Here is a 72,089-nt window from a genome sequence, read left to right on the forward strand (position 1 = left end):
CGAAACTTTTAAAGTTTTGAGTTCTTGTTTTTATAGTATAAATTTATGCATAATGATTGAACAGACTGGTTGCATGGGGTTTTCGTGGTTTCCCTCATGTGTCACGTAAATACGGACCAGTTTTTTCAAGTCATTTTTGTATTTTATGTGAGAAGACCTCCACGAAGGCATAAAATAAAGTTGAATGTAAATGAACACAAATAAATAAAACTGAAAACAAACATGTTACAGGGAGGGAGACACAAATGCACAAATTCAATAAATATTTAAATAGGAATTTAACTGAATATACACACATCTATATAAACACATGCTACACACATTATAATTTTGAAATTAAAAGAACATAAATAAAGTAGAAATATACATATAAAGAACATGCAACAGGGAGGGAAACACGTATGTAAAATGTAAGGCTACTTTCACAGCACATACTCGGGATTTCATAGCTGCACTTGCACTCATTCAATAAATATTTAAATAGAAATTAAATTGAATACACACACATCTATATGAACACATTAATTGTTAGAAGGAGTTACATTAATTGTTAGTATTATTGGAGTTAAATTAATTGTTACATTAATTGTTAGTATTATTGGAGTTACATTAATTGTTAGAAGGACATTGTTAGAAGGAGGGAAACCCATATGTGATATGTAAGGCTACTATCACAGATTTTCGGGATTTAACACATGCAATAAATCAATAAATATTTCAATAGAAATTTAATCAAACACAAAAAACACATCTATATACATGCTCTCTCTCTCTCTCTCTCTCACTCACTCACTCACTCTCTCTCTCTCTATATATATATCTATCTGTCTATCTATCTATCTATCTATCTAACTCTATCTACCTATCTATACCTGCGTCCTTTCACATTTGGTTTCCAAAATTAAATTGAGCGAAAACGTGTTAAAAGTTTGCCAGAAAGTAACGAAGTCGCCTTAGGAGTGCTACCAGAATTAAAAAACAGTCACGTGGAAGCGCCATTGAGATGAAAAAGGAATTTGAAATATGTATGTATTTAAAATAAAGTAAGTAAAAGTATACATACATAAAAATATTACTGTAATGAAATGTTAGTTATGAAAAAGAAAATGATACTCAAAAGAAGTGTTAGGTGTTAAACAAAAATTATAGCAAAAAACTGTGATGAAACCTAAACAGGTATGTAACGAAAATTTAAATTAAAAAAAAATATGAACCGAAATGAATTATCCTAAAAAATATCCGATGGAATTCATTCATGTATGTTACGAAAATTTTAATTAAATAAAAAGAAATCTTACAGGGAAACTGGCGGCGCAGCGGTCGGATCGCTGAATATTGGTTTCATGAATTTGTAACATGCATAACAGACGTCCGTCCCTCATGCAGGTAGCCGCAGTATTACCTAAACAAAAAAAAATGAATTGCTTATTTAAGAACATCTTAATAAAGAAAGAAAGAAACAGAAACGGGATTAAGAAATTGTGAGGTCTTATTAATGGCTAGACACCCAATAAAATAAAATGAAATCTGTAATTAATCAAAATACGGACATGGGAATAAATAACAGGAATCTCAGCGATGAGTAAAACGCGTACAAGAACATGTAAAAACAGAAGGCGAAAAATTCTCTTTTGCAGAAGAAAATGTGTGTGTGTGGGGGGGGGGGGGAAGTAGCCTCACAAAATAAGAGAAGTAAATAAAGATAAGATACGTGGAAGTACAGGAACAGATGCATAGAAATTAATATTTATTCAGTGCAAAATCTAGTAAATAAATGAACCTAAACTGTTGAGGTGAGTTTTAATCAACAGTTCGTGATCATTCATGGAAAACTTTCTTAAACTGACGTTTGGTCTTCTTCACAGAGTATGGAATGTACAGGGAGGAAATGAAAGAGTGATAGAATGCAGTGTCCTTCTCTTTTTGAGTTAACTACTTCGATCTACATGTCATGTGGAAGTGAAAAGAAAATCGAATTGTTCACAGAATATCGAATGTACAGGGAGGAAATGAGTTTGACGCGCAGAACTGAACGACAATTCATTCAAATCACACAAGGAAACAAGTACGCAGGGTCGACAGTGGATGAGGAAATCATTAGAATTGACAATGGCATGGAAATGAATTCATAACAGGTTCGAAAAGAGTCAAAAAAAGGGCGTGAATTCGGTACCAAACGCCAGTAACGAAGCGCATTTCAATGCAGCTTTTATGTGCGTCACGCAGAAGTAAAGAATGAACACAGTGTCCCTTATCTGTTCAGGGTTTCTTTCAGATGCAAACAGAGTGGAAAAAGAAGTAAATGAATGCAGTTTCTTTCTGAGAAAAAAGGAATGAAAATAAAGTCTGTTCAAGGAAATAAACTTTTAAATAATTAGTGGAAAATGCTTACACCACCTTTGAAAGTGGAATGAAAAGTTGAAATACTTTATCGGATATTGTTCTAATTCAACGGTGAGAAAGCTATGAGAGTTACATCAAACTGTTAGCAAAGCTGAACTGTTAAAAGGAATTGTTAGAAAAGCAAATTCAACAAATGTAAATAGAGTTGAATAAATGTGAATGTTCTTTCGGAAACTGTAACGGGAGCACTCAGAAAGAGTTGTGCTTGCTATAATTTTTGAAATGGAATCGAAATTTTTATGAGAATAAAGAGTTGTAGAAGCAGTGTATCACAAAACGTTTTAGAATTGCTATAACTTGTTTTTGGAATATAGTGATCGCATCGACCGCAGTGCGGCGAAGCCGCAGTGAGGTGATGGCGATCAGACGGTTTAGGCAAAGTCCCCGGTTTGTGTGTTTGGCCCCCCTCATGGTGCGCGCCGAAGGCGCGCACATAGTCTCCCCGCAGGGGCCAAACACGCTAACCGTGTAAAAAATTGCACGCTTTCTTGTTTAACGCGAAACTTTTAAAGTTTTGAGTTCTTGTTTTTATAGTATAAATTTATGCATAATGATTGAACAGACTGGTTGCATGGGGTTTTCGTGGTTTCCCTCATGTGTCACGTAAATACGGACCAGTTTTTTCAAGTCATTTTTGTATTTTATGTGAGAAGACCTCCACGAAGGCATAAAATAAAGTTGAATGTAAATGAACACAAATAAATAAAACTGAAAACAAACATGTTACAGGGAGGGAGACACAAATGCACAAATTCAATAAATATTTAAATAGGAATTTAACTGAATATACACACATCTATATAAACACATGCTACACACATTATAATTTTGAAATTAAAAGAACATAAATAAAGTAGAAATATACATATAAAGAACATGCAACAGGGAGGGAAACACGTATGTAAAATGTAAGGCTACTTTCACAGCACATACTCGGGATTTCATAGCTGCACTTGCACTCATTCAATAAATATTTAAATAGAAATTAAATTGAATACACACACATCTATATGAACACATTAATTGTTAGAAGGAGTTACATTAATTGTTAGTATTATTGGAGTTAAATTAATTGTTACATTAATTGTTAGTATTATTGGAGTTACATTAATTGTTAGAAGGACATTGTTAGAAGGAGGGAAACCCATATGTGATATGTAAGGCTACTATCACAGATTTTCGGGATTTAACACATGCAATAAATCAATAAATATTTCAATAGAAATTTAATCAAACACAAAAAACACATCTATATACATGCTCTCTCTCTCTCTCTCTCTCACTCACTCACTCACTCTCTCTCTCTCTATATATATATCTATCTGTCTATCTATCTATCTATCTATCTAACTCTATCTACCTATCTATACCTGCGTCCTTTCACATTTGGTTTCCAAAATTAAATTGAGCGAAAACGTGTTAAAAGTTTGCCAGAAAGTAACGAAGTCGCCTTAGGAGTGCTACCAGAATTAAAAAACAGTCACGTGGAAGCGCCATTGAGATGAAAAAGGAATTTGAAATATGTATGTATTTAAAATAAAGTAAGTAAAAGTATACATACATAAAAATATTACTGTAATGAAATGTTAGTTATGAAAAAGAAAATGATACTCAAAAGAAGTGTTAGGTGTTAAACAAAAATTATAGCAAAAAACTGTGATGAAACCTAAACAGGTATGTAACGAAAATTTAAATTAAAAAAAAATATGAACCGAAATGAATTATCCTAAAAAATATCCGATGGAATTCATTCATGTATGTTACGAAAATTTTAATTAAATAAAAAGAAATCTTACAGGGAAACTGGCGGCGCAGCGGTCGGATCGCTGAATATTGGTTTCATGAATTTGTAACATGCATAACAGACGTCCGTCCCTCATGCAGGTAGCCGCAGTATTACCTAAACAAAAAAAAAAAAAAATGAATTGCTTATTTAAGAACATCTTAATAAAGAAAGAAAGAAACAGAAACGGGATTAAGAAATTGTGAGGTCTTATTAATGGCTAGACACCCAATAAAATAAAATGAAATCTTTAATTAATCAAAATACGGACATGGGAATAAATAACAGGAATCTCAGCGATGAGTAAAACGCGTACAAGAACATGTAAAAACAGAAGGCGAAAAATTCTCTTTTGCAGAAGAAAATGTGTGTGGGGGGGGGGAGGGGGGGAAGTAGCCTCACAAAATAAGAGAAGTAAATAAAGATAAGATACGTGGAAGTACAGGAACAGAGGCATTGAAATTAATATTTATTCAGTGCAAAATCTTGTAAATAAATGAACCTAAACTGTTGAGGTCAGTTTTAATCAACAGTTCGTGATCATTCATGGAAAACTTTCTTAAACTGACGTTTGGTCTTCTTCACAGAGTATGGAATGTACAGGGAGGAAATGAAAGAGTGGTAGAATGCAGTGTCCCTCTCTTTTTGAGTTAACTACTTCGAGCTACATGTCATGTGGAAGTGAAAAGAAAATCGAATTGTTCACAGAATATCGAATGTACAGGGAGGAAATGAGTTTGACGCGCAGAACTGAACGACAATTCATTCAAAACACACAAGGAAACAAGTACGCAGGGTCGACAGAGGATGAGGAAATCATTAGAATTGACAATGGCATGGAAATGAATTCATAACAGGTTCGAAAAGAGTCAAAAAAAGGGCGTGAATTCGGTACCAAACGCCAGTAACGTAGCGCATTTCAATGCAGCTTTTATCTGCGTCACGCAGAAGTAAAGAATGAACACAGTGTCCCTTATCTGTTCAGGGTTTCTTTCAGATGCAAACAGAGTGGAAAAAGAAGTAAATGAATGCAGTTTCTTTCTGAGAAAAAAGGAATGAAAATAAAGTCTGTTCAAGGAAATAAACTTTTAAATAATTAGTGGAAAATGCTTACACCACCTTTGAAAGTGGAATGAAAAGTTGAAATACTTTATCGGATATTGTTCTAATTCAACGGTGAGAAAGCTATGAGAGTTACATCAAACTGTTAGCAAAGCTGAACTGTTGAAAGGAATTGTTAGAAAAGCAAATTCAACAAATGTAAATAGAGTTGAATAAATGTGAATGTTCTTTCGGAAACTGTAACGGGAGCACTCAGAAAGAGTTGTGCTTGCTATAATTTTTGAAATGGAATCGAAATTTTTATGAGAATAAAGAGTTGTAGAAGCAGTGTATCACAAAACGTTTTAGAATTGCCATAACTTGTTTTTGGAATATAGTGATCGCATCGACCGCAGTGCGGCGAAGCCGCAGTGAGGTGATTGCGATCAGTCGGTTTAGGCAAAGTCCCCGGTTTGTGTGTTTGGCCCCCCTCCTGGTGCGCGCCGAAGGCGCGCACATAGTCTCCCCGCAGGGGCCAAACACGCTAACCGTGTAAAAAATTGCATGCTTTCTTGTTTAACGCGAAACTTTTAAAGTTTTGAGTTCTTGTTTTTATAGTATAAATTTATGCATAATGATTGAACAGACTGGTTGCATGGGGTTTTCGTGGTTTCCCTCATGTGTCACGTAAATAAGGACCAGTTTTTTCAAGTCATTTTTGTATTTTATGTGAGAAGACCTCCACGAAGGCATAAAATAAAGTTGAATGTAAATGAACACAAATAAATAAAACTGAAAACAAACATGGTACAGGGAGGGAGACACAAATGCACAAATTCAATAAATATTTAAATAGGAATTTAACTGAATATACACACATCTATATAAACACATGCTACACACATTATAATTTTGAAATTAAAAGAACATAAATAAAGTAGAAATATACATATAAAGAACATGCAACAGGGAGGGAAACACGTATGTAAAATGTAAGGCTACTTTCACAGCACATACTCGGGATTTCATAGCTGCACTTGCACTCATTCAATAAATATTTAAATAGAAATTAAATTGAATACACACACATCTATATGAACACATTAATTGTTAGAAGGAGTTACATTAATTGTTAGTATTATTGGAGTTAAATTAATTGTTACATTAATTGTTAGTATTATTGGAGTTACATTAATTGTTAGAAGGACATTGTTAGAAGGAGGGAAACGCATATGTGATATGTAAGGCTACTATCACAGATTTTCGGGATTTCACACATGCAATAAATCAATAAATATTTCAATAGAAATTTAATCAAACACAAAAAACACATCTATATACATGCTCTCTCTCTCTCTCTCTCACTCACTCACTCACTCTCTCTCTCTATATCTATCTGTCTATCTATCTATCTATCTATCTAACTCTATCTACCTATGTATACCTGCGTCCTTTCACGTTTGGTTTCCAAAATTAAATTGAGCGAAAACGTGTTAAAAGGTTGCCAGAAAGTAACGAAGTCGCCTTAGGAGTGCTACCAGAATTAAAAAACAGTCACGTGGAAGCGCCATTGAAATGAAAAAGGAATTTGAAAAATGTATGTATTTAAAATAAAGTAAGTAAAAGTATACATACATAAAAATATTACTGTAATGAACTGTTAGTTATGAAAAAGAAAATGATACTCAAAAGAAGTGTTAGGTGTTAAACAAAAATTATAGCAAAAAACTGTGATGAAACCTTAACAGGTATGTAACGAAAATTTAAATTAAAAAAAATATGAACCGAAATGAATTATCCTAAAAAATATCCGATGGAATTCATTCATGTATGTTACGAAAATTTTAATTAAATAAAAAGAAATCTTACAGGGAAACTGGCGGGGCAGCGGTCGGATCGCTGAATATTGGTTTCATGAAATTGTAACATACATAACAGACGTCCGTCCCTCATGCAGGTAGCCGCAGTATTACCTAAACAAAAAAAAATGAATTGCTTATTTAAGAACATCTTAATAAAGAAAGAAAGAAACAGAAACGGGATTAAGAAATTGTGAGGTCTTATTAATGGCTAGACACCCAATAAAATAAAATGAAATCTATAATTAATCAAAATACGGACATGGGAATAAATAACAGGAATCTCAGCGATGAGTAAAACGCGTACAAGAACATGTAAAAACAGAAGGCGAAAAATTCTCTTTTGCAGAAGAAAATGTGTGTGTGTGGGGGGGGGGAAGTAGCCTCACAAAATAAGAGAAGTAAATAAAGATAAGATACGTGGAAGTACAGGAACAGAGGCATAGAAATTAATATTTATTCAGTGCAAAATCTAGTAAATAAATGAACCTAAACTGTTGAGGTCAGTTTTAATCAACAGTTCGTGATCATTCATGGAAAACTTTCTTAAACTGACGTTTGGTCTTCTTCACAGAGTATGGAATGTACAGGGAGGAAATGAAAGAGTGGTAGAATGCAGTGTCCCTCTCTTTTTGAGTTAACTACTTCGATCTACATGTCATGTGGAAGTGAAAAGAAAATCGAATTGTTCACAGAATATCGAATGTACAGGGAGGAAATGAGTTTGACGCGCAGAACTGAACGACAATTCATTCAAAACACACAAGGAAACAAGTACGCAGGGTCGACAGAGGATGAGGAAATCATTAGAATTGACAATGGCATGGAAATGAATTCATAACAGGTTCGAAAAGAGTCAAAAAAAGGGCGTGAATTCGGTACCAAACGCCAGTAACGTAGCGCATTTCAATGCAGCTTTTATCTGCGTCACGCAGAAGTAAAGAATGAACACAGTGTCCCTTATCTGTTCAGGGTTTCTTTCAGATGCAAACAGAGTGGAAAAAGAAGTAAATGAATGCAGTTTCTTTCTGAGAAAAAAGGAATGAAAATAAAGTCTGTTCAAGGAAATAAACTTTTAAATAATTAGTGGAAAATGCTTACACCACCTTTGAAAGTGGAATGAAAAGTTGAAATACTTTATCGGATATTGTTCTAATTCAACGGTGAGAAAGCTATGAGAGTTACATCAAACCGTTAGCAAAGCTGAACTGTTGAAAGGAATTGTTAGAAAAGCAAATTCAACAAATGTAAATAGAGTTGAATAAATGTGAATGTTCTTTCGGAAACTGTAACGGGAGCACTCAGAAAGAGTTGTGCTTGCTATAATTTTTGAAATGGAATCGAAATTTTTATGAGAATAAAGAGTTGTAGAAGCAGTGTATCACAAAACGTTTTAGAATTGCCATAACTTGTTTTTGGAATATAGTGATCGCATCGACCGCAGTGCGGCGAAGCCGCAGTGAGGTGATTGCGATCAGTCGGTTTAGGCAAAGTCCCCGGTTTGTGTGTTTGGCCCCCCTCCTGGTGCGCGCCGAGGGCGCGCACATAGTCTCCCCGCAGGGGCCAAACACGCTAACCGTGTAAAAAATTGCATGCTTTCTTGTTTAACGCGAAACTTTTAAAGTTTTGAGTTCTTGTTTTTATAGTATAAATTTATGCATAATGATTGAACAGACTGGTTGCATGGGGTTTTCGTGGTTTCCCTCATGTGTCACGTAAATAAGGACCAGTTTTTTCAAGTCATTTTTGTATTTTATGTGAGAAGACCTCCACGAAGGCATAAAATAAAGTTGAATGTAAATGAACACAAATAAATAAAACTGAAAACAAACATGGTACAGGGAGGGAGACACAAATGCACAAATTCAATAAATATTTAAATAGGAATTTAACTGAATATACACACATCTATATAAACACATGCTACACACATTATAATTTTGAAATTAAAAGAACATAAATAAAGTAGAAATATACATATAAAGAACATGCAACAGGGAGGGAAACACGTATGTAAAATGTAAGGCTACTTTCACAGCACATACTCGGGATTTCATAGCTGCACTTGCACTCATTCAATAAATATTTAAATAGAAATTAAATTGAATACACACACATCTATATGAACACATTAATTGTTAGAAGGAGTTACATTAATTGTTAGTATTATTGGAGTTAAATTAATTGTTACATTAATTGTTAGTATTATTGGAGTTACATTAATTGTTAGAAGGACATTGTTAGAAGGAGGGAAACGCATATGTGATATGTAAGGCTACTATCACAGATTTTCGGGATTTCACACATGCAATAAATCAATAAATATTTCAATAGAAATTTAATCAAACACAAAAAACACATCTATATACATGCTCTCTCTCTCTCTCTCTCACTCACTCACTCACTCTCTCTCTCTATATCTATCTGTCTATCTATCTATCTATCTATCTAACTCTATCTACCTATGTATACCTGCGTCCTTTCACGTTTGGTTTCCAAAATTAAATTGAGCGAAAACGTGTTAAAAGGTTGCCAGAAAGTAACGAAGTCGCCTTAGGAGTGCTACCAGAATTAAAAAACAGTCACGTGGAAGCGCCATTGAAATGAAAAAGGAATTTGAAAAATGTATGTATTTAAAATAAAGTAAGTAAAAGTATACATACATAAAAATATTACTGTAATGAACTGTTAGTTATGAAAAAGAAAATGATACTCAAAAGAAGTGTTAGGTGTTAAACAAAAATTATAGCAAAAAACTGTGATGAAACCTTAACAGGTATGTAACGAAAATTTAAATTAAAAAAAATATGAACCGAAATGAATTATCCTAAAAAATATCCGATGGAATTCATTCATGTATGTTACGAAAATTTTAATTAAATAAAAAGAAATCTTACAGGGAAACTGGCGGGGCAGCGGTCGGATCGCTGAATATTGGTTTCATGAAATTGTAACATACATAACAGACGTCCGTCCCTCATGCAGGTAGCCGCAGTATTACCTAAACAAAAAAAAATGAATTGCTTATTTAAGAACATCTTAATAAAGAAAGAAAGAAACAGAAACGGGATTAAGAAATTGTGAGGTCTTATTAATGGCTAGACACCCAATAAAATAAAATGAAATCTATAATTAATCAAAATACGGACATGGGAATAAATAACAGGAATCTCAGCGATGAGTAAAACGCGTACAAGAACATGTAAAAACAGAAGGCGAAAAATTCTCTTTTGCAGAAGAAAATGTGTGTGTGTGGGGGGGGGGAAGTAGCCTCACAAAATAAGAGAAGTAAATAAAGATAAGATACGTGGAAGTACAGGAACAGAGGCATAGAAATTAATATTTATTCAGTGCAAAATCTAGTAAATAAATGAACCTAAACTGTTGAGGTCAGTTTTAATCAACAGTTCGTGATCATTCATGGAAAACTTTCTTAAACTGACGTTTGGTCTTCTTCACAGAGTATGGAATGTACAGGGAGGAAATGAAAGAGTGGTAGAATGCAGTGTCCCTCTCTTTTTGAGTTAACTACTTCGATCTACATGTCATGTGGAAGTGAAAAGAAAATCGAATTGTTCACAGAATATCGAATGTACAGGGAGGAAATGAGTTTGACGCGCAGAACTGAACGACAATTCATTCAAAACACACAAGGAAACAAGTACGCAGGGTCGACAGAGGATGAGGAAATCATTAGAATTGACAATGGCATGGAAATGAATTCATAACAGGTTCGAAAAGAGTCAAAAAAAGGGCGTGAATTCGGTACCAAACGCCAGTAACGAAGCGCATTTCAATGCAGCTTTTATGTGCGTCACGCAGAAGTAAAGATTGAACACAGTGTCCCTTATCTGTTCAGGGTTTCTTTCAGATGCAAACAGAGTAGAAAAAGAAGTAAATGAATGCAGTTTCTTTCTGAGAAAAAAGGAATGAAAATAAAGTCTGTTCAAGGAAATAAACTTTTAAATAATTAGTGGAAAATTCTTACACCACCTTTGAAAGTGGAATGAAAAGTTGAAATACTTTATCGGATATTGTTCTAATTCAACGGTGAGAAAGCTATGAGAGTTACATCAAACTGTTAGCAAAGCTGAACTGTTGAAAGGAATTTTTAGAAAAGCAAATTCAACAAATGTAAATAGAGTTGAATAAATGTGAATGTTCTTTCGGAAACTGTAACGGGAGCACTCAGAAAGAGTTGTGCTTGCTATAATTTTTGAAATGGAATCGAAATTTTTATGAGAATAAAGAGTTGTAGAAGCAGTGTATCACAAAACTTTTTAGAATTGCCATAACTTGTTTTTGGAATATAGTGATCGCATCGACCGCAGTGCGGCGAAGCCGCAGTGAGGTGATGGCGATCAGTCGGTTTAGGCAAAGTCCCCGGTTTGTGTGTTTGGCCCCCCTCCTGGTGCGCGCCGAAGGCGCGCACATAGTCTCCCCGCAGGGGCCAAACACGCTAACCGTGTAAAAAATTGCATGCTTTCTTGTTTAACGCGAAACTTTTAAAGTTTTGAGTTCTTGTTTTTATAGTATAAATTTATGCATAATGATTGAACAGACTGGTTGCATGGGGTTTTCGTGGTTTCCCTCATGTGTCACGTAAATACGGACCAGTTTTTTCAAGTCATTTTTGTATTTTATTTGAGAAGACCTCCACGAAGGCATAAAATAAAGTTGACTGTAAATGAACACAAATAAATAAAACTGAAAACAAACATGTTACAGGGAGGGAGACACAAATGCACAAATTCAATAAATATTTAAATAGGAATTTAACTGAATATACACACATCTATATAAACACATGCTACACACATTATAATTTTGAAATTAAAAGAACATAAATAAAGGAGAAATATACATATAAAGAACATGCAACAGGGAGGGAAACACGTATGTAAAATGTAAGGCTACTTTCACAGCACATACTCGGGATTTCATAGCTGCACTTGCACTCATTCAATAAATAATTAAATAGAAATTAAATTGAATACACACACATCTATATGAACACATTAATTTTTAGAAGGAGTTACATTAATTGTTAGTATTATTGGAGTTACATTAATTGTTACATTAATTGTTAGTATTATTGGAGTTACATTAATTGTTAGAAGGACATTGTTAGAAGGAGGGAAACGCATATGTGATATGTAAGGCTACTATCACAGATTTTCGGGATTTCACACATGCAATAAATCAATAAATATTTCAATAGAAATTTAATCAAACACAAAAAACACATCTATATACATGCTCTCTCTCTCTCTCTCACTCACTCACTCAGTCTCTCTCTCTCTCTATATATATCTATCTGTCTATATATCTATCTATCTATCTAACTCTATCTACCTATGTATACCTGCGTCCTTTCACGTTTGGTTTCCAAAATTAAATTGAGCGAAAACGTGTTAAAAGGTTGCCAGAAAGTAACGAAGTCGCCTTAGGAGTGCTACCAGAATTAAAAAACAGTCACGTGGAAGCGCCATTGAAATGAAAAAGGAATTTGAAAAATGTATGTATTTAAAATAAAGTAAGTAAAAGTATACATACATAAAAATATTACTGTAATGAACTGTTAGTTATGAAAAAAGAAAATGATACTCAAAAGAAGTGTTAGGTGTTAAACAAAAATTATAGCAAAAAACTGTGATGAAACCTTAACAGGTATGTAACGAAATTTTAAATTAAAAAAAAATATGAACCGAAATGAAATATCCTAAAAAATATCCGATGGAATTCATTCATGTATGTTACGAAAATTTTAATTAAATAAAAAGAAATCTTACAGGGAAACTGGCGGCGCAGCGGTCGGATCGCTGAATATTGGTTTCATGAATTTGTAACATACATAACAGACGTCCGTCCCTCATGCAGGTAGCCGCAGTATTACCTAAACAAAAAAAAATGAATTGCTTATTTAAGAACATCTTAATAAAGAAAGAAAGAAACAGAAACGGGATTAAGAAATTGTGAGGTCTTATTAATGGCTAGACACCCAATAAAATAAAATGAAATCTTTAATTAATCAAAATACGGACATGGGAATAAATAACAGGAATCTCAGCGATGAGTAAAACGCGTACAAGAACATGTAAAAACAGAAGGCGAAAAATTCTCTTTTGCAGAAGAAAATGTGTGTGTGGGGGGGGAGGGGGGGAAGTAGCCTCACAAAATAAGAGAAGTAAATAAAGATAAGATACGTGGAAGTACAGGAACAGAGGCATAGAAATTAATATTTATTCAGTGCAAAATCTAGTAAATAAATGAACCTAAACTGTTGAGGTCAGTTTTAATCAACAGTTCGTGATCATTCATGGAAAACTTTCTTAAACTGACGTTTGGTCTTCTTCACAGAGTATGGAATGTACAGGGAGGAAATGAAAGAGTGGTAGAATGCAGTGTCCCTCTCTTTTTGAGTTAACTACTTCGATCTACATGTCATGTGGAAGTGAAAAGAAAATCGAATTGTTCACAGAATATCGAATGTACAGGGAGGAAATGAGTTTGACGCGCAGAACTGAACGACAATTCATTCAAAACACACAAGGAAACAAGTACGCAGGGTCGACAGAGGATGAGGAAATCATTAGAATTGACAATGGCATGGAAATGAATTCATAACAGGTTCGAAAAGAGTCAAAAAAAGGGCGTGAATTCGGTACCAAACGCCAGTAACGAAGCGCATTTCAATGCAGCTTTTATGTGCGTCACGCAGAAGTAAAGAATGAACACAGTGTCCCTTATCTGTTCAGGGTTTCTTTCAGATGCAAACAGAGTGGAAAAAGAAGTAAATGAATGCAGTTTCTTTCTGAGAAAAAAGGAATGAAAATAAAGTCTGTTCAAGGAAATAAACTTTTAAATAATTAGTGGAAAATGCTTACACCACCTTTGAAAGTGGAATGAAAAGTTGAAATACTTTATCGGATATTGTTCTAATTCAACGGTGAGAAAGCTATGAGAGTTACATCAAACTGTTAGCAAAGCTGAACTGTTGAAAGGAATTGTTAGAAAAGCAAATTCAACAAATGTAAATAGAGTTGAATAAATGTGAATGTTCTTTCAGAAACTGTAACGGGAGCACTCAGAAAGAGTTGTGCTTGCTATAATTTTTGAAATGGAATCGAAATTTTTATGAGAATAAAGAGTTGTAGAAGCAGTGTATCACAAAACGTTTTAGAATTGCCATAACTTGTTTTTGGAATATAGTGATCGCATCGACCGCAGTGCGGCGAAGCCGCAGTGAGGTAATGGCGATCAGTCGGTTTAGGCAAAGTCCCCGGTTTGTGTGTTTGGCCGCCCTCCTGGTGCGCGCCGAAGGCGCGCACATAGTCTCCCCGCAGGGGCCAAACACGCTAACCGTGTAAAAAATTGCATGCTTTCTTGTTTAACGCGAAACTTTTAAAGTTTTGAGTTCTTGTTTTTATAGTATAAATTTATGCATAATGATTGAACAGACTGGTTGCATGGGGTTTTCGTGGTTTCCCTCATGTGTCACGTAAATAAGGACCAGTTTTTTCAAGTCATTTTTGTATTTTATGTGACAAGACCTCCACGAAGGCATAAAATAAAGTTGAATGTAAATGAACACAAATAAATAAAACTGAAAACAAACATGGTACAGGGAGGGAGACACAAATGCACAAATTCAATAAATAGGAATTTAACTGAATATACACACATCTATATAAACACATGCTACACACATTATAATTTTGAAATTAAAAGAACATAAATAAAGGAGAAATATACATATAAAGAACATGCAACAGGGAGGGAAACACGTATGTAAAATGTAAGGCTACTTTCACAGCACATACTCGGGATTTCATAGCTGCACTTGCACTCATTCAATAAATAATTAAATAGAAATTAAATTGAATACACACACATCTATATGAACACATTAATTTTTAGAAGGAGTTACATTAATTGTTAGTATTATTGGAGTTACATTAATTGTTACATTAATTGTTAGTATTATTGGAGTTACATTAATTGTTAGAAGGACATTGTTAGAAGGAGGGAAACGCATATGTGATATGTAAGGCTACTATCACAGATTTTCGGGATTTCACACATGCAATAAATCAATAAATATTTCAATAGAAATTTAATCAAACACAAAAAACACATCTATATACATGCTCTCTCTCTCTCTCTCACTCACTCACTCAGTCTCTCTCTCTATATATATATATCTATCTGTCTATATATCTATCTATCTATCTAACTCTATCTACCTATGTATACCTGCGTCCTTTCACGTTTGGTTTCCAAAATTAAATTGAGCGAAAACGTGTTAAAAGGTTGCCAGAAAGTAACGAAGTCGCCTTAGGAGTGCTACCAGAATTAAAAAACAGTCACGTGGAAGCGCCATTGAAATGAAAAAGGAATTTGAAAAATGTATGTATTTAAAATAAAGTAAGTAAAAGTATACATACATAAAAATATTACTGTAATGAACTGTTAGTTATGAAAAAAGAAAATGATACTCAAAAGAAGTGTTAGGTGTTAAACAAAAATTATAGCAAAAAACTGTGATGAAACCTTAACAGGTATGTAACGAAATTTTAAATTAAAAAAAAATATGAACCGAAATGAATTATCCTAAAAAATATCCGATGGAATTCATTCATGTATGTTACGAAAATTTTAATGAAATAAAAAGAAATCTTACAGGGAAACTGGCGGCGCAGCGGTCGGATCGCTGAATATTGGTTTCATGAATTTGTAACATGCATAACAGACGTCCGTCCCTCATGCAGGTAGCCGCAGTATTACCTAAACGAAAAAAGGAAATGAATTGCTTATTTAAGAACATCTTAATAAAGAAAGAAAGAAACAGAAACGGGATTAAGAAATTGTGAGGTCTTATTAATGGCTAGACACCCAATAAAATAAAATGAAATCTTTAATTAATCAAAATACGGACATGGGAATAAATAACAGGAATCTCAGCGATGAGTAAAACGCGTACAAGAACATGTAAAAACAGAAGGCGAAAATTTCTCTTTTGCAGAAGAAAATGTGTGTGTGTGTGTGGGGGGGGAAGTAGCCTCACAAAATAAGAGAAGTAAATAAAGATAAGATAAGTGGAAGTACAGGAACAGAGGCATAGAAATTAATATTTATTCAGTGCAAAATCTAGTAAATAAATGAACCTAAACTATTGAGGTCAGTTTTAATCAACAGTTCGTGATCATACATGGAAAACTTTCTTAAACTGACGTTTGGTCTTCTTCACAGAGTATTGAATGTACAGGGAGGAAATGAAAGAGTGGTAGAATGCAGTTTCCCTCTCTTTTTTAGTTAACTACTTCGATCTACATGTCATGTGGAAGTGAAAAGAAAATCGAATTGTTCACAGAATATCGAATGTACAGGGAGGAAATGAGTTTGACGCGCAGAACTGAACGACAATTCATTGAAAACACACAAGGAAACAAGTACGCAGGGTCGACAGAGGATGAGGAAATCATTAGAATTGACAATGGCATGGAAATGAATTCATAACAGGTTCGAAAAGAGTCAAAAAAAGGGCGTGAATTCGGTACCAAACGCCAGTAACGAAGCGCATTTCAATGCAGCTTTTATGTGCGTCACGCAGAAGTAAAGAATGAACACAGTGTCCCTTATCTGTTCAGGGTTTCTTTCAGATGCAAACAGAGTGGAAAAAGAAGTAAATGAATGCAGTTTCTTTCTGAGAAAAAAGGAATGAAAATAAAGTCTGTTCAAGGAAATAAACTTTTAAATAATTAGTGGAAAATGCTTACACCACCTTTGAAAGTGGAATGAAAAGTTGAAATACTTTATCGGATATTGTTCTAATTCAACAGTGAGAAAGCTATGAGAGTTACATCAAACTGTTAGCAAAGCTGAACTGTTGAAAGGAATTGTTAGAAAAGCAAATTCAACAAATGTAAATAGAGTTGAATAAATGTGAATGTTCTTTCGGAAACTGTAACGGGAGCACACAGAAAGAGTTGTGCTTGCTATAATTTTTGAAATGGAATCGAAATTTTTATGAGAATAAAGAGTTGTAGAAGCAGTGTATCACAAAACGTTTTAGAATTGCCATAACTTGTTTTTGGAATATAGTGATCGCATCGAACGCAGTGCGGCGAAGCCGCAGTGAGGTGATGGCGATCAGTCGGTTTAGGCAAAGTCCCCGGCTTGTGTGTTTGGCCCCCCTCCTGGTGCGCGCCGAAGGCGCGCACACAGTCTCCCCGCAGGGGCCAAACACGCTAACCGTGTAAAAAATTGCATGCTTTCTTGTTTAACGCGAAACTTTTAAAGTTTTGAGTTCTTGTTTTTATAGTAGAAATTTATGCATAATGATTGAACAGACTGGTTGCATGGGGTTTTCGTGGTTTCCCTCATGTGTCACTTAAATACGGACCAGTTTTTTCAAGTCATTTTTGTATTTTATGTGAGAAGACCTCCACGAAGGCATAAAATAAAGTTGAATGTAAATGAACACAAATAAATAAAACTGAAAACAAACATGTTACAGGGAGGGAGACACAAATGCACAAATTCAATAAATATTTAAATAGGAATTTAACTGAATATACACACATCTATATAAACACATGCTACACACATTATAATTTTAAAATTAAAAGAACATAAATAAAGTAGAAATATACATATAAAGAACATGCAACAGGGAGGGAAACACGTATGTAAAATGTAAGGCTACTTTCACAGCACATACTCGGGATTTCATACCTGCACTTGCACTCATTCAATAAATATTTAAATAGAAATTAAATTGAATACACACACATCTATATGAACACATTAATTTTTAGAAGGAGTTACATTAATTGTTAGTATTATTGGAGTTAAATTAATTGTTACATTAATTGTTAGTATTATTGGAGTTACATTAATTGTTACATTAATTGTTAGTATTATTGGAGTTACATTAATTGTTAGAAGGACATTGTTAGAAGGAGGGAAACGCATATGTGATATGTAAGGCTACTATCACAGATTTTCGGGATTTCACACATGCAATAAATCAATAAATATTTCAATAGAAATTTAATCAAACACAAAAAACACATCTATATACATGCTCTCTCTCTCTCTCACTCACTCACTCAGTCTCTCTCTCTCTCTATATATATATCTATCTGTCTATCTATCTATCTATCTATCTAACTCTATCTACCTATCTATACCTGCGTCCTTTCACGTTTGGTTTCCAAAATTAAATTGAGCGAAAACGTGTTAAAAGGTTGCCAGAAAGTAACGAAATCGCCTTAGGAGTGCTACCAGAATTAAAAAACAGTCACGTGGAAGCGCCATTGAAATGAAAAAGGAATTTGAAATATGTATGTATTTAAAATAAAGTAAGTAAAAGTATACATACATAAAAATATTACTGTAATGAACTGTTAGTTATGAAAAAGAAAATGATACTCAAAAGAAGTGTTAGGTGTTAAACAAAAATTATAGCAAAAAACTGTGATGAAACCTAAACAGGTATGTAACGAAAATTTAAATTAAAAAAAAATATGAACCGAAATGAATTATCCTAAAAAATATCCGATGGAATTCATTCATGTATGTTACGAAAATTTTAATTAAATAAAAAGAAATCTTACAGGGAAACTGGCGGCGCAGCGGTCGGATCGCTGAATATTGGTTTCATGAATTTGTAACATACATAACAGACGTCCGTCCCTCATGCAGGTAGCCGCAGTATTACCTAAACAAAAAAAAATGAATTGCTTATTTAAGAACATCTTAATAAAGAAAGAAAGAAACAGAAACGGGATTAAGAAATTGTGAGGTCTTATTAATGGCAAGACACCCAATAAAATAAAATGAAATCTATAATTAATCAAAATACGGACATGGGAATAAATAACAGGAATCTCAGCGATGAGTAAAACGCGTACAAGAACATGTAAAAACAGAAGGCGAAAAATTCTCTTTTGCAGAAGAAAATGTGTGTGTGTGTGTGGGGGGGAAGTAGCCTCACAAAATAAGAGAAGTAAATAAAGATAAGATACGTGGAAGTACAGGAACAGAGGCATAGAAATTAATATTTATTCAGTGCAAAATCTAGTAAATAAATGAACCTAAACTGTTGAGGTCAGTTTTAATCAACAGTTCGTGATCATTCATGGAAAACTTTCTTAAACTGACGTTTGGTCTTCTTCACAGAGTATGCAATGTACAGGGAGGAAATGAAAGAGTGGTAGAATGCAGTGTCCCTCTCTTTTTGAGTTAACTACTTCGATCTGCATGTCATGTGGAAGTGAAAAGAAAATCGAATTGTTCACAGAATATCGAATGTACAGGGAGGAAATGAGTTTGACGCGCAGAACTGAACGACAATTCATTCAAAACACACAAGGAAACAAGTACGCAGGGTCGACAGAGGATGAGGAAATCATTAGAATTGACAATGGCATGGAAATGAATTCATAACAGGTTCGAAAAGAGTCAAAAAAAGGGCGTTAATTCGGTACCAAACGCCAGTAACGAAGCGCATTTCAATGCAGCTTTTATGTGCGTCACGCAGAAGTAAAGAATGAACACAGTGTCCCTTATCTGTTCAGGGTTTCTTTCAGATGCAAACAGAGTAGAAAAAGAAGTAAATGAATGCAGTTTCTTTCTGAGAAAAAAGGAATGAAAATAAAGTCTGTTCAAGGAAATAAACTTTTAAATAATTAGTGGAAAATTCTTACACCACCTTTGAAAGTGGAATGAAAAGTTGAAATACTTTATCGGATATTGTTCTAATTCAACGGTGAGAAAGCTATGAGAGTTACATCAAACTGTTAGCAAAGCTGAACTGTTGAAAGGAATTTTTAGAAAAGCAAATTCAACAAATGTAAATAGAGTTGAATAAATGTGAATGTTCTTTCGGAAACTGTAACGGGAGCACTCAGAAAGAGTTGTGCTTGCTATAATTTTTGAAATGGAATCGAAATTTTTATGAGAATAAAGAGTTGTAGAAGCAGTGTATCACAAAACTTTTTAGAATTGCCATAACTTGTTTTTGGAATATAGTGATCGCATCGACCGCAGTGCGGCGAAGCCGCAGTGAGGTGATGGCGATCAGTCGGTTTAGGCAAAGTCCCCGGTTTGTGTGTTTGGCCCCCCTCCTGGTGCGCGCCTAAGGCGCGCACATAGTCTCCCCGCAGGGGCCAAACACGCTAACCGTGTAAAAAATTGCATGCTTTCTTGTTTAACGCGAAACTTTTAAAGTTTTGAGTTCTTGTTTTTATAGTATAAATTTATGCATAATGATTGAACAGACTGGTTGCATGGGGTTTTCGTGGTTTCCCTCATGTGTCACGTAAATACGGACCAGTTTTTTCAAGTCATTTTTGTATTTTATGTGAGAAGACCTCCACGAAGGCATAAAATAAAGTTGAATGTAAATGAACACAAATAAATAAAACTGAAAACAAACATGGTACAGGGAGGGAGACACAAATGCACAAATTCAATAAATATTTAAATAGGAATTTAACTGAATATACACACATCTATATAAACACATGCTACACACATTATAATTTTGAAATTAAAAGAACATAAATAAAGGAGAAATATACATATAAAGAACATGCAACAGGGAGGGAAACACGTATGTAAAATGTAAGGCTACTTTCACAGCACATACTCGGGATTTCATAGCTGCACTTGCACTCATTCAATAAATAATTAAATAGAAATTAAATTGAATACACACACATCTATATGAACACATTAATTTTTAGAAGGAGTTACATTAATTGTTAGTATTATTGGAGTTACATTAATTGTTACATTAATTGTTAGTATTATTGGAGTTACATTAATTGTTAGAAGGACATTGTTAGAAGGAGGGAAACGCATATGTGATATGTAAGGCTACTATCACAGATTTTCGGGATTTCACACATGCAATAAATCAATAAATATTTCAATAGAAATTTAATCAAACACAAAAAACACATCTATATACATGCTCTCTCTCTCTCTCTCACTCACTCACTCAGTCTCTCTCTCTATATATATATATCTATCTGTCTATATATCTATCTATCTATCTAACTCTACCTACCTATGTATACCTGCGTCCTTTCACGTTTGGTTTCCAAAATTAAATTGAGCGAAAACGTGTTAAAAGGTTGCCAGAAAGTAACGAAGTCGCCTTAGGAGTGCTACCAGAATTAAAAAACAGTCACGTGGAAGCGCCATTGAAATGAAAAAGGAATTTGAAAAATGTATGTATTTTAAATAAAGTAAGTAAAAGTATACATACATAAAAATATTACTGTAATGAACTGTTAGTTATGAAAAAAGAAAATGATACTCAAAAGAAGTGTTAGGTGTTAAACAAAAATTATAGCAAAAAACTGTGATGAAACCTTAACAGGTATGTAACGAAATTTTAAATTAAAAAAAAATATGAACCGAAATGAATTATCCTAAAAAATATCCGATGGAATTCATTCATGTATGTTACAAAAATTTTAATTAAATAAAAAGAAATCTTACAGGGAAACTGGCGGCGCAGCGGTCGGATCGCTGAATATTGGTTTCATGAATTTGTAACATACATAACAGACGTCCGTCCCTCATGCAGGTAGCCGCAGTATTACCTAAACAAAAAAAAATGAATTGCTTATTTAAGAACATCTTAATAAAGAAAGAAAGAAACAGAAACGGGATTAAGAAATTGTGAGGTCTTATTAATGGCTAGACACCCAATAAAATAAAATGAAATCTTTAATTAATCAAAATACGGACATGGGAATAAATAACAGGAATCTCAGCGATGAGTAAAACGCGTACAAGAACATGTAAAAACAGAAGGCGAAAAATTCTCTTTTGCAGAAGAAAATGTGTGTGTGGGGGGGGAGGGGCGGAAGTAGCCTCACAAAATAAGAGAAGTAAATAAAGATAAGATACGTGGAAGTACAGGAACAGAGGCATAGAAATTAATATTTATTCAGTGCAAAATCTAGTAAATAAATGAACCTAAACTGTTGAGGTCAGTTTTAATCAACAGTTCGTGATCATTCATGGAAAACTTTCTTAAACTGACGTTTGGTCTTCTTCACAGAGTATGGAATGTACAGGAAGGAAATGAAAGAGTGGTAGAATGCAGTGTCCCTCTCTTTTTGAGTTAACTACTTCGATCTACATGTCATGTGGAAGTGAAACTAAAAGCGAATTGTTCACAGAATATCGAATGTACAGGGAGGAAATGAGTTTGACGCGCAGAACTGAACGACAATTCATTCAAAACACACAAGGAAACAAGTACGCAGGGTCGACAGAGGATGAGGAAATCATTAGAATTGACAATGGCATGGAAATGAATTCATAACAGGTTCGAAAAGAGTCAAAACAAGGGCGTGAATTCGGTACCAAACGCCAGTAACGAAGCGCATTTCAATGCAGCTTTTATGTGCGTCACGCAGAAGTAAAGAATGAACACAGTGTCCCTTATCTGTTCAGGGTTTCTTTCAGATGCAAACAGAGTGGAAAAAGAAGTAAATGAATGCAGTTTCTTTCTGAGAAAAAAGGAATGAAAATAAAGTCTGTTCAAGGAAATAAACTTTTAAATAATTAGTGGAAAATGCTTACACCACCTTTGAAAGTGGAATGAAAAGTTGAAATACTTTATCGGATATTGTTCTAATTCAACAGTGAGAAAGCTATGAGAGTTACATCAAACTGTTAGCAAAGCTGAACTGTTGAAAGGAATTGTTAGAAAAGCAAATTCAACAAATGTAAATAGAGTTGAATAAATGTGAATGTTCTTTCGGAAACTGTAACGGGAGCACTCAGAAAGAGTTGTGCTTGCTATAATTTTTGAAATGGAATCGAAATTTTTATGAGAATAAAGAGTTGTAGAAGCAGTGTATCACAAAACGTTTTAGAATTGCCATAACTTGTTTTTGGAATATAGTGATCGCATCGACCGCAGTGCGGCGAAGCCGCAGTGAGGTGATGGCGATCAGTCGGTTTACGCAAAGTCCCCGGCTTGTGTGTTTGGCCCCCCTCCTGGTGCGCGCCGAAGGCGCGCACACAGTCTCCCCGCAGGGGCCAAACACGCTAACCGTGTAAAAAATTGCATGCTTTCTTGTTTAACGCGAAACTTTTAAAGTTTTGAGTTCTTGTTTTTATAGTATAAATTTATGCATAATGATTGAACAGACTGGTTGCATGGGGTTTTCGTGGTTTCCCTCATGTGTCACGTAAATACGGACCAGTTTTTTCAAGTCATTTTTGTATTTTATGTGAGAAGACCTCCACGAAGGCATAAAATAAAGTTGAATGTAAATGAACACAAATAAATAAAACTGAAAACAAACATGTTACAGGGAGGGAGACACAAATGCACAAATTCAATAAATATTTAAATAGGAATTTAACTGAATATACACACATCTATATAAACACATGCTACACACATTATAATTTTAAAATTAAAAGAACATAAATAAAGTAGAAATATACATATAAAGAACATGCAACAGGGAGGGAAACACGTATGTAAAATGTAAGGTTACTTTCACAGCACATACTCGGGATTTCATACCTGCACTTGCACTCATTCAATAAATATTTAAATAGAAATTAAATTGAATACACACACATCTATATGAACACATTAATTTTTAGAAGGAGTTACATTAATTGTTAGTATTATTGGAGTTAAATTAATTGTTACATTAATTGTTAGTATTATTGGAGTTACATTAATTGTTAGAAGGACATTGTTAGAAGGAGGGAAACGCATATGTGATATGTAAGGCTACTATCACAGATTTTCGGGATTTCACACATGCAATAAATCAATAAATATTTCAATAGAAATTTAATCAAACACAAAAAACACATCTATATACATGCTCTCTCACTCTCTCTCTCACTCACTCACTCAGTCTCTCTCTCTATATATATATATCTATCTGTCTATATATCTATCTATCTATCTAACTCTATCTACCTATGTATACCTGCGTCCTTTCACGTTTGGTTTCCAAAATTAAATTGAGCGAAAACGTGTTAAAAGGTTGTCAGAAAGTAACGAAGTCGCCTTAGGAGTGCTACCAGAATTAAAAAACAGTCACGTGGAAGCGCCATTGAAATGAAAAAGGAATTTGAAATATGTATGTATTTAAAATAAAGTAAGTAAAAGTATACATACATAAAAATATTACTGTAATGAACTGTTAGTTATGAAAAAGAAAATGATACTCAAAAGAAGTGTTAAGTGTTAAACAAAAATTATAGCAAAAAACTGTGATGAAACCTAAACAGGTATGTAACGAAAATTTAAATTAAAAAAAAATATGAACCGAAATGAATTATCCTAAAAAATATCCGATGGAATTCATTCATGTATGTTACGAAAATTTTAATTAAATAAAAAGAAATCTTACAGGGAAACTGGCGGCGCAGCGGTCGGATCGCTGAATATTGGTTTCATGAATTTGTAACATACATAACAGACGTCCGTCCCTCATGCAGGTAGCCGCAGTATTACCTAAACAAAAAAAAATGAATTGCTTATTTAAGAACATCTTAATAAAGAAAGAAAGAAACAGAAACGGGATTAAGAAATTGTGAGGTCTTATTAATGGCTAGACACCCAATAAAATAAAATGAAATCTATAATTAATCAAAATACGGACATGGGAATAAATAACAGGAATCTCAGCGATGAGTAAAACGCGTACAAGAACATGTAAAAACAGAAGGCGAAAAATTCTCTTTTGCAGAAGAAAATGTGTGTGTGTGTGTGGGGGGGAAGTAGCCTCACAAAATAAGAGAAGTAAATAAAGATAAGATACGTGGAAGTACAGGAACAGAGGCATAGAAATTAATATTTATTCAGTGCAAAATCTAGTAAATAAATGAACCTAAACTGTTGAGGTCAGTTTTAATCAACAGTTCGTGATCATTCATGGAAAACTTTCTTAAACTGACGTTTGGTCTTCTTCACAGAGTATGGAATGTACAGGGAGGAAATGAAAGAGTGGTAGAATGCAGTGTCCCTCTCTTTTTGAGTTAACTACTTCGATCTGCATGTCATGTGGAAGTGAAAAGAAAATCGAATTGTTCACAGAATATCGAATGTACAGGGAGGAAATGAGTTTGACGCGCAGAACTGAACGACAATTCATTCAAAACACACAAGGAAACAAGTACGCAGGGTCGACAGAGGATGAGGAAATCATTAGAATTGACAATGGCATGGAAATGAATTCATAACAGGTTCGAAAAGAGTCAAAAAAAGGGCGTTAATTCGGTACCAAACGCCAGTAACGAAGCGCATTTCAATGCAGCTTTTATGTGCGTCACGCAGAAGTAAAGAATGAACACAGTGTCCCTTATCTGTTCAGGGTTTCTTTCAGATGCAAACAGAGTAGAAAAAGAAGTAAATGAATGCAGTTTCTTTCTGAGAAAAAAGGAATGAAAATAAAGTCTGTTCAAGGAAATAAACTTTTAAATAATTAGTGGAAAATTCTTACACCACCTTTGAAAGTGGAATGAAAAGTTGAAATACTTTATCGGATATTGTTCTAATTCAACGGTGAGAAAGCTATGAGAGTTACATCAAACTGTTAGCAAAGCTGAACTGTTGAAAGGAATTGTTAGAAAAGCAAATTCAACAAATGTAAATAGAGTTGAATAAATGTGAATGTTCTTTCGGAAACTGTAACGGGAGCACTCAGAAAGAGTTGTGCTTGCTATAATTTTTGAAATGGAATCGAAATTTTTATGAGAATAAAGAGTTGTAGAAGCAGTGTATCACAAAACTTTTTAGAATTGCCATAACTTGTTTTTGGAATATAGTGATCGCATCGACCGCAGTGCGGCGAAGCCGCAGTGAGGTGATGGCGATCAGTCGGTTTAGGCAAAGTCCCCGGTTTGTGTGTTTGGCCCCCCTCCTGGTGCGCGCCTAAGGCGCGCACATAGTCTCCCCGCAGGGGCCAAACACGCTAACCGTGTAAAAAATTGCATGCTTTCTTGTTTAACGCGAAACTTTTAAAGTTTTGAGTTCTTGTTTTTATAGTATAAATTTATGCATAATGATTGAACAGACTGGTTGCATGGGGTTTTCGTGGTTTCCCTCATGTGTCACGTAAATACGGACCAGTTTTTTCAAGTCATTTTTGTATTTTATGTGAGAAGACCTCCACGAAGGCATAAAATAAAGTTGAATGTAAATGAACACAAATAAATAAAACTGAAAACAAACATGGTACAGGGAGGGAGACACAAATGCACAAATTCAATAAATATTTAAATAGGAATTTAACTGAATATACACACATCTATATAAACACATGCTACACACATTATAATTTTGAAATTAAAAGAACATAAATAAAGGAGAAATATACATATAAAGAACATGCAACAGGGAGGGAAACACGTATGTAAAATGTAAGGCTACTTTCACAGCACATACTCGGGATTTCATAGCTGCACTTGCACTCATTCAATAAATAATTGAATAGAAATTAAATTGAATACACACACATCTATATGAACACATTAATTTTTAGAAGGAGTTACATTAATTGTTAGTATTATTGGAGTTACATTAATTGTTACATTAATTGTTAGTATTATTGGAGTTACATTAATTGTTAGAAGGACATTGTTAGAAGGAGGGAAACGCATATGTGATATGTAAGGCTACTATCACAGATTTTCGGGATTTCACACATGCAATAAATCAATAAATATTTCAATAGAAATTTAATCAAACACAAAAAACACATCTATATACATGCTCTCTCTCTCTCTCTCACTCACTCACTCAGTCTCTCTCTCTCTATATATATATCTATCTGTCTATATATCTATCTATCTATCTAACTCTACCTACCTATGTATACCTGCGTCCTTTCACGTTTGGTTTCCAAAATTAAATTGAGCGAAAACGTGTTAAAAGGTTGCCAGAAAGTAACGAAGTCGCCTTAGGAGTGCTACCAGAATTAAAAAACAGTCACGTGGAAGCGCCATTGAAATGAAAAAGGAATTTGAAAAATGTATGTATTTAAAATAAAGTAAGTAAAAGTATACATACATAAAAATATTACTGTAATGAACTGTTAGTTATGAAAAAAGAAAATGATACTCAAAAGAAGTGTTAGGTGTTAAACAAAAATTATAGCAAAAAACTGTGATGAAACCTTAACAGGTATGTAACGAAATTTTAAATTAAAAAAAAATATGAACCGAAATGAATTATCCTAAAAAATATCCGATGGAATTCATTCATGTATGTTACAAAAATTTTAATTAAATAAAAAGAAATCTTACAGGGAAACTGGCGGCGCAGCGGTCGGATCGCTGAATATTGGTTTCATGAATTTGTAACATACATAACAGACGTCCGTCCCTCATGCAGGTAGCCGCAGTATTACCTGAACAAAAAAAAATGAATTGCTTATTTAAGAACATCTTAATAAAGAAAGAAAGAAACAGAAACGGGATTAAGAAATTGTGAGGTCTTATTAATGGCTGAACACCCAATAAAATAAAATGAAATCTTTAATTAATCAAAATATGGACATGGGAATAAATAACAGGAATCTCAGCGATGAGTAAAACGCGTACAAGAACATGTAAAAACAGAAGGCGAAAAATTCTCTTTTGCAGAAGAAAATGTGTGTGGGGGGGGAGGGGGGGAAGTAGCCTCACAAAATAAGAGAAGTAAATAAAGATAAGATACGTGGAAGTACAGGAACAGAGGCATAGAAATTAATATTTATTCAGTGCAAAATCTAGTAAATAAATGAACCTAAACTGTTGAGGTCAGTTTTAATCAACAGTTCGTGATCATTCATGGAAAACTTTCTTAAACTGACGTTTGGTCTTCTTCACAGAGTATGGAATGTACAGGGAGGAAATGAAAGAGTGGTAGAATGCAGTGTCCCTCTCTTTTTGAGTTAACTACTTCGATCTACATGTCATGTGGAAGTGAAAAGAAAATCGAATTGTTCACAGAATATCGAATGTACAGGGAGGAAATGAGTTTGACGCGCAGAACTGAACGACAATTCATTCAAAACACACAAGGAAACAAGTACGCAGGGTCGACAGAGGATGAGGAAATCATTAGAATTGACAATGGCATGGAAATGAATTCATAACAGGTTCGAAAAGAGTCAAAAAAAGGTCGTGAATTCGGTACCAAACGCCAGTAACGAAGCGCATTTCAATGCAGCTTTTATGTGCGTCACGCAGAAGTAAAGAATGAACACAGTGTCCCTTATCTGTTCAGGGTTTCTTTCAGATGCAAACAGAGTGGAAAAAGAAGTAAATGAATGCAGTTTCTTTCTGAGAAAAAAGGAATGAAAATAAAGTCTGTTCAAGGAAATAAACTTTTAAATAATTAGTGGAAAATGCTTACACCACCTTTGAAAGTGGAATGAAAAGTTGAAATACTTTATCGGATATTGTTCTAATTCAACGGTGAGAAAGCTATGAGAGTTACATCAAACTGTTAGCAAAGCTGAACTGTTGAAAGGAATTGTTAGAAAAGCAAATTCAACAAATGTAAATAGAGTTGAATAAATGTGAATGTTCTTTCGGAAACTGTAACGGGAGCACTCAGAAAGAGTTGTGCTTGCTATAATTTTTGAAATGGAATCGAAATTTTTATGAGAATAAAGAGTTGTAGAAGCAGTGTATCACAAAACGTTTTAGAATTGCCATAACTTGTTTTTGGAATATAGTGATCGCATCGACCGCAGTGCGGCGAAGCCGCAGTGAGGTGATGGCGATCAGTCGGTTTACGCAAAGTCCCCGGCTTGTGTGTTTGGCCCCCCTCCTGGTGCGCGCCGAAGGCGCGCACACAGTCTCCCCGCAGGGGCCAAACACGCTAACCGTGAAAAAAATTGCATGCTTTCTTGTTTAACGCGAAACTTTTAAAGTTTTGAGTTCTTGTTTTTATAGTAGAAATTTATGCATAATGATTGAACAGACTGGTTGCATGGGGTTTTCGTGGTTTCCCTCATGTGTCACGTAAATACGGACCAGTTTTTTCAAGTCATTTTTGTATTTTATGTGAGAAGACCTCCACGAAGGCATAAAATAAAGTTGAATGTAAATGAACACAAATAAATAAAACTGAAAACAAACATGTTACAGGGAGGGAGACACAAATGCACAAATTCAATAAATATTTAAATAGGAATTTAACTGAATATACACACATCTATATAAACACATGCTACACACATTATAATTTTAAAATTAAAAGAACATAAATAAAGTAGAAATATACATATAAAGAACATGCAACAGGGAGGGAAACACGTATGTAAAATGTAAGGCTACTTTCACAGCACATACTCGGGATTTCATACCTGCACTTGCACTCATTCAATAAATATTTAAATAGAAATTAAATTGAATACACACACATCTATATGAACACATTAATTTTTAGAAGGAGTTACATTAATTGTTAGTATTATTGGAGTTAAATTAATTGTTACATTAATTGTTAGTATTATTGGAGTTACATTAATTGTTAGAAGGACATTGTTAGAAGGAGGGAAACGCATATGTGATATGTAAGGCTACTATCACAGATTTTCGGGATTTCACACATGCAATAAATCAATAAATATTTCAATAGAAATTTAATCAAACACAAAAAACACATCTATATACATGCTCTCTCACTCTCTCTCTCACTCACTCACTCAGTCTCTCTCTCTCTATATATATATCTATCTGTCTATATATCTATCTATCTATCTAACTCTATCTACCTATGTATACCTGCGTCCTTTCACGTTTGGTTTCCAAAATTAAATTGAGCGAAAACGTGTTAAAAGGTTGCCAGAAAGTAACGAAGTCGCCTTAGGAGTGCTACCAGAATTAAAAAACAGTCACGTGGAAGCGCCATTGAAATGAAAAAGGAATTTGAAAAATGTATGTATTTAAAATAAAGTAAGTAAAAGTATACATACATAAAAATATTACTGTAATGAACTGTTAGTTATGAAAAAAGAAAATGATACTCAAAAGAAGTGTTAGGTGTTAAACAAAAATTATAGCAAAAAACTGTGATGAAACCTTAACAGGTATGTAACGAAATTTTAAATTAAAAAAAAATATGAACCGAAATGAATTATCCTAAAAAGTATCCGATGGAATTCATTCATGTATGTTACGAAAATTTTAATTAAATAAAAAGAAATCTTACAGGGAAACTGGCGGCGCAGCGGTCGGATCGCTGAATATTGGTTTCATGAATTTGTAACATGCATAACAGACGTCCGTCCCTCATGCAGGTAGCCGCAGTATTACCTAAACAAAAAAAAATGAATTGCTTATTTAAGAACATCTTAATAAAGAAAGAAAGAAACAGAAACGGGATTAAGAAATTGTGAGGTCTTATTAATGGCTAGACACCCAATAAAATAAAATGAAATCTTTAATTAATCAAAATACGGACATGGGAATAAATAACAGGAATCTCAGCGATGAGTAAAACGCGTACAAGAACATGTAAAAACAGAAGGCGAAAAATTCTCTTTTGCAGAAGAAAATGTGTGTGGGGGGGAGGGGGGGAAGTAGCCTCACAAAATAAGAGAAGTAAATAAAGATAAGATACGTGGAAGTACAGGAACAGAGGCATAGAAATTAATATTTATTCAGTGCAAAATCTAGTAAATAAATGAACCTAAACTGTTGAGGTCAGTTTTAATCAACAGTTCGTGATCATTCATGGAAAACTTTCTTAAACTGACGTTTGGTCTTCTTCACAGAGTATGGAATGTACAGGGAGGAAATGAAAGAGTGGTAGAATGCAGTGTCCCTCTCTTTTTGAGTTAACTACTTCGATCTACATGTCATGTGGAAGTGAAAAGAAAATCGAATTGTTCACAGAATATCGAATGTACAGGGAGGAAATGAGTTTGACGCGCAGAACTGAAAGACAATTCATTCAAAACACACAAGGAAACAAGTACGCAGGGTCGACAGAGGATGAGGAAATCATTAGAATTGACAATGGCATGGAAATGAATTCATAACAGGTTCGAAAAGAGTCAAAAAAAGGGCGTGAATTCGGTACCAAACGCCAGTAACGAAGCGCATTTCAATGCAGCTTTTATGTGCGTCACGCAGAAGTAAAGAATGAACACAGTGTCCCTTATCTGTTCAGGGTTTCCTTCAGATGCAAACAGAGTGGAAAAAGAAGTAAATGAATGCAGTTTCTTTCTGAGAAAAAAGGAATGAAAATAAAGTCTGTTCAAGGAAATAAACTTTTAAATAATTAGTGGAAAATGCTTACACCACCTTTGAAAGTGGAATGAAAAGTTGAAATACTTTATCGGATATTGTTCTAATTCAACGGTGAGAAAGCTATGAGAGTTACATCAAACTGTTAGCAAAGCTGAACTGTTGAAAGGAATTGTTAGAAAAGCAAATTCAACAAATGTAAATAGAGTTGAATAAATGTGAATGTTCTTTCGGAAACTGTAACGGGAGCACTCAGAAAGAGTTGTGCTTGCTATAATTTTTGAAATGGAATCGAAATTTTTATGAGAATAAAGAGTTGTAGAAGCAGTGTATCACAAAACTTTTTAGAATTGCCATAACTTGTTTTTGGAATATAGTGATCGCATCGACCGCAGTGCGGCGAAGCCGCAGTGAGGTGATGGCGATCAGTCGGTTTAGGCAAAGTCCCCGGTTTGTGTGTTTGGCCCCCCTCCTGGTGCGCGCCGAAGTCGCGCACATAGTCTCCCCGCAGGGGCCAAACACGCTAACCGTGTAAAAAATCGCATGCTTTCTTGTTTAACGCGAAACTTTTAAAGTTTTGAGTTCTTGTTTTTATAGTATAAATTTATGCATAATGATTGAACAGACTGGTTGCATGGGGTTTTCGTGGTTTCCCTCATGTGTCACGTAAATACGGACCAGTTTTTTCAAGTCATTTTTGTATTTTATGTGAGAAGACCTCCACGAAGGCATAAAATAAAGTTGAATGTAAATGAACACAAATAAATAAAACTGAAAACAAACATGTTACAGGGAGGGAGACACAAATGCACAAATTCAATAAATAGGAATTTAACTGAATATACACACATCTATATAAACACATGCTACACACATTATAATTTTGAAATTAAAAGAACATAAATAAAGTAGAAATATACATATAAAGAACATGCAACAGGGAGGGAAACACGTATGTAAAATGTAAGGCTACTTACACAGCACATACTCGGGATTTCATACCTGCACTTGCACTCATTCAATAAATATTTAAATAGAAATTAAATTGAATACACACACATCTATATGAACACATTAATTGTTAGAAGGAGTTACATTAATTGTTAGTATTATTGGAGTTAAATTAATTGTTACATTAATTGTTAGTATTATTGGAGTTACATTAATTGTTACATTAATTGTTAGTATTATTGGAGTTACATTAATTGTTAGAAGGATTGTTAGAAGGACTTTGTTAGAAGGAGGGAAACGCATATATGTTATGTAAGGCTACTATCACAGATTTTCGGGATTTCACACATGCAATAAATCAATAAATATTTCAATAGAAATTTAATCAAACACAAAAAACACATCTATATACATGCTCTGTCTCTCTCACTCACTCACTCACTCTCCTCTCTATATCTATCTGTCTATCTATCTATCTATCTATCTAACTCTATCTACCTATCTATACCTGCGTCCTTTCTCGTTTGGTTTCCAAAATTAAATTGAGCGAAAACGTGTTAAAAGGTTGCCAGAAAGTAACGAAGTCGCCTTAGGAGTGCTACCAGAATAAAAAAACAGTCACGTGGAAGCGCCATTGAAATGAAAAAGGAATTTGAAATATGTATGTATTTAAAATAAAGTAAGTAAAAGTATACATACATAAAAATATTACTGTAATGAACTGTTAGTTATGAAAAAGAAAATGATACTCAAAAGAAGTGTTAGGTGTTAAACAAAAATTATAGCAAAAAACTGTGATGAAACCTAAACAGGTATGTAACGAAAATTTAAGTTAAAAAAAATATGAACCGAAATGAATTATCTTAAAAAATATCCGATGGAATTCATTCATGTATGTTACGAAAATTTTAATTAAATAAAAAGTAATCTTACAGAAACTTGCGGCGCAGCGGTCGGATCGCTGAATATTGGTTTCATGAATTTGTAACATGCATAACAGACGTCCGTCCCTCATGCAGGTAGCCGCAGTATTACCTAAACAAAAAAAAAAAAAATGAATTGCTTATTTAAGAACATCTTAATAAAGAAAGAAAGAAACAGAAACGGGATTAAGAAATTGTGAGGTCTTATTAATGGCTAGACACCCAATAAAATAAAATGAAATCTTTAATTAATCAAAATACGGACATGGGAATAAATAACAGGAATCTCAGCGATGAGTAAAACGCGTACAAGAACATGTAAAAACAGAAGGCGAAAAATTCTCTTTTGCAGAAGAAAATGTGTGTGGGGGGGAGGGGGGGAAGTAGCCTCACAAAATAAGAGAAGTAAATAAAGATAAGATACGTGGAAGTACAGGAACAGAGGCATAGAAATTAATATTTATTCAGTGCAAAATCTAGTAAATAAATGAACCTAAACTGTTGAGGTCAGTTTTAATCAACAGTTCGTGATCATTCATGGAAAACTTTCTTAAACTGACGTTTGGTCTTCTTCACAGAGTATGGAATGTACAGGGAGGAAATGAAAGAGTGGTAGAATGCAGTGTCCCTCTCTTTTTGAGTTAACTACTTCGATCTACATGTCATGTGGAAGTGAAAAGAAAATCGAATTGTTCACAGAATATCGAATGTACAGGAAGGAAATGAGTTTGACGCGCAGAACTGAAAGACAATTCATTCAAAACACACAAGGAAACAAGTACGCAGGGTCGACAGAGGATGAGGAAATCATTAGAATTGACAATGGCATGGAAATGAATTCATAACAGGTTCGAAAAGAGTCAAAAAAAGGGCGTGAATTCGGTACCAAACGCCAGTAACGAAGCGCATTTCAATGCAGCTTTTATGTGCGTCACGCAGAAGTAAAGAATGAACACAGTGTCCCTTATCTGTTCAGGGTTTCCTTCAGATGCAAACAGAGTGGAAAAAGAAGTAAATGAATGCAGTTTCTTTCTGAGAAAAAAGGAATGAAAATAAAGTCTGTTCAAGGAAATAAACTTTTAAATAATTAGTGGAAAATGCTTACACCACCTTTGAAAGTGGAATGAAAAGTTGAAATACTTTATCGGATATTGTTCTAATTCAACGGTGAGAAAGCTATGAGAGTTACATCAAACTGTTAGCAAAGCTGAACTGTTGAAAGGAATTGTTAGAAAAGCAAATTCAACAAATGTAAATAGAGTTGAATAAATGTGAATGTTCTTTCGGAAACTGTAACGGGAGCACTCAGAAAGAGTTGTGCTTGCTATAATTTTTGAAATGGAATCGAAATTTTTATGAGAATAAAGAGTTGTAGAAGCAGTGTATCACAAAACTTTTTAGAATTGCCATAACTTGTTTTTGGAATATAGTGATCGCATCGACCGCAGTGCGGCGAAGCCGCAGTGAGGTGATGGCGATCAGTCGGTTTAGGCAAAGTCCCCGGTTTGTGTGTTTGGCCCCCCTCCTGGTGCGCGCCGAAGGCGCGCACATAGTCTCCCCGCAGGGGCCAAACACGCTAACCGTGTAAAAAATCGCATGCTTTCTTGTTTAACGCGAAACTTTTAAAGTTTTGAGTTCTTGTTTTTATAGTATAAATTTATGCATAATGATTGAACAGACTGGTTGCATGGGGTTTTCGTGGTTTCCCTCATGTGTCACGTAAATACGGACCAGTTTTTTCAAGTCATTTTTGTATTTTATGTGAGAAGACCTCCACGAAGGCATAAAATAAAGTTGAATGTAAATGAACACAAATAAATAAAACTGAAAACAAACATGTTACAGGGAGGGAGACACAAATGCACAAATTCAATAAATAGGAATTTAACTGAATATACACACATCTATATAAACACATGCTACACACATTATAATTTTGAAATTAAAAGAACATAAATAAAGTAGAAATATACATATAAAGAACATGCAACAGGGAGGGAAACACGTATGTAAAATGTAAGGCTACTTACACAGCACATACTCGGGATTTCATACCTGCACTTGCACTCATTCAATAAATATTTAAATAGAAATTAAATTGAATACACACACATCTATATGAACACATTAATTGTTAGAAGGAGTTACATTAATTGTTAGTATTATTGGAGTTAAATTAATTGTTACATTAATTGTTAGTATTATTGGAGTTACATTAATTGTTACATTAATTGTTAGTATTATTGGAGTTACATTAATTGTTAGAAGGATTGTTAGAAGGACTTTGTTAGAAGGAGGGAAACGCATATATGTTATGTAAGGCTACTATCACAGATTTTCGGGATTTCACACATGCAATAAATCAATAAATATTTCAATAGAAATTTAATCAAACACAAAAAACACATCTATATACATGCTCTGTCTCTCTCACTCACTCACTCACTCTCCTCTCTATATCTATCTGTCTATCTATCTATCTATCTATCTAACTCTATCTACCTATCTATACCTGCGTCCTTTCTCGTTTGGTTTCCAAAATTAAATTGAGCGAAAACGTGTTAAAAGGTTGCCAGAAAGTAACGAAGTCGCCTTAGGAGTGCTACCAGAATAAAAAAACAGTCACGTGGAAGCGCCATTGAAATGAAAAAGGAATTTGAAATATGTATGTATTTAAAATAAAGTAAGTAAAAGTATACATACATAAAAATATTACTGTAATGAACTGTTAGTTATGAAAAAGAAAATGATACTCAAAAGAAGTGTTAGGTGTTAAACAAAAATTATAGCAAAAAACTGTGATGAAACCTAAACAGGTATGTAACGAAAATTTAAGTTAAAAAAAATATGAACCGAAATGAATTATCTTAAAAAATATCCGATGGAATTCATTCATGTATGTTACGAAAATTTTAATTAAATAAAAAGTAATCTTACAGAAACTTGCGGCGCAGCGGTCGGATCGCTGAATATTGGTTTCATGAATTTGTAACATGCACAACAGACGTCCGTCCCTCATGCAGGTAGCCGCAGTATTACCTAAACAAAAAAAAAATGAATTGCTTATTTAAGAACATCTTAATAAAGAAAGAAAGAAACAGAAACGGGATTAAGAAATTGTGAGGTCTTATTAATGGCTAGACAACCAATAAAATAAAATGAAATCTTTAATTAATCAAAATACGGACATGGGAATAAATAACAGGAATCTCAGCGATGAGTAAAACGCGTACAAGAACATGTAAAAACAGAAGGCGAAAAATTCTCTTTTGCAGAAGAAAATGTGTGTGTGTGGGAGGGGGAGTAGCCTCACAAAATAAGAGAAGTAAATAAAGATAAGATACGTGGAAGTACAGGAACAGAGGCATAGAAATTAATATTTATTCACTGCAAAATCTTGTAAATAAATGAACCTAAACTGTTGAGGTCAGTTTTAATCAACAGTTCGTGATCATTCATGGAAAACTTTCTTAAACTGACTTTTGGTCTTCTTCACAGAGTATGGAATGTACAGGGAGGAAATGAAAGAGTGGTAGAATGCAGTGTCCCTCTCTTTTTGAATTAACTACTTCGAACTACATGTCATGTGGAAGTGAAACGAAAATCGAATTGTTAACAGAATATCGAATGTACAGGGAGGAAATGAGTTTGACGCGCAGAACTGAAGGACAATTCATTCAAAACACACAAGGAAACAAGTACGCAGGGTCGACAGAGGATGAGGAAATCTTTAGAATTGACAATGGCATGGAAATGAATGCATAACAGGTTCGAAAAGAGTCAAAAAAGGGCGTGAATTCGGTACCAAACGCCAGTAACGAAGCTCATTTCAATGCAGCTTTTATGTGCGTCACGCAGAAGTAAAGAATGAACACAGTGTCCCTTATCTGTTTAGGGTTTCTTTCAGATGCAAACAGAGGGGAAAAAGAAGTAAATGAATGCAGTTTCTTTCTGAGAAAAAAGGAATGAAAATAAAGTCTGTTCAAGGAAATAAACTTTTAAATAATTAGTGGAAAATGCTTACACCACCTTTGAAAGTGGAATGAAAAGTTGAAATACTTTATCGGATATTGTTCTAATTCAACGGTGAGAAAGCTATGAGAGTTACATCAAACTGTTAGCAAAGCTGAACTGTTGAAAGGAATTGTTAGAAAAGCAAATTCAACAAATGTAAATAGAGTTGAATAAATGTGAATGTTCTTTCGGAAACTGTAACGGGAGCACTCAGAAAGAGTTGTGCTTGCTATAATTTTTGAAATGGAATCGAAATTTTTATGAGAATAAAGAGTTGTAGAAGAAGTGTATCACAAAACTTTTTAGAATTGCCATAACTTGTTTTTGGAATATAGTGATCGCATCGACCGCAGTGCGGCGAAGCCGCAGTGAGGTGATGGCGATCAGTCGGTTTAGGCAAAGTCCCCGGTTTGTGTGTTTGGCCCCCCTCCTGGTGCGCGCCGAAGGCACGCACATAGTCTCCCCGCAGGGGCCAAACACGCTAACCGTGTAAAAAATTGCATGCTTTCTTGTTTAACGCGAAACTTTTAAAGTTTTGAGTTCTTGTTTTTATAGTATAAATTTATGCATAATGATTGAACAGACTGGTTGCATGGGGTTTTCGTGGTTTCCCTCATGTGTCACGTAAATACGGACCAGTTTTGTCAAGTCATTTTTGTATTTTATGTGAGAAGACCTCCACGAAGGCATAAAATAAAGTTGAATGTAAATGAACACAAATAAATAAAACTGAAAACAAACATGTTACAGGGAGGGAGACACAAATGCACAAATTCAATAAATATTTAAATAGGAATTTAACTGAATATACACACATCTATATAAACACATGCTACACACATTATAATTTTGAAATTAAAAGAACATAAATAAAGTAGAAATATACATATAAAGAACATGCAACAGGGAGGGAAACACGTATGTAAAATGTAAGGCTACTTTCACAGCACATACTCGGGATTTCATACCTGCACTTGCACTCATTCAATAAATATTTAAATAGAAATTAAATTGAATACACACACATCTATATGAACACATTAATTTTTAGAAGGAGTTACATTAATTGTTAGTATTATTGGAGTTAAATTAATTGTTACATTAATTGTTAGTATTATTGGAGTTACATTAAATGTTAGAAGGACATTGTTAGAAGGAGGGAAACACATATGTGATATGTAAGGCTACTATCACAGATTTTCGGGATTTCACACATGCAATAAATCAATAAATATTTCAATAGAAATTTAATCAAACACAAAAAACACATCTATATACATGCTCTCTCACTCTCTCTCTCACTCACTCACTCAGTCTCTCTCTCTCTATATATATATCTATCTGTCTATATATCTATCTATCTATCTAACTCTATCTACCTATGTATACCTGCGTCCTTTCACGTTTGGTTTCCAAAATTAAATTGAGCGAAAACGTGTTAAAAGGTTGCCAGAAAGTAACGAAGTCGCCTTAGGAGTGCTACCAGAATTAAAAAACAGTCACGTGGAAGCGCCATTGAAATGAAAAAGGAATTTGAAAAATGTATGTATTTAAAATAAAGTAAGTAAAAGTATACATACATAAAAATATTACTGTAATGAACTGTTAGTTATGAAAAAAGAAAATGATACTCAAAAGAAGTGTTAGGTGTTAAACAAAAATTATAGCAAAAAACTGTGATGAAACCTTAACAGGTATGTAACGAAATTTTAAATTAAAAAAAAATATGAACCGAAATGAATTATCCTAAAAAGTATCCGATGGAATTCATTCATGTATGTTACGAAAATTTTAATTAAATAAAAAGAAATCTTACAGGGAAACTGGCGGCGCAGCGGTCGGATCGCTGAATATTGGTTTCATGAATTTGTAACATGCATAACAGACGTCCGTCCCTCATGCAGGTAGCCGCAGTATTACCTAAACAAAAAAAAATGAATTGCTTATTTAAGAACATCTTAATAAAGAAAGAAAGAAACAGAAACGGGATTAAGAAATTGTGAGGTCTTATTAATGGCTAGACACCCAATAAAATAAAATGAAATCTTTAATTAATCAAAATACGGACATGGGAATAAATAACAGGAATCTCAGCGATGAGTAAAACGCGTACAAGAACATGTAAAAACAGAAGGCGAAAAATTCTCTTTTGCAGAAGAAAATGTGTGTGGGGGGGAGGGGGGGAAGTAGCCTCACAAAATAAGAGAAGTAAATAAAGATAAGATACGTGGAAGTACAGGAACAGAGGCATAGAAATTAATATTTATTCAGTGCAAAATCTAGTAAATAAATGAACCTAAACTGTTGAGGTCAGTTTTAATCAACAGTTCGTGATCATTCATGGAAAACTTTCTTAAACTGACGTTTGGTCTTCTTCACAGAGTATGGAATGTACAGGGAGGAAATGAAAGAGTGGTAGAATGCAGTGTCCCTCTCTTTTTGAGATAACTACTTCGATCTACATGTCATGTGGAAGTGAAAAGAAAATCGAATTGTTCACAGAATATCGAATGTACAGGGAGGAAATGAGTTTGACGCGCAGAACTGAAAGACAATTCATTCAAAACACACAAGGAAACAAGTACGCAGGGTCGACAGAGGATGAGGAAATCATTAGAATTGACAATGGCATGGAAATGAATTCATAACAGGTTCGAAAAGAGTCAAAAAAAAGGGCGTGAATTCGGTACCAAACGCCAGTAACGAAGCGCATTTCAATGCAGCTTTTATGTGCGTCACGCAGAAGTAAAGAATGAACACAGTGTCCCTTATCTGTTCAGGGTTTCCTTCAGATGCAAACAGAGTGGAAAAAGAAGTAAATGAATGCAGTTTCTTTCTGAGAAAAAAGGAATGAAAATAAAGTCTGTTCAAGGAAATAAACTTTTAAATAATTAGTGGAAAATGCTTACACCACCTTTGAAAGTGGAATGAAAAGTTGAAATACTTTATCGGATATTGTTCTAATTCAACGGTGAGAAAGCTATGAGAGTTACATCAAACTGTTAGCAAAGCTGAACTGTTGAAAGGAATTGTTAGAAAAGCAAATTCAACAAATGTAAATAGAGTTGAATAAATGTGAATGTTCTTTCGGAAACTGTAACGGGAGCACTCAGAAAGAGTTGTGCTTGCTATAATTTTTGAAATGGAATCGAAATTTTTAAGAGAATAAAGAGTTGTAGAAGCAGTGTATCACAAAACTTTTTAGAATTGCCATAACTTGTTTTTGGAATATAGTGATCGCATCGACCGCAGTGCGGCGAAGCCGCAGTGAGGTGATGGCGATCAGTCGGTTTAGGCAAAGTCCCCGGTTTGTGTGTTTGGCCCCCCTCCTGGTGCGCGCCGAAGGCGCGCACATAGTCTCCCCGCAGGGGCCAAACACGCTAACCGTGTAAAAAATCGCATGCTTTCTTGTTTAACGCGAAACTTTTAAAGTTTTGAGTTCTTGTTTTTATAGTATAAATTTATGCATAATGATTGAACAGACTGGTTGCATGGGGTTTTCGTGGTTTCCCTCATGTGTCACGTAAATACGGACCAGTTTTTTCAAGTCATTTTTGTATTTTATGTGAGAAGACCTCCACGAAGGCATAAAATAAAGTTGAATGTAAATGAACACAAATAAATAAAACTGAAAACAAACATGTTACAGGGAGGGAGACACAAATGCACAAATTCAATAAATAGGAATTTAACTGAATATACACACATCTATATAAACACATGCTACACACATTATAATTTTGAAATTAAAAGAACATAAATAAAGTAGAAATATACATATAAAGAACATGCAACAGGGAGGGAAACACGTATGTAAAATGTAAGGCTACTTACACAGCACATACTCGGGATTTCATACCTGCACTTGCACTCATTCAATAAATATTTAAATAGAAATTAAATTGAATACACACACATCTATATGAACACATTAATTTTTAGTAGGAGTTACATTAATTGTTAGTATTATTGGAGTTAAATTAATTGTTACATTAATTGTTAGTATTATTGGAGTTACATTAATTGTTAGTATTATTGGAGTTACATTAATTGTTAGTATTATTGGAGTTACATTAATTGTTAGTATTATTGGAGTTACATTAATTGTTAGAAGGACATTGTTAGACGGAGGGAAACGCATATGTGATATGTAAGGCTACTATCACAGATTTTCGGGATTTCACACATGCAATAAATCAATAAATATTTCAATAGAAATTTAATCAAACACAAAAAACACATCTATATACATGCTCTCTCTCTCTCTCTCTCTCACTCACTCACTCAGTCTCTCTCTCTCTCTATATATATATCTATCTGTCTATCTATCAATCTATCTATCTAACTCTATCTACCTATCTATACCTGCGTCCTTTCACGTTTGGTTTCCAAAATTAAATTGAGCGAAAACGTGTTAAAAGGTTGCCAGAAAGTAACGAAATCGCCTTAGGAGTGCTACCAGAATTAAAAAACAGTCACGTGGAAGCGCCATTGAAATGAAAAAGGAATTTGAAATATGTATGTATTTAAAATAAAGTAAGTAAAAGTATACATACATAAAAATATTACTGTAATGAACTGTTAGTTATGAAAAAGAAAATGATACTCAAAAGAAGTGTTAGGTGTTAAACAAAAATTATAGCAAAAAACTGTGATGAAACCTAAACAGGTATGTAACGAAAATTTAAATTAAAAAAAAATATGAACCGAAATGAATTATCCTAAAAAATATCCGATGGAATTCATTCATGTATGTTACGAAAATTTTAATTAAATAAAAAGAAATCTTACAGGGAAACTGGCGGCGCAGCGGTCGGATCGCTGAATATTGGTTTCATGAATTTGTAACATACATAACAGACGTCCGTCCCTCATGCAGGTAGCCGCAGTATTACCTAAACAAAAAAAAATGAATTGCTTATTTAAGAACATCTTAATAAAGAAAGAAAGAAACAGAAACGGGATTAAGAAATTGTGAGGTCTTATTAATGGCTAGACACCCAATAAAATAAAATGAAATCTTTAATTAATCAAAATACGGACATGGGAATAAATAACAGGAATCTCAGCGATGAGTAAAACGCGTACAAGAACATGTAAAAACAAAAGGCGAAAAATTCTCTTTTGCAGAAGAAAATGTGTGTGTGGGGGGGGGGGGGAAGTAGCCTCACAAAATAAGAGAAGTAAATAAAGATAAGATACGTGGAATTACAGGAACAGAGGCATAGAAATTAATATTTATTCAGTGCAAAATCTAGTAAATAAATGAACCTAAACTGTTGAGGTCAGTTTTAATCAACAGTTCGTGATCATTCATGGAAAACTTTCTTAAACTGACGTTTGGTCTTCTTCACAGAGTATGGAATGTACAGGGAGGAAATGAAAGAGTGGTAGAATGCAGTGTCCCTCTCTTTTTGAGTTAACTACTTCGATCTACATGTCATGTGGAAGTGAAAAGAAAATCGAATTGTTCACAGAATATCGAATGTACAGGGAGGAAATGAGTTTGATGCGCAGAACTGGACGACAATTCATTCAAAACACACAAGGAAACAAGTACGCAGGGTCGACAGAGGAGGAAATCATTAGAATTGACAATGGCATGGAAATGAATTCATAACAGGTTCGAAAAGAGTCAAAAAAAGGGCGTGAATTCGGTACCAAACGCCAGTAACGAAGCGCATTTCAATGCAGCTTTTATGTGCGTCACGCAGAAGTAAAGAATGAACACAGTGTCCCTTATCTGTTCAGGGTTTCTTTCAGATACAAACAGAGTGGAAAAAGAAGTAAATGAATGCAGTTTCTTTCTGAGAAAAAAGGAATGAAAATAAAGTCTGTTCAAGGAAATAAACTTTTAAATAATTAGTGGAAAATGCTTACACCACCTTTGAAAGTGGAATGAAAAGTTGAAATACTTTATCGGATATTGTTCTAATTCAACGGTGAGAAAGCTATGAGAGATACATCAAACTGTTAGCAAAGCTGAACTGTTGAAAGGAATTGTTAGAAAAGCAAATTCAACAAATGTAAATAGAGTTGAATAAATGTGAATGTTCTTTCGGAAACTGTAACGGGAGCACTCAGAAAGAGTTGTGCTTGCTATAATTTTTGAAATGGAATCGAAATTTTTATGAGAATAAAGAGTTGTAGAAGCAGTGTATCACAAAACGTTTTAGAATTGCCATAACTTGTTTTTGGAATATAGTGATCGCATCGACCGCAGTGCGGCGAAGCCGCAGTGAGGTGATGGCGATCAGTCGGTTTAGCCAAAGTCCCCGGCTTGTGTGTTTGGGCCCCCTCCTGGTGCGCGCCGAAGGCGCGCACACAGTCTCCCCGCAGGGGCCAAACACGCTAACCGTGTAAAAAATTGCATGCTTTCTTGTTTAACGCGAAACTTTTAAAGTTTTGAGTTCTTGTTTTTATAGTAGAAATTTATGCATAATGATTGAACAGACTGGTTGCATGGGGTTTTCGTGGTTTCCCTCATGTGTCACGTAAATACGGACCAGTTTTTTCAAGTCATTTTTGTATTTTATGTGAGAAGACCTCCACGAAGGCATAAAATAAAGTTGAATGTAAATGAACACAAATAAATAAAACTGAAAACAAACATGTTACAGGGAGGGAGACACAAATGCACAAATTCAATAAATATTTAAATAGGAATTTAACTGAATATACACACATCTATATAAACACATGCTACACACATTATAATTTTGAAATTAAAAGAACATAAATAAAGTAGAAATATACATATAAAGAACATGCAACAGGGAGGGAAACACGTATGTAAAATGTAAGGCTACTTACACAGCACATACTCGGGATTTCATACCTGCACTTGCACTCATTCAATAAATATTTAAATAGAAATTAAATTGAATACACACACATCTATATGAACACATTTTTAGTAGGAGTTACATTAATTGTTAGTATTATTGGAGTTAAATTAATTGTTACATTAATTGTTAGTATTATTGGAGTTACATTAATTGTTACATTAATTGTTAGTATTATTGGAGTTACATTAATTGTTAGAAGGACATTGTTAGACGGAGGGAAACGCATATGTGATATGTAAGGCTACTATCACAGATTTTCGGGATTTCACACATGCAATAAATCAATAAATATTTCAATAGAAATTTAATCAAACACAAAAAACACATCTATATACATGCTCTCTCTCTCTCTCTCTCTCACTCACTCACTCAGTCTCTCTCTCTCTATATATATATATCTATCTGTCTATCTATCAATCTATCTATCTAACTCTATCTACCTATCTATACCTGCGTCCTTTCACGTTTGGTTTCCAAAATTAAATTGAGCGAAAACGTGTTAAAAGGTTGCCAGAAATTAACGAAATCGCCTTAGGAGTGCTACCAGAATTAAAAAACAGTGACGTGGAAGCGCCATTGAAATGAAAAAGGAATTTGAAATATGTATGTATTTAAAATAAAGTAAGTAAAAGTATACATACATAAAAATATTAGTGTAATGAACTGTTAGTTATGAAAAAGAAAATGATACTCAAAAGAAGTGTTAGGTGTTAAACAAAAATTATAGCAAAAAACTGTGATGAAACCTAAACAGGTATGTAACGAAAATTTAAATTAAAAAAAAATATGAACCGAAATGAATTATCCTAAAAAATATCCGATGGAATTCATTCATGTATGCTACGAAAATTTTAATTAAATAAAAAGAAATCTTACAGGGAAACTGGCGGCGCAGCGGTCGGATCGCTGAATATTGGTTTCATGAATTTGTAACATGCATAACAGACGTCCGTCCCTCATGCAGGTAGCCGCAGTATTACCTAAACAAAAAAAAATGAATTGCTTATTTAAGAACATCTTAATAAAGAAAGAAAGAAACAGAAACGGGATTAAGAAATTGTGAGGTCTTATTAATGGCTAGACACCCAATAAAATAAAATGAAATCTTTAATTAATCAAAATACGGACATGGGAATAAATAACAGGAATCTCAGCGATGAGTAAAACGCGTACCAGAACATGTAAAAACAGAAGGCGAAAAATTCTCTTTTGCAGAAGGAAATGTGTGTGTGTGTGGGGGGGGGAAGTAGCCTCACAAAATAAGAGAAGTAAATAAAGATAAGATACGTGGAAGTACAGGAACAGAGGCATAGAAATTAATATTTATTCAGTGCAAAATCTAGTAAATAAATGAACCTAAACTGTTGAGGTCAGTTTTAATCAACAGTTCGTGATCATTCATGGAAAACTTTCTTAAACTGACGTTTGGTCTTCTTCACAGAGTATGGAATGTACAGGGAGGAAATGAAAGAGTGGTAGAATGCAGTGTCCCTCTCTTTTTGAGTTAACTACTTCGATCTACATGTCATGTGGAAGTGAAAAGAAAATCGAATTGTTCACAGAATATCGAATGTACATGGAGGAAATGAGTTTGACGCGCAGAACTGAACGACAATTCATTCAAAACACACAAGGAAACAAGTACGCAGGGTCGACAGAGGATGAGGAAATCATTAGAATTGACAATGGCATGGAAATGAATTCATAAGAGGTTCGAAAAGAGTCAAAAAAAGGGCGTGAATTCGGTACCAAACGCCAGTAACGAAGCGCATTTCAATGCAGCTTTTATGTGCGTCACGCAGAAGTAAAGAATGAACACAGTGTCCCTTATCTGTTCAGGGTTTCTTTCAGATGCAAACAGAGTGGAAAAAGAAGTAAATGAATGCAGTTTCTTTCTGAGAAAAAAGGAATGAAAATAAAGTCTGTTCAAGGAAATAAACTTTTAAATAATTAGTGGAAAATGCTTACACCACCTTTGAAAGTGGAATGAAAAGTTGAAATACTTTATCGGATATTGTTCTAATTCAACGGTGAGAAAGCTATGAGAGTTACGTCAAACTGTTAGCAAAGCTGAACTGTTGAAAGGAATTGTTAGAAAAGCAAATTCAACAAATGTAAATAGAGTTGAATAAATGTGAATGTTCTTTCGGAAACTGTAACGGGAGCACTCAGAAAGAGTTGTGCTTGCTATAATTTTTGAAATGGAATCGAAATTTTTATGAGAATAAAGAGTTGTAGAAGCAGTGTATCACAAAACTTTTTAGAATTGCCATAACTTGTTTTTGGAATATAGTGATCGCATCGACCGCAGTGAGGTGATGGCGATCAGTCGGTTTAGACAATGTCCCCAGTTTGTGTGTTTGGCCCCCCTCAGGCGCGCACATAGTCTCCCCGCAGGGGCCAAACACGCTAACCGTGTAAAAAATCGCATGCTTTCTTGTTTAACGCGAAACTTTTAAAGTTTTGAGTTCTTGTTTTTATAGTAGAAATTTATGCATAATGATTGAACAGACTGGTTGCATGGGGTTTTCGTGGTTTCCCTCATGGGTCACGTAAATACGGACCAGTTTTTTCAAGTCATTTTTGTATTTTATTTGAGAAGACCTCCACGAAGGCATAAAATAAATTTGAATGTAAATGAACACAAATAAATAAAACTGAAAACAAACATGTTACAGGGAGGGAGACACAAATGCACAAATTCAATAAATATTTAAATAGGAATTTAACTGAATATACACACATCTATATAAACACATGCTACACACATTATAATTTTGAAATTAAAAGAACATAAATAAAGGAGAAATATACATATAAAGAACATGCAACAGGGAGGGAAACACGTATGTAAAATGTAAGGCTACTTTCACAGCACATACTCGGGATTTCATAGCTGCACTTGCACTCATTCAATAAATATTTAAATAGAAATTAAATTGAATACACACACATCTATATGAACACATTAATTTTTAGAAGGAGTTACATTAATTGTTAGTATTATTGGAGTTAAATTAATTGCTACATTAATTGTTAGTATTATTGGAGTTACATTAATTGTTACATTAATTGTTAGTATTATTGGAGTTACATTAATTGTTAGAAGGACATTGTTAGAAGGAGGGAAACGCATATGTGATATGTAAGGCTACTATCACAGATTTTCGGGATTTCACACATGCAATAAATCAATAAATATTTCAATAGAAATTTAATCAAACACAAAAAACACATCTATATACATGCTCTCTCTCTCTCTCTCTCTCTCTCACTCACTCACTCACTCAATCTCTCTCTCTCTATATATCTATCTATCTATCTATCTAACTCTATCTACCTATCTATACCTGCGTCCTTTCACGTTTGGTTTCCAAAATTAAATTGAGCGAAAACGTGTTAAAAGGTTGCCAGAAAGTAACGAAGTCGCCTTAGGAGTGCTACCAGAATTAAAAAACAGTCACGTGGAAGCGCCATTGAAATGAAAAAGGAATTTGAAAAATGTATGTATTTAAAATAAAGTAAGTAAAAGTATACATAAATAAAAATATTACTGTAATGAACTGTTAGTTATGAAAAAGAAAATGATACTCAAAAGAAGTGTTAGGTGTTAAACAAAAATTATAGCAAAAAACTGTGATGAAACCTAAACAGGTATGTAACGAAAATTTAAGTTAAAAAAAATATGAACCGGAATGAATTATCCTAAAAAATATCCGATGGAATTCATTCATGTATGTTACGAAAATTTTAATTAAATAAAAAGAAATCTTACAGGGAAACTGGCGGAGCAGCGGTCGGATCGCTGAATATTGGTTTCATGAATTTGTAACATGCATAACAGACGTCCGTCCCTCATGCAGGTAGCCGCAGTATTACCTAAACAAAAAAAAATGAATTGCTTATTTAAGAACATCTTAATAAAGAAAGAAAGAAACAGAAACGGGATTAAGAAATTGTGAGGTCTTATTAATGGCTAGACACCCAATAAAATAAAATGAAATCTTTAATTAATCAAAATACGGACATGGGAATAAATAACAGGAATCTCAGCGATGAGTAAAACGCGTATAAGAACATGTAAAAACAGAAGGCGAAAAATTCTCTTTTGCAGAAGAAAATGTGTCTGTGTGTGGGGGGGGAAGTAGCCTCACAAAATAAGAGAAGTAAATAAAGATAAGATACGTGGAAGTACAGGAGCAGAGGCATAGAAATTAATATTTATTCAGTGCAAAATCTAGTAAATAAATGAACCTAAACTGTTGAGGGCAGTTTTAATCAACAGTTCGTGATCATTCATGGAAAACTTTCTTAAACTGACGTTTGGTCTTCTTCACAGAGTATGGAATGTACAGGGAGGAAATGAAGAGTGGTAGAATGCAGTGTCCCTCTCTTTTTGAGTTAACTACTTCGATCTACATGTCATGTGGAAGTGAAAAGAAAATCGAATTGTTCACAGAATATCGAATGTACAGGGAGGAAATGAGTTTGACGCGCAGAACTGAACGACAATTCATTCAAAACACACAAGGAAACAAGTACGCAGGGTCAACAGAGGATGAGGAAATCATTAGAATTGACAATGGCATGGAAATGAATTCATAACAGGTTCGAAAAGAGTCAAAAAAAGGGCGTGAATTCGGTACCAAACGCCAGTAACGAAGCGCATTTCAATGCAGCTTTTATGTGCGTCACGCAGAAGTAAAGAATGAACACAGTGTCCCTTATCTGTTCAGGGTTTCCTTCAGATGCAAACAGAGTGGAAAAAGAAGTAAATGAATGCAGTTTCTTTCTGAGAAAAAAGGAATGAAAATAAAGTCTGTTCAAGGAAATAAACTTTTAAATAATTAGTGGAAAATGCTTACACCACCTTTGAAAGTGGAATGAAAAGTTGAAATACTTTATCGGATATTGTTCTAATTCAACGGTGAGAAAGCTATGAGAGTTACGTCAAACTGTTAGCAAAGCTGAACTGTTGAAAGGAATTGTTAGAAAATCAAATTCAACAAATGTAAATAGAGTTGAATAAATGTGAATGTTCTTTCGGAAACTGTAACGGGAGCACTCAGAAAGAGTTGTGCTTGCTATAATTTTTGAAATGGAATCGAAATTTTTATGAGAATAAAGAGTTGTAGAAGCAGTGTATCACAAAACGTTTTAGAATTGCCATAACTTGTTTTTGGAATATAGTGATCGCATCGACCGCAGTGCGGCGAAGCCGCAGTGAGGTGATGGCGATCAGTCGGTTTAGGCAAAGTCCCCGGTTTGTGTGTTTGGCCCCCCTCCTGGTGCGCGCCGAAGGCGCGCACATAGTCTCCCCGCAGGGGCCAAACACGCTAACCGTGTAAAAAATTGCATGCTTTCTTGTTTAACGCGAAACTTTTAAAGTTTTGAGTTCTTGTTTTTATAGTATAAATTTATGCATAATGATTGAACAGACTGGTTGCATGGGGTTTTCGTGGTTTCCCTCATGTGTCACGTAAATAGGGACCAGTTTTTTCAAGTCATTTTTGTATTTTATGTGAGAAGACCTCCACGAAGGCATAAAATAAAGTTGAATGTAAATGAACACAAATAAATAAAACTGAAGACAAACATGTTACAGGGAGGGAGACACAAATGCACAAATTCAATAAATATTTAAATAGGAATTTAACTGAATATACACACATCTATATAAACACATGCTACACACATTATAATTTTGAAATTAAAAGAACATAAATAAAGTAGAAATATACATATAAAGAACATGCAACAGGGAGGGAAACACGTATGTAAAATGTAAGGCTACTTTCACAGCACATACTCGGGATTTCATACCTGCACTTGCACTCATTCAATAAATATTTAAATAGAAATTAAATTGAATACACACACATCTATATGAACACATTAATTTTTAGAAGGAGTTACATTAATTGTTAGTATTATTGGAGTTAAATTAATTTTTACATTAATTGTTAGTATTATTGGAGTTACATTAAGTGTTAGAAGGACATTGTTAGAAGGAGGGAAACGCATATGTGATATGTAAGGCTACTATCACAGATTTTCGGGATTTCACACATGCAATAAATCAATAAATATTTCAATAGAAATTTAATCAAACACAAAAAACACATCTATATACATGCTCTCTCTCTCTCTCTCTCTCTCACTCACTCACTCACTCAATCTCTCTCTCTCTATATATCTATCTATCTATCTATCTAACTCTATCTACCTATCTATACCTGCGTCCTTTCACGTTTGGTTTCCAAAATTAAATTGAGCGAAAACGTGTTAAAAGGTTGCCAGAAAGTAACGAAGTCGCCTTAGGAGTGCTACCAGAATTAAAAAACAGTCACGTGGAAGCGCCATTGAAATGAAAAAGGAATTTGAAAAATGTATGTATTTAAAATAAAGTAAGTAAAAGTATACATAAATAAAAATATTACTGTAATGAACTGTTAGTTATGAAAAAGAAAATGATACTCAAAAGAAGTGTTAGGTGTTAAACAAAAATTATAGCAAAAAACTGTGATGAAACCTAAACAGGTATGTAACGAAAATTTAAGTTAAAAAAAATATGAACCGGAATGAATTATCCTAAAAAATATCCGATGGAATTCATTCATGTATGTTACGAAAATTTTAATTAAATAAAAAGAAATCTTACAGGGAAACTGGCGGCGCAGCGGTCGGATCGCTGAATATTGGTTTCATGAATTTGTAACATGCATAACAGACGTCCGTCCCTCATGCAGGTAGCCGCAGTATTACCTAAAAAAAAATGAATTGTTTATTTAAGAACATCTTAATAAAGAAAGAAAGAAACAGAAACGGGATTAAGAAATTGTGAGGTCTTATTAATGGCTAGACACCCAATAAAATAAAATGAAATCTTTAATTAATCAAAATACGGACATGGGAATAAATAACAGGAATCTCAGCGATGAGTAAAACGCGTATAAGAACATGTAAAAACAGAAGGCGAAAAATTCTCTTTTGCAGAAGAAAATGTGTCTGTGTGTGGGGGGGGAAGTAGCCTCACAAAATAAGAGAAGTAAATAAAGATAAGATACGTGGAAGTACAGGAGCAGAGGCATAGAAATTAATATTTATTCAGTGCAAAATCTAGTAAATAAATGAACCTAAACTGTTGAGGGCAGTTTTAATCAACAGTTCGTGATCATTCATGGAAAACTTTCTTAAACTGACGTTTGGTCTTCTTCACAGAGTATGGAATGTACAGGGAGGAAATGAAGAGTGGTAGAATGCAGTGTCCCTCTCTTTTTGAGTTAACTACTTCGATCTACATGTCATGTGGAAGTGAAAAGAAAATCGAATTGTTCACAGAATATCGAATGTACAGGGAGGAAATGAGTTTGACGCGCAGAACTGAACGACAATTCATTCAAAACACACAAGGAAACAAGTACGCAGGGTCGACAGAGGATGAGGAAATCATTAGAATTGACAATGGCATGGAAATGAATTCATAACAGGTTCGAAAAGAGTCAAAAAAAGGGCGTGAATTCGGTACCAAACGCCAGTAACGAAGCGCATTTCAATGCAGCTTTTATGTGCGTCACGCAGAAGTAAAGAATGAACACAGTGTCCCTTATCTGTTCAGGGTTTCCTTCAGATGCAAACAGAGTGGAAAAAGAAGTAAATGAATGCAGTTTCTTTCTGAGAAAAAAGGAATGAAAATAAAGTCTGTTCAAGGAAATAAACTTTTAAATAATTAGTGGAAAATGCTTACACCACCTTTGAAAGTGGAATGAAAAGTTGAAATACTTTATCGGATATTGTTCTAATTCAACGGTGAGAAAGCTATGAGAGTTTCGTCAAACTGTTAGCAAAGCTGAAGTGTTGAAAGGAATTGTTAGAAAATCAAATTCAACAAATGTAAATAGAGTTGAATAAATGTGAATGTTCTTTCGGAAACTGTAACGGGAGCACTCAGAAAGAGTTGTGCTTGCTATAATTTTTGAAATGGAATCGAAATTTTTATGAGAATAAAGAGTTGTAGAAGCAGTGTATCACAAAACGTTTTAGAATTGCCATAACTTGTTTTTGGAATATAGTGATCGCATCGACCGCAGTGCGGCGAAGCCGCAGTGAGGTGATGGCGATCAGTCGGTTTAGGCAAAGTCCCCGGTTTGTGTGTTTGGCCCCCCTCCTGGTGCGCGCCGAAGGCGCGCACATAGTCTCCCCGCAGGGGCCAAACACGCTAACCGTGTAAAAAATTGCATGCTTTCTTGTTTAACGCGAAACTTTTAAAGTTTTGAGTTCTTGTTTTTATAGTATAAATTTATGCATAATGATTGAACAGACTGGTTGCATGGGGTTTTCGTGGTTTCCCTCATGTGTCACGTAAATACGGACCAGTTTTTTCAAGTCATTTTTGTATTTTATGTGAGAAGACCTCCACGAAGGCATAAAATAAAGTTGAATGTAAATGAACACAAATAAATAAAACTGAAGACAAACATGTTACAGGGAGGGAGACACAAATGCACAAATTCAATAAATATTTAAATAGGAATTTAACTGAATATACACACATCTATATAAACACATGCTACACACATTATAATTTTGAAATTAAAAGAACATAAATAAAGTAGAAATATACATATAAAGAACATGCAACAGGGAGGGAAACACGTATGTAAAATGTAAGGCTACTTTCACAGCACATACTCGGGATTTCATACCTGCACTTGCACTCATTCAATAAATATTTAAATAGAAATTAAATTGAATACACACACATCTATATGAACACATTAATTTTTAGAAGGAGTTACATTAATTGTTAGTATTATTGGAGTTAAATTAATTTTTACATTAATTGTTAGTATTATTGGAGTTACATTAATTGTTAGAAGGACATTGTTAGAAGGAGGGAAACGCATATGTGATATGTAAGGCTACTATCACAGATTTTCGGGATTTCACACATGCAATAAATCAATAAATATTTCAATAGAAATTTAATCAAACACAAAAAACACATCTATATACATGCTCTCTCTCTCTCTCTCTCTCTCACTCACTCACTCAGTCTCTCTCTCTATATATATATATGTATCTGTCTATCTATCTATCTATCTATCTAACTCTATCTACCTATCTATACCTGCGTCCTTTCACGTTTGTTTTCCAAAATTAAATTGAGCGAAAACGTGTTAAAAGGTTGCCAGAAAGTAACGAAATCGCCTTAGGAGTGCTACCAGAATTAAAAAACAGTGACGTGGAAGCGCCATTGAAATGAAAAAGGAATTTGAAATATGTATGTATTTAAAATAAAGTAAGTAAAAGTATACATACATAAAAATATTAGTGTAATGAACTGTTAGTTATGAAAAAGAAAATGATACTCAAAAGAAGTGTTAGGTGTTAAACAAAAATTATAGCAAAAAACTGTGATGAAACCTAAACAGGTATGTAACGAAAATTTAAATTAAAAAAAAATATGAACCGAAATGAATTATCCTAAAAAATATCCGATGGAATTCATTCATGTATGCTACGAAAATTTTAATTAAATAAAAAGAAATCTTACAGGGAAACTGGCGGCGCAGCGGTCGGATCGCTGAATATTGGTTTCATGAATTTGTAACATGCATAACAGACGTCCGTCCCTCATGCAGGTAGCCGCAGTATTACCTAAACAAAAAAAAATGAATTGCTTATTTAAGAACATCTTAATAAAGAAAGAAAGAAACAGAAACGGGATTAAGAAATTGTGAGGTCTTATTAATGGCTAGACACCCAATAAAATAAAATGAAATCTTTAATTAATCAAAATACGGACATGGGAATAAATAACAGGAATCTCAGCGATGAGTAAAACGCGTACCAGAACATGTAAAAACAGAAGGCGAAAAATTCTCTTTTGCAGAAGGAAATGTGTGTGTGTGTGGGGGGGAAGTAGCCTCACAAAATAAGAGAAGTAAATAAAGATAAGATACGTGGAAGTACAGGAACAGAGGCATAGAAATTAATATTTATTCAGTGCAAAATCTAGTAAATAAATGAACCTAAACTGTTGAGGTCAGTTTTAATCAACAGTTCGTGATCATTCATGGAAAACTTTCTTAAACTGACGTTTGGTCTTCTTCACAGAGTATGGAATGTACAGGGAGGAAATGAAAGAGTGGTAGAATGTAGTGTCCCTCTCTTTTTGAGTTAACTACTTCGATCTACATGTCATGTGGAAGTGAAAAGAAAATCGAATTGTTCACAGAATATCGAATGTACAGGGAGGAAATGAGTTTGACGCACAGAACTGAACGACAATTCATTCAAAACACACAAGGAAACAAGTACGCAGGGTCGACAGAGGATGAGGAAATCATTAGAATTGACAATGGCATGGAAATGAATTTATAACAGGTTCGAAAAGAGTCAAAAAAAAGGGCGTGAATTCGGTGCTAAACGTCAGTAACGAAGCGCATTTCAATGCAGCTTTTATGTGCGTCACGCAGAAGTAAAGAATGAACACAGTGTCCCTTATCTGTTCAGGGTTACTTTCAGATGCAAACAGAGTGGAAAAAGAAGTAAATGAATGCAGTTTCTTTCTGAGAAAAAAGGAATGAAAATAAAGTCTGTTCAAGGAAATAAACTTTTAAATAATTAGTGGAAAATGCTTACACCACCTTTGAAAGTGGAATGAAAAGTTGAAATACTTTATCGGATATTGTTCTAATTCAACGGTGAGAAAGCTATGAGAGTTACATCAAACTGTTAGCAAAGCTGAACTGTTGAAAGGAATTGTTAGAAAAGCAAATTCAAAAAATGTAAATAGAGTTGAATAAATGTGAATGTTCTTTCGGAAACTGTAACGGGAGCACTCAGAAAGAGTTGTGCTTGCTATAATTTTTCAAATGGAATCGAAATTTTTATGAGAATAAAGAGTTGTAGAAGCAGTGTATCACAAAACATTTTAGAATTGCCATAACTTGTTTTTGGAATATAGTGATCGCATCGACCGCAGTGCGCGAAGCCGCAGTGAGGTGATGGCGATCAGTCGGTTTAGGCAAAGTCCCCGGTTTGTGTGTTTGGCCCCCCTCCTGGTGCGCGCCGAAGGCGCGCACATAGTCTCCCCGCAGGGGCCAAACACGCTAACCGTGTAAAAAATCGCATGCTTTCTTGTTTAACGCGAAACTTTTAAAGTTTTGAGTTCTTGATTTTATAGTATAAATTTATGCATAATGATTGAACAGACTGGTTGCATGGGGTTTTCGTGGTTTCCCTCATGTGTCACGTAAATACGGACCAGTTTTGTATTTTATGTGAGAAGACCTCCACGAAGGCATAAAATAAAGTTGAATGTAAATGAACACAAATAAATAAAACTGAAAACAAACATGTTACAGGGAGGGAGACACAAATGCACAAATTCAATAAATATTTAAATAGGAATTTAACTGAATATACACACATCTATATAAACACATGCTACACACATTATAATTTTGAAATCAAAAGAACATAAATAAAGTAGAAATATACATATAAAGAACATGCAACAGGGAGGGAAACACGTATGTAAAATGTAAGGCTAATTTCACAGCACATACTCGGGATTTCATACCTGCACTTGCACTCATTCAATAAATATTTAAATAGAAATTAAATTGAATACACACACATCTATATGAACACATTAATTTTTAGAAGGAGTTACATTAATTGTTAGTATTATTGCAGTTAAATTAATTGTTACATTAATTGTTAGTATTATTGGAGTTACATTAATTGTTACATTAATTGTTAGTATTATTGGAGTTACATTAATTGTTAGAAGGACATTGTTAGAAGGAGGGAAACGCATATGTGATATGTAAGGCTACTATCACAGATTTTCGGGATTTCACACATGCAATAAATCAATAAATATTTCAATAGAAATTTAATCAAACACAAAAAACACATCTATATACATGCTCTCTCTCTCTCTCTCTCTCACTCACTCACTCAGTCTCTCTCTCTCTATATATATATCTATCTGTCTATCTATCTATCTAACTCTATCTACCTATCTATACCTGCGTCCTTTCACGTTTGGTTTCCAAAATTAAATTGAGCGAAAACGTGTTAAAAGGTTGCCAGAAAGTAACGAAATCGCCTTAGGAGTGCTACCAGAATTAAAAAACAGTCACGTGGAAGCGCCATTGAAATGAAAAAGGAATTTGAAATATGTATGTATTTAAAATAAAGTAAGTAAAAGTATACATACATAAAAATATTACTGTAATGAACTGTTACTTATAAAAAAGAAAATGATACTCAAAAGAAGTGTTAGGTGTTAAACAAAAATTATAGCAAAAAACTGTGATGAAACCTAAACAGGTATGTAACGAAAATTTAAATTAAAAAAAAATATGAACCGAAATGAATTATCCTAAAAAATATCCGATGGAATTCATTCATGTATGTTACGAAAATTTTAATTAAATAAAAAGAAATCTTACAGGGAAACTGGCGGCGCAGCGGTCGGATCGCTGAATATTGGTTTCATGAATTTGTAACATGCATAACAGACGTCCGTCCCTCATGCAGGTAGCCGCAGTATTACCTAAACAAAAAAAATGAATTGCTTATTTAAGAACATCTTAATAAAGAAAGAAAGAAACAGAAACGGGATTAAGAAATTGTGAGGTCTTATTAATGGCTAGACACCCAATAAAATAAAATGAAATCTTTAATTAATCAAAATACGGACATGGGAATAAATAACAGGAATCTCAGCGATGAGTAAAACGCGTACAAGAACATGTAAAAACAGAAGGCGAAAAATTCTCTTTTGCAGAAGAAAATGTGTGTGTGGGGGGGGGAGAAGTAGCCTCACAAAATAAGAGAAGTAAATAAAGATAAGATACGTGGAAGTACAGGAACAGAGTTATAGAAATTAATATTTATTCAGTGCAAAATCTAGTAAATAAATGAACCTAAACTGTTGAGGTCAGTTTTAATCAACAGTTCGTGATCATTCATGGAAAACTTTCTTAAACTGACGTTTGGTCTTCTTCACAGAGTATGGAATGTACAGGGAGGAAATGAAAGAGTGGTAGAATGCAGTGTCCCTCTCTTTTTGAGTTAACTACTTCGATCTACATGTCATGTGGAAGTGAAAAGAAAATCGAATTGTTCACAGAATATCGAATGTACAGGGAGGAAATGACGCGCAGAACTGAACGACAATTCATTCAAAACACACAAGGAAACAAGTACGCAGGGTCGACAGAGGATGAGGAAATCATTAGAATTGACAATGGCATGAAAATGAATTCATAACAGGTTCGAAAAGAGTCAAAAAAAGGGCGTGAATTCGGTACCAAACGCCAGTAACGAAGCGCATTTCAATGCAGCTTTTATGTGCGTCACGCAGAAGTAAAGAATGAACACAGTGTCCCTTATCTGTTCAGGGTTTCTTTCAGATGCAAACAGAGTGGAAAAAGAAGTAAATGAATGCAGTTTCTTTCTGAGAAAGAAGGAATGAAAATAAAGTCTGTTCAAGGAAATAAACTTTTAAATAATTAGTGGAAAATGCTTACACCACCTTTGAAAGTGGAATGAAAAGTTGAAATACTTTATCGGATATTGTTCTAATTCAACGGTGAGAAAGCTATGAGAGTTACATCAAACTGTTAGCAAAGCTGAACTGTTGAAAGGAATTGTTAGAAAAGCAAATTCAAAAAATGTAAATAGAGTTGAATAAATGTGAATGTTCTTTCGGAAACTGTAACGGGAGCACTCAGAAAGAGTTGTGCTTGCTATAATTTTTCAAATGGAATCGAAATTTTTATGAGAATAAAGAGTTGTAGAAGCAGTGTATCACAAAACATTTTAGAATTGCCATAACTTGTTTTTGGAATATAGTGATCGCATCGACCGCAGTGCGGCGAAGCCGCAGTGAGGTGATGGCGATCAGTCGGTTTAGGCAAAGTCCCCGGTTTGTGTGTTTGGCCCCCTCCTGGTGCGCGCCGAAGGCGCGCACATAGTCTCCCCGCAGGGGTCAAACACGCTAACCTTGTAAAAAATCGCATGCTTTCTTGTTTAACGCGAAACTTTTAAAGTTTTGAGTTCTTCTTTTTATAGTATAAATTTATGCATAATGATTGAACAGACTGGTTGCATGGGGTTTTCGTGTTTTCCCTCATGTGTCACGTAAATACGGACCAGTTTTTTCAAGTCATTTTTGTATTTTATTTGAGAAGACCTCCACGAAGGCATAAAATAAAGTTGAATGTAAATGAACACAAATAAATAAAACTGAAAACAAACATGTTACAGGGAGGGAGACACAAATGCACAAATTCAATAAATATTTAAATAGGAATTTAACTGAATATACACACATCTATATAAACACATGCTACACACATTATAATTTTGAAATTAAAAGAACATAAATAAAGTAGAAATATACATATAAAGAACATGCAACAGGGAGGGAAACACGTATGTAAAATGTAAGGCTACTTTCACAGCACATACTCGGGATTTCATACCTGCACTTGCACTCATTCAATAAATATTTAAATAGAAATTAAATTGAATACACACACATCTATATGAACACATTAATTTTTAGAAGGAGTTACATTAATTGTTAGTATTATTGGAGTTAAATTAAATGTTACATTAATTGTTAGTATTATTGGAGTTACATTAATTGTTACATTAATTGTTAGTATTATTGGAGTTACATTAATTGTTAGAAGGACATTGTTAGAAGGAGGGAAACGCATATGTGATATGTAAGGCTACTATCACAGATTTTCGGGATTTCACACATGCAATAAATCAATAAATATTTCAATAGAAATTTAATCAAACACAAAAAACACATCTATATACATGCTCTCTCTCTCTCTCTCTCTCACTCACTCACTCAGTCTCTCTCTCTCTCTATATATATCTATCTGTCTATCTATCTATCTAACTCTATCTACCTATCTATACCTGCGTCCTTTCACGTTTGGTTTCCAAAATTAAATTGAGCGAAAACGTGTTAAAAGGTTGCCAGAAAGTAACGAAATCGCCTTAGGAGTGCTACCAGAATTAAAAAACAGTCACGTGGAAGCGCCATTGAAATGAAAAAGGAATTTGAAATATGTATGTATTTAAAATAAAGTAAGTAAAAGTATACATACATAAAAATATTACTGTAATGAACTGTTACTTATAAAAAAGAAAATGATACTCAAAAGAAGTGTTAGGTGTTAAACAAAAATTATAGCAAAAAACTGTGATGAAACCTAAACAGGTATGTAACGAAAATTTAAATTAAAAAAAAATATGAACCGAAATGAATTATCCTAAAAAATATCCGATGGAATTCATTCATGTATGTTACGAAAATTTTAATTAAATAAAAAGAAATCTTACAGGGAAACTGGCGGCGCAGCGGTCGGATCGCTGAATATTGGTTTCATGAATTTGTAACATGCATAACAGACGTCCGTCCCTCATGCAGGTAGCCGCAGTATTACCTAAACAAAAAAAATGAATTGCTTATTTAAGAACATCTTAATAAAGAAAGAAAGAAACAGAAACGGGATTAAGAAATTGTGAGGTCTTATTAATGGCTAGACACCCAATAAAATAAAATGAAATCTTTAATTAATCAAAATACGGACATGGGAATAAATAACAGGAATCTCAGCGATGAGTAAAACGCGTACAAGAACATGTCAAAACAGAAGGCGAAAAATTCTCTTTTGCAGAAGAAAATGTGTGTGTGGGGGGGGGGAGAAGTAGCCTCACAAAATAAGAGATGTAAATAAAGATAAGATACGTGGAAGTACAGGAACAGAGTTATAGAAATTAATATTTATTCAGTGCAAAATCTAGTAAATAAATGAACCTAAACTGTTGAGGTCAGTTTTAATCAACAGTTCGTGATCATTCATGGAAAACTTTCTTAAACTGACGTTTGGTCTTCTTCACAGAGTATGGAATGTACAGGGAGGAAATGAAAGAGTGGTAGAATGCAGTGTCCCTCTCTTTTTGAGTTAACTACTTCGATCTACATGTCATGTGGAAGTGAAAAGAAAATCGAATTGTTCACAGAATATCGAATGTACAGGGAGGAAATGACGCGCAGAACTGAACGACAATTCATTCAAAACACACAAGGAAACAAGTACGCAGGGTCGACAGAGGATGAGGAAATCATTAGAATTGACAATGGCATGAAAATGAATTCATAACAGGTTCGAAAAGAGTCAAAAAAAGGGCGTGAATTCGGTACCAAACGCCAGTAACGAAGCGCATTTCAATGCAGCTTTTATGTGCGTCACGCAGAAGTAAAGAATGAACACAGTGTCCCTTATCTGTTCAGGGTTTCTTTCAGATGCAAACAGAGTGGAAAAAGAAGTAAATGAATGCAGTTTCTTTCTGAGAAAGAAGGAATGAAAATAAAGTCTGTTCAAGGAAATAAACTTTTAAATAATTAGTGGAAAATGCTTACACCACCTTTGAAAGTGGAATGAAAAGTTGAAATACTATATCGGATATTGTTCTAATTCAACGGTGAGAAAGCTATGAGAGTTACATCAAACTGTTAGCAAAGCTGAACTGTTGAAAGGAATTATTAGAAAAGCAAATTCAACAAATGTAAATAGAGTTGAATAAATGTGAATGTTCTTTCGGAAATTGTAACGGGAGCACTCAGAAAGAGTTGTGCTTGCTATAATTTTTGAAATGGAATCGAAATTTTTATGAGAATAAAGAGTTGTAGAAGCAGTGTATCACAAAACTTTTTAGAATTGCCATAACTTGTTTTTGGAATATAGTGATCGCATCGACCGCAGTGCGGCGAAGCCGCAGTGAGGTGATGGCGATCAGTCGGCTTAGGCAAAGTCCCCGGTTTGTGTGTTTGGCCCCCCTCCTAGTGCGGGCCGAAGGCGCGCACATAGTCTCCCCGCAGGGGCCAAACACGCTAACCGTGTAAAAAATTGCATGCTTTCTTGTTTAACGCGAAACATTTAAAGTTTTGAGTTCTTCTTTTTATAGTATAAATTTATGCATAATGATTGAACAGACTGGTTGCATGGGGTTTTCGTGGTTTCCCTCATGTGTCACGTAAATACGGACCAGTTTTTTCAAGTCATTTTTGTATTTTATGTGAGAAGACCTCCACGAAGGCATAAAATAAAGTTGAATGTAAATGAACACAAATAAATAAAACTGAAAACAAACATGTTACAGGGAGGGAGACACAAATGCACAAATTCAATAAATATTTAAATAGGAATTTAACTCAATATACACACATCTATATAAACACATGCTACATACATTATAATTTTGAAATTAAAAGAACATAAATAAAGTAGAAATATACATATAAAGAACATGCAACAGGGAGGGAAACACGTATGTAAAATGTAAGGCTACTTTCACAGCACATACTCGGGATTTCATAGCTGCACTTGCACTCATTCAATAAATATTTAAATAGAAATTAAATTGAATACACACACATCTATATGAACACATTAAGTGTTAGAATGAGTTACATTAATTGTTAGTATTATTGGAGTTAAATTAATTGTTACATTAATTGTTAGTATTATTGGAGTTACATTAATTGTTACATTAATTGTTAGTATTATTGGAGTTACATTAATTGTTAGAAGGACATTGTTAGAAGGAGGGAAACGCATATGTGATATGTAAGGCTACTATCACAGATTTTCGGGATTTCACACATGCAATAAATCAATAAATATTTCAAAAGAAATTTAATCAAACACAAAAAACACATCTATATACATGCTCTCTCTCTCACTCACTCACTCACTCTCTCTCTCTATATATATATATCTATCTGTCTATCTATCTATCTATCTATCTAACTCTATCTACCTATCTATACCTGCGTCCTTTCACGTTTGGTTTCCAAAATTAAATTGGACGAAAACGTGTTAAAAGGTTGCCAGAAAGTAACGAAGTCGCCTTAGGAGTGCTACCAGAATTAAAAAACAGTCACGTGGAAGTGCCATTGAAATGAAAAAGGAATTTGAAATATGTATGTATTTAAAATAAAGTAAGTAAAAGTATACATACATAAAATTATTACTGTAATGAACTGTTAGTTATGAAAAAGAAAATGATACTCAAAAGAAGTGTTAGGTGTTAAACAAAAATGATAGCAAAAAACTGTGATGAAACCTAAACAGGTATGTAACGAAAATTTAAATTAAAAAAAAAAATATGAACCGAAATGAATTATCCTAAAAAATATCCGATGGAATCCATTCATGTATGTTACGAAAATTTTAATTAAATAAAAAGAAATCTTACAGGGAAACTGGCGGCGCAGCGGTCGGATCGCTGAATATTGGTTTCATGAATTTGTAACATGCATAACAGACGTCCGTCCCTCATGCAGGTAGCCGCAGTATTACCTAAACAAAAAAAATGAATTGCTTATTTAAGAACATCTTAATAAAGAAAGAAAGAAACAGAAACGGGATTAAGAAATTGTGAGGTCTTATTAATGGCTAGACACCCAATAAAATAAAATGAAATCTTTAATTAATCAAAATACGGACATGGGAATAAACAACAGGAATCTCAGCGATGAGTAAAACGCGTACAAGAATTTGTAAAAACAGAAGGCGAAAAATTCTCTTTTGCAGAAGAAAATGTGTGTGTGTGCGGGGGGGGGGGAAAGTAGCCTCACAAAATAAGAGAAGTAAATAAAGATAAGATACGTGGAATTACAGGAACAGAGGCATAGAAATTAATATTTATTCAGTGCAAAATCTAGTAAATAAATGAACCTAAACTGTTGAGGTCAGTTTTAATCAACAGTTCGTGATCATTCATGGAAAACTTTCTTAAACTGACGTTTGGTCTTCTTCACAGAGTATGGAATGTACAGGGAGGAAATGAAAGAGTGGTAGAATGCAGTGTCCCTCTCTTTTTGAGTTAACTACTTCGATCTACATGTCATGTGGAAGTGAAAAGAAAATCGAATTGTTCACAGAATATCGAATGTACAGGGAGGAAATGAGTTTGACGCGCAGAACTGAACGACAATTCATTCAAAACACACAAGGAAACAAGTACGCAGGGTCGACAGAGGATGAGGAAATCATTAGAATTGACAATGGCATGGAAATGAATTCATAACAGGTTCGAAAAGAGTCAAAAAAAGGGCGTGAATTCGGTACCAAACGCCAGTAACGAAGCGCATTTCAATGCAGCTTTTATGTGCGTCACGCAGAAGTAAAGAATGAACACAGTGTCCCTTATCTGTTCAGGGTTTCTTTCAGATGCAAACAGAGTGGAAAAAGAAGTAAATGAATGCAGTTTCTTTCTGAGAAAAAAGGAATGAAAATAAAGTCTGTTCAAGGAAATAAACTTTTAAATAATTAGTGGAAAATGCTTACACCACCTTTGAAAGTGGAATGAAAAGTTGAAATACTTTATCGGATATTGTTCTAATTCAACGGTCAGAAAGCTATGAGAGTTACATCAAACTGTTAGCAAAGCTGAACTGTTGAAAGGAATTGTTAGAAAAGCAAATTCAACAAATGTAAATAGAGTTGAATAAATGTGAATGTTCTTTCGGAAACTGTAACGGGAGCACTCAGAAAGAGTTGTGCTTGCTATAATTTTTGAAATGGAATCGAAATTTTTATGAGAATAAAGAGTTGTAGAAGCAGTGTATCACAAAACGTTTTAGAATTGCCATAACTTGTTTTTGGAATATAGTGATCGCATCGACCGCAGTGCGGCGAAGCCGCAGTGAGGTGATGGCGATCAGTCGGTTTAGGCAAACTCCCCGGTTTGTGTGTTTGGCCCCCCTCCTGGTGCGCGCCGAAGGCGCGCACATAGTCTAACCGCAGGGGCCAAACACGCTAACCGTGTAAAAAATTGAATGCTTTCTTGTTTAACGCGAAACTTTTAAAGTTTTGAGTTCTTGTTTTTATAGTATAAATTTATGCATAATGATTGAACAGACTGGTTGCATGGGGTTTTCGTGGTTTCCCTCATGTGTCACGTAAATACGGACCAGTTTTTTCAAGTCATTTTTGTATTTTATGTGAGAAGACCTCCACGAAGGCATAAAATAAAGTTGAATGTAAATGAACACAAATAAATAAAACTGAAAACAAACATGTTACAGGGAGGGAGACACAAATGCACAAATTCAATAAATATTTAAATAGGAATTTAACTGAATATACACACATCTATATAAACACATGCTACACACATTATAATTTTGAAATTAAAAGAACATAAATAAAGTAGAAATATACATATAAAGTACATGCAACAGGGAGGGAAAAACGTATGTAAAATGTAAGGCTACTTTCACAGCACATACTCGGGATTTCATAGCTGCACTTGCACTCATTCAATAAATATTTAAATAGAAATTAAATTGAATACACACACATCTATATGAACACATTAATTGTTAGAAGGAGTTACATTAATTGTTAGTATTATTGGAGTTAAATTAATTGTTACATTAATTGTTAGTATTATTGGAGTTACATTAATTGTTACATTAATTGTTAGTATTATTGGAGTTACATTAATTGTTAGAAGGACATTGTTAGAAGGAGGGAAACGCATATGTGATATGTAAGGCTACTATCACAGATTTTCGGGATTTCACACATGCAATAAGTCAATAAATATTTCAATAGAAATTTAATCAAACACAAAAAACACATCTATATACATGCTCTCTCTCTCTCTCACTCACTCACTCACTCACTCACTCTCTCTCTCTCTATATCTATCTGTCTATCTATCTATCTATCTATCTATCTAACTCTATCTACCTATCTATACCTGCGTCCTTTCACGTTTGGTTTCCAAAATTAAATTCAGCGAAAACGTGTTAAAAGGTTGCCAGAAAGTAACGAAGTCGCCTTAGGAGTGCTACCAGAATTAAAAAACAGTCACGTGGAAGCGCCATTGAAATGAAAAAGGAATTTGAAATATGTATGTATTTAAAATAAAGTAAGTAAAAGTATACATACATAAAAATATTACTGTAATGAACTGTTAGTTATGAAAAAGAAAATGATACTCAAAAGAAGTGTTAGGTGTTAAACAAAAATTATAGCAAAAAACTGTGATGAAACCTAAACAGGTATGTAACGAAAATTTAAATTAAAAAAAAATATGAACCGAAATGAATTATCCTAAAAAATATCCGATGGAATTCATTCACGTATGTTAAGAAAATTTTAATTAATAAAAAGAAATCTTACAGGGAAACTGGCGGCGCAGCGGTCGGATCGCTGAATATTAGTTTCATGAATTTGTAACATGCATAACAGACGTCCGTCCCTCATGCAGGTAGCCGCAGTATTACCTAAACAAAAAAAAATGAATTGCTTATTTAAGAACATCTTAATAAAGAAAGAAAGAAACAGAAACGGGATTAAGAAATTGTAAGGTCTTATTAATGGCTAGACACCCAATAAAATAAAATGAAATCTTTAATTAATCAAAATACGGACATGGGAATAAATAACAGGAATCTCAGCGATGAAAAAAACGCGTACAAAAACATGTAAAAACAGAAGGCGAAAAATTCTCTTTTGCAGAAGAAAATGTGTGTGTGTGCGGGGGGGGGGAAGTAGCCACACAAAATAAGAGAAGTAAATAAAGATAAGATACGTGGAAGTACAGGAACAGAGGCATAGAAATTAATATTTATTCAGTGCAAAATCTAGTAAATAAATGAACCTAAACTGTTGAGGTCAGTTTTAATCAACAGTTCGTGATCATTCATGGAAAACTTTCTTAAACTGACGTTTGGTCTTCTTCACAGAGTATGGAATGTACAGGGAGGAAATGAAAGAGTGGTAGAATGCAGTGTCCCTCTCTTTTTGAGTTAACTACTTCGATCTACATGTCATGTGGAAGTGAAAAGAAAATCGAATTGTTCACAGAATATCGAATGTACAGGGAGGAAATGAGTTTGACGCGCAGAACTGAACGACAATTCATTCAAAACACACAAGGAAACAAGTACGCAGGGTCGACAGAGGACGAGGAAATCATTAGAATTGACAATGGCATGGAAATGAATTCATAACAGGTTCGAAAAGAGTCAAAAAAGGGGCGTGAATTCGGTACCAAACGCCAGTAACGAAGCGCATTTCAATGCAGCTTTTATGTGCGTCACGCAGAAGTAAAGAATGAACACAGTGTCCCTTATCTGTTCAGGGTTTCTTTCAGATGCAAACAGAGTGGAAAAAGAAGTAAATGAATGCAGTTTCTTTCTGAGAAAAAAGGAATGAAAATAAAGTCTGTTCAAGGAAATAAACTTTTAAATAATTAGTGGAAAATGCTTACACCACCTTTGAAAGTGGAATGAAAAGTTGAAATACTTTATCGGATATTGTTCTAATTCAACGGTGAGAAAGCTATGAGAGTTACATCAAACTGTTAGCAAAGCTGAACTGTTGAAAGGAATTGTTAGAAAAGCAAATTCAACAAATGTAAATAGAGTTGAATAAATGTGAATATTCTTTCGGAAACTGTAACGGGAGCACTCAGAAAGAGTTGTGCTTGCTATAATTTTTGAAATGGAATCGAAATTTTTATGAGAATAAAGAGTTGTAGAAGCAGTGTATCACAAAACGTTTTAGAATTGCCATAACTTGTTTTTGGAATATAGTGATCGCATCGACCGCAGTGCGGCGAAGCCGCAGTGAGGTGATGGCGATGAGTCGGTTTAGGCAAAGTCCCCGGTTTGTGTGTTTGGCTAGGCGCGCACATAGTCTCCCCGCAGGGGCCAAACACGCTAAACGTGTAAAAAATTGCATGCTTTCTTGTTTAACGCGAAACTTTTAAAGTTTTGAGTTCTTGTTTTTATAGTATAAATTTTTGCATAATGATTGAACAGACTAATTGCATGGGGTTTTCGTGGTTTCGCTCATGTGTCACGTAAATACGGACCAGTTTTTTCAAGTCATTTTTGTATTTTATGTGAGAAGACCTCCACGAAGGCATAAAATAAAGTTGAATGTAAATGAACACAAATAAATAAAACTGAAAACAAACATGTTACAGGGAGGGAGAGACAAATGCACAAATTCAATAAATATTTAAATAGGAATTTAACTGAATATACACACATCTATATAAACACATGCTACACACATTATAACTTTGAAATTAAAAGAACATAAATAAAGTAGAAATATACATATAAAGAACATGCAACAGGGAGGGAAACACGTATGTAAAATGTAAGGCTACTTTCACAGCACATACTCGGGATTTCATAGCTGCACTTGCACTCATTCAATAAATATTTAAATAGAAATTAAATTGAATACACACACATCTATATGAACACATTAATTGTTAGAAGGAGTTACATTAATTGTTAGTATTATTGGAGTTAAATTAATTGTTACATTAATTGTTAGTATTATTGGAGTTACATTAATTGTTACATTAATTGTTAGTATTATTGGAGTTACATTAATTGTTAGAAGGACATTGTTAGAAGGAGGGAAACGCATATGTGATATGTAAGGCTACTATCACAGATTTTCGAGATTTCACACATGCAATAAATCAATAAATATTTCAATAGAAATTTAATCAAAAACAAAAAACACATCTATATACATGCTCTCTCTCTCTCTCACTCACTCACTCACTCACTCACTCTCTCTCTCTCTATATATATATCTATCTGTCTATCTATCTATCTATCTATCTAACTCTATCTACCTATCTATACCTGCGTCTATTCACATTTGGTTTCCAAAATTAAATTGAGCGAAAACGTGTTAAAAGTTTGCCAGAAAGTAACGAAGTCGCCTTAGGAGTGCTACCAGAATTAAAAAACAGTCACGTGGAAGCGCCATTGAGATGAAAAAGGAATTTGAAATATGTATGTATTTAAAATAAAGTAAGTAAAAGTATACATACATAAAAATATTACTGTAATGAACTGTTAGTTATGAAAAAGAAAATGATACTCAAAAGAAGTGTTAGGTGTTAAACAAAAATTATAGCAAAAAACTGTGATGAAACCTAAACAGGTATGTAACGAAAATTTCAATTAAAAAAAAATATGAACCGAAATGAATTATCCTAAAAAATATCCGATGGAATTCATTCATGTATGTTACGAAAATTTTAATTAAATAAAAAGAAATCTTACAGGGAAACTGGCGGCGCAGCGGTCGGATCGCTGAATATTGCTTTCATGAATTTGTAACATGCATAACAGACGTCCGTCCCTCATGCAGGTAGCCGCAGTATTACCTAAACAAAAAAAAAATGAATTGCTTATTTAAGAACATCTTAATAAAGAAAGAAAGAAACAGAAACGGGATTAAGAAATTGTGAGGTCTTATTAATGGCTAGACACCCAATAAAATAAAATGAAATCTTTAATTAATCAAAATACGGACATGGGAATAAATAACAGGAATCTCAGCGATGAGTAAAACGCGTACATGTAAAAACAGAAGGCGAAAAATTCTCTTTTGCAGAAGAAAATGTGTGTGTGGGGGGGGCGGGGGAAGTAGCCACACAAAATAAGAGAAGTAAATAAAGATAAGATACGTGGAAGTACAGGAACAGAGGCATAGAAATTAATATTTATTCAGTGCAAAATCTAGTAAATAAATGAACCTAAACTGTTGAGGTCAGTTTTAATCAACAGTTCGTGATCATTCATGGAAAACTTTCTTAAACTGACGTTTGGTCTTCTTCACAGAGTATGGAATGTACAGGGAGGAAATGAAAGAGTGGTAGAATGCAGTGTCCCTCTCTTTTTGAGTTAACTACTTCGATCTACATGTCATGTGGAAGTGAAAAGAAAATCGAATTGTTCACAGAATATCGAATGTACAGGGAGGAAATGAGTTTGACGCGCAGAACTGAACGACAATTCATTCAAAACACACAAGGAAACAAGTATGCAGGGTCGACAGAGGATGAGGAAATCATTAGAATTGACAATGGCATGGAAATGAATTCATAACAGGTTCGAAAAGAGTCAAAAAAAGGGCGTGAATTCGGTACCAAACGCCAGTAACGAAGCGCATTTCAATGCAGCTTTTATGTGCGTCACGCAGAAGTAAAGAATGAACACAGTGTCCCTTATCTGTTCAGGGTTTCTTTCAGATGCAAACAGAGTGGAAAAAGAAGTAAATGAATGAAGTTTCTTTCTGAGAAAAAAGGAATGAAAATAAAGTCTGTTCAAGGAAATAAACTTTTAAATAATTAGTGGAAAATGCTTACACCACCTTTGAAAGTGGAATGAAAAGTTGAAATACTTTATCGGATATTGTTCTAATTCAACGGTGAGAAAGCTATGAGAGTTACATCAAACTGTTAGCAAAGCTGAACTGTTGAAAGGAATTGTTAGAAAAGCAAATTCAACAAATGTATATAGAGTTGAATAAATGTCAATATTCTTTCGGAAACTGTAACGGGAGCACTCAGAAAGAGTTGTGCTTGCTATAATTTTTGAAATCGAATCGAAATTTTTATGAGAATAAAGAGTTGTAGAAGTAGTGTATCACAAAACGTTTTAGAATTGCCATAACTTGTTCACATAGTCTCCCCGCAGGGGCCAAACACGCTAACCGTGTAAAAAATTGCATGCTTTCTTGTTTAACGCGAAACTTTTAAAGTTTTGAGTTCTTGTTTTTATAGTATAAATTTATGCATAATGATTGAACAGACTGGTTGCATGGGGTTTTCGTGGTTTCCCTCATGTGTCACGTAAATACGGACCAGTTTTTTCAAGTCATTTTTGTATTTTATGTGAGAAGACCTCCACGAAGGCATAAAATAAAGTTGAATGTAAATGAACACAAATAAATAAAACTGAAAACAAACATGTTACAGGGAGGGAGACACAAATGCACAAATTCAATAAATATTTAAATAGGAATTTAACTGAATATACACACATCTATATAAACACATGCTACACACATTATAATTTTGAAATAAAAAGAACATAAATAAAGTAGAAATATACATATAAAGAACATGCAACAGGGAGGGAAACACGTATGTAAAATGTAAGGCTACTTTCACAGCACATACTCGGGATTTCATAGCTGCACTTGCACTCATTCAATAAATATTTAAATAGAAATTAAATTGAATACACACACATCTATATGAACACATTAATTGTTAGAAGGAGTTACATTAATTGTTAGTATTATTGGAGTTAAATTAATTGTTACATTAATTGTTAGTATTATTGGAGTTACATTAATTGTTACATTAATTGTTAGTATTATTGGAGTTACATTAATTGTTAGAAGGACATTGTTAGAAGAAGGGAAACGCATATGTGATATGTAAGACTACTATCACAGATTTTCGGGATTTCACACATGCAATAAATCAATAAATATTTCAATAGAAATTTAATCAAACACAAAAAACACATCTATATACATGCTCTCTCTCTCTCTCTCTCTCTCACTCACTCACTCACTCTCTCTCTCTCTATATATATCTATCTGTCTATCTATCTATCTATCTATCTATCTAACTCTATCTACCTATCTATACCTGCGTCCTTTCACGTTTGGTTTCCAAAATTAAATTGAGCGAAAACGTGTTAAAAGGTTGCCAGAAAGTAACGAAGTCGCCTTAGGAGTGCTACCAGAATTAAAAAACAGTCACGTGGAAGCGCCATTGAAATGAAAAAGGAATTTGAAATATGTATGTATTTAAAATAAAGTAAGTAAAAGTATACATACATAAAAATATTACTGTAATGAACTGTTAGTTATGAAAGAGAAAATGATACTCAAAAGAAGTGTTAGGTGTTAAACAAAAATTATAGCAAAAAACTGTGATGAAACCTAAACAGGTATGTAACGAAAATTTAAATTAAAAAAAATATAAACCGAAATAAATTATCCTAAAAAATATCCGATGGAATTCATTCATGTATGTTACGAAAATTTTAATTAAATAAAAAGAAATCTTACAGGGAAACTGGCGGCGCAGCGGTCGGATCGCTGAATATTGGTTTCATGAATTTGTAACATGCATAACAGACGTCCGTCCCTCATGCAGGTAGCCGCAGTATTACCTAAACAAAAAAAAATTAATTGCTTATTTAAGAACATCTTAATAAAGAAAGAAAGAAACAGAAACGGGATTAAGAAATTGTGAGGTCTTATTAATGGCTAGACACCCAATAAAATAAAATGAAATCTTTAATTAATCAAAATACGGACATGGGAATAAATAACAGGAATCTCAGAGATGAGTAAACGCGTACCAAAACATGTAAAAACAGAAGGCGAAAAATTCGCTTTTGCAGAAGAAAATGTGTGTGTGTGCGGGGGGGGGGAAGTAGCCACACAAAATAAGAGAAGTAAATAAAGATAAGATACGTGGAAGTACAGGAACAGAGGCATAGAAATTAATATTTATTCAGTGCAAAATCTAGTAAATAAATGAACCTAAACTGTTGAGGTCAGTTTTAATCAACAGTTCGTGATCATTCATGGAAAACTTTCTTAAACTGACGTTTGGTCTTCTTCACAGAGTATGGAATGTACAGGGAGGAAATGAAAGAGTGGTAGAATGCAGTGTCCCTCTCTTTTTGAGTTAACTACTTCGATCTACATGTCATGTGGAAGTGAAAAGAAAATCGAATTGTTCACAGAATATCGAATGTACAGGGAGGAAATGAGTTTGACGCGCAGAACTGAACGACAATTCATTCAAAACACACAAGGAAACAAGTACGCAGGGTCGACAGAGGATGAGGAAATCATTAGAATTGACAATGAAATGGAAATGAATTCATAACAGTCACGTGGATGCGCCATTGAAATGAAAAAGGAATTTGAAATATGTATGTATTTAAAATAAAGTAAGTAAAAGTATACATACATAAAAATATTACTGTAATGAACTGTTAGTTATGAAAAAGAAAATGATACTCAAAAGAAGTGTTAGGTGTTAAACAAAAATTATAGCAAAAAACTGTGATGAAACCTAAACAGGTATG

This window comes from Stegodyphus dumicola, chromosome 6, assembly GCF_044657685.1.
Source record: "Stegodyphus dumicola isolate Sdum_Otavi_A_Nest chromosome 6, ASM4465768v1".
Taxonomy (NCBI): domain Eukaryota; kingdom Metazoa; phylum Arthropoda; class Arachnida; order Araneae; family Eresidae; genus Stegodyphus; species Stegodyphus dumicola.